At 43.8% G+C, this 72,089-nt stretch overlaps 2 protein-coding genes across 2 annotated transcripts; one reads left to right on the forward strand and one right to left on the reverse strand.

The window, feature by feature from the left end:
* Positions 1 to 34,013: 34,013 nt before the first annotated feature.
* LOC112060469 (olfactory receptor 4N2-like) lies at positions 34,014 to 34,958 on the reverse strand. The gene has a single exon (XM_024110917.2). The coding sequence runs from the start codon at positions 34,947 to 34,949 to the stop codon at positions 34,014 to 34,016; it is 936 nt and encodes a 311-aa protein (XP_023966685.1). The 5' UTR covers positions 34,950 to 34,958.
* Positions 34,959 to 68,610: 33,652 nt separating this feature from the next.
* Positions 68,611 to 69,567, forward strand: LOC112060468 (olfactory receptor 14A16-like). Its single transcript, XM_024110916.2, has one exon. It carries the CDS (start codon positions 68,611 to 68,613, stop codon positions 69,565 to 69,567), a length of 957 nt encoding a protein of 318 aa, XP_023966684.2.
* The last annotated feature ends 2,522 nt before the right edge of the window (positions 69,568 to 72,089 follow it).

The following is a 72,089-nucleotide window of genomic DNA, read 5'->3' on the forward strand; positions in this document are numbered from 1 at the left end:
TAGAACAACCAAACCAATAAGCAAAATATATTTACAGGGCTTCATCGATCCATCACTGATGCTGGTGAATTTTCCTTTTCAGCTGTCTCTTTCCTTTTTCTTTTCAGCTTGTTTTCCCTCTGGTCTAAGGATCTCATGTTTTGACTGTACTGTGGAGCAAACAACATTATTATAAAACACATGAAATTGTTTTGTAAACTTATATATAAGTTTACATTTTCTCATTTCATTAAGGTGTTTTTCTATTTTAAAAAGTCATAGCTTTACAACAAAATAATCCATTTCAGTCTGTACAACAAACACAGGTTTTTAAATACATCTCATTTTGTAGAATAAAAACCAAAACTGCTTTTAAAATCCATTTTGCAGAGAAACCCTTGTTAGTTTGAAACACACATACAATCAGTTTAAAACCCACAGTTTGCAACCAAATACTTTTCAATAAACCCACATACATTTAAAAGCCACATGGTTGATCTGTCCCCCAGCCATGTGTGTTTGGGGCCTGTGGTTTAATTAGTAGCATTCCCCCCTCCCCAAGTGCCTCAAACCCCATTTTAAAAACCCATCACATTACGCACAGTAAAAAACCCTGTTAGTTTGAAACAAAGTACTTTTTAAAAAAAACAAAACTATGCCTTGCACAGGCCCCCCCTCTCTCTCTCACACATACACATAAACAGCAGCTTTATAAAATACACTAAACCAAGTTTGCAGCCATATACTTTTCAAAAACCCACATGCATTTAAAAGCCAGTTGCAAAAAAAAAAAAAAAAAAAAAAAAAGTTACCTTTCACTATGGGATAAAGTGTTGCAGGCACATGCTTGTTCTGTTCCCCCTCATGTGTGCTTGGGCCTTCAGGTTCAAGAAGCAAAAATGTTAGTTAGTATTACCATCAAATCCCTATACAACCTGTGTAATACTTTTTTTTTAATTCAACAGTATTAAGCACAACTATAGTTAAAATGGTTTTTACATTGGCCTGGTGGTGAAATGCAGTTTAAAGTTACTGGTTCCATGCTAAACAGATCAGACTGCAATAAACAGAGGCACCATTATTTACTAAGACAGCCTGGGCAAAGAGTGGCATTATATAATATATAGTTTCAGAGTTAAAAACAGCAAATCTTACCTCTTTTTGCAGTCCAGCAGCTATCCAAGAAAGTTTTCTGTTGAAAAGGGCAAGCTCCAGCATACCTGAGGTTTTTATACCATCTTAGCCCATTGTTTCAAACAGACTTCAACACAGTTGCTAGCAGGTTAATTTAATCACCCCTCCTATAGCATTCCCTTTTGTGATCTGGGGTAGTGAAACCATGTTGTCTGCACAACAGGGCTATTTTCCCCCCTTTAAGTTAAAATACATTTGTGGTTTTCATACAGTATTAAACAGCACCCATTTCCAAGTGGGGGGGGGGCCCTTTGCAGATATCAATGAATGCCTTGGGGCTTGGATGTTTTTTAAAACATGTTTCTTTCATGCTTAAAGTCTGGGGGGTGGGGTTGTTTCCTAGAAAGAATGACCCATAGCATCCAACCAACTCCTGGGCCATATTTAAACTGTCAAATAGTGTTCCACCAACTCCTGGGTCCTTTAAACTGTCCAATAGTGCTTTACCAACCCCAGGGGTTATATTTAAACTGTCCAATAGCATCTGTGAATTCCTGAGGTTTAATTTCATTTCATATTAAGCAGAACTCACCATCCACCCCCACCCACCCCTTACTATGGGTGCATTCCCATCAAATGTAACCCTATTGCAACAAGGGTAAGTAATTGCAGTCACCCTGGCTATTCAGTGAGGGGTATGTGTGTGGTTAAACCCATTCATTTCAACAGTTTAAGGATAGCTCAGTGGTTTAAGAATTGCCTGGTAAGCCCAGAGTTGTGAGTTGAATCCTTGAGAGGGCCACTTAGGGATCTGGGGCAAAATCAATATTTGGTCCTGCTGGTAAAGGCTGTTCTATGAGATAGGTATATCTCCATTTTAACTCTATTGTACTCAGACACATGTCTGAACTAGCCCTGTTTGTTTTATTGTAAGCACATTTTTAGGATTTTTCCCCTTCCCCACCACAACATACATTTCAGATTTTTGCTATAAATGGGTCTCTTTTACACACACAAAAACACAATAGCTAATTCTCACAAACTATTTTTTTTTATTTAAAAAACATACAGCTCCTTGAAAACAAACCAAGATGCTTCATTAAAACTTTTTAGCTCACTTAAAGGCCAAAGGACTTCTAACAAAACACAGATAGTCACAAACCCCCCTTTTAAAAAAAAATTACAGCTACCAAGTTTTATATCGCATGTTTGTCCCCTCACCATTCTCTAACTTAATCCTTTTAGATTTCTTACAAATAGTCTTTTTCTTAAGCAGGGTTCTGTAACTTTTTGTGCGGACAAGATGGTCAATATAATGCTGTAAGCAGGTATCTTCCGGTTTGGTCATATTCTTTAAAATACAGTCAGGGTCTCCACTGAATTGCACAGCATTTATCAAGGTCACCCTTTGCGCTAAATGTTAGGCACAGACATTGCATAGCATAACCTATGTCAATAACAGTGTTTAATAAGCTTTCCAAACACAGCTCAGCACACAGGCCCCGGAGCTTGCAGTTTATATCCACTGAAGTCCAAGTCAAACAGTCATGGTGCCTTTGGCCTGGCGCATCTATGACACAGGCTCACAATCTTCAAAAAGCTTTTCCCTAAGGCAGTGTTTAAGGATAGCATAAACAGCAACGCGTACAATAGTCCGCATGACTTTTTTACGCTCACGATGTGGCACTGGCTCAGTTAGTTCTATGCCAAGCCACCTCCTAAACTCCTCATAGCCATCATCCTCAGAGTCCTCTTCAACAACTTGTATCGGCGTTGAGCAAAAACATGGTGGGCCCAGTTCATCTTCGCTGCTTGATGCAATGCTGTCCAGGGCCTCCAGGGCCTCCAGAAAGGCATCGTTCAGCTGGTGAGAAATTTTCAGAAAAGAAAATGTGTAAGCACCCCCACTGCTTGTTTTTTAATTTACACAGCCCCCGGTTCCTAACCCATTACCCACCCCTCCTCGACTGCCACTTCTTAATCATTCATTTATGTGAGCGCCGTCTTTTCCATTCGCCTTGTGTGCCAGTGACTCCCCCGAGCCGCAATCGCCTTCCACCTCTGATGGGGTGGACAAAGAGAGGCCACCATGCTCATCAGGATGTCTCATGAGGGTTTTGGGGTTGGGTTCCGGCGTATCCAGCAACGGCTGGGCCAAAAGACTCCCCTCAGTCGCTCCCTCCACCTCCTCAGAACTGTCACTGATGTAGCACTTTCTCCGCGGATGGTCAAAGACCCTCGGGGCTAAAACAAAGTCCAAAGTTCTCATGGAGGTAGTGAAGGAGTCCATGTTTCCTCTCAACAGCCTTTCCGTGATTTTTCGAAAACACGTGTCCTTGGTAAGAGATGGCCGCCTCCTCTGTCTGGCACTGGGACTTTTGGAGTAATGGTGCTGCACTCTGATTGGCGGAGGGCCTTGGGAGGAGTTCTTAGTGGGGTCACACGACTCACTTCTGGAGGGGTCACCCCAACCCGGAAGTCACCCTGATTGGTCAAAATCTCCTCTCGGGTATGTCCTGTCAGGGCAAAACCCCTCCTGATTGGTAGAGGGTGGGGGGGGGAGTTCTTAGAGGGTTCACATGACCCACTTCTGGACTGGTCACCCCTGCCTTGGAAGTCACCCTGATTGGTCAAAATCTCCTCTTGGGGTGGTACTTTTGGGACGAAATTCCTCCTGATTGGTAGAGGGTGGGGGGGAGTTATTAGATGGGTCACATGACCCACTTCTGGACAGGTCACCCCCGCCCCGGAAGTCACCCTGATTGGTCAAAATCTCCTCTCGGGGAAGACTTATCGGGATGAAACCTGTCCTGATTGGTAGAGGGTGGTGGGAGGATTTCTTAGAGGGGCCACGTGACACACCTTGCTTCTGGTCAGGTGGCACCTTGACCCCAGAAGTAATACCCGCATAGGGCGGGACAGGCGGGAGGGACCAAGGGGTCAAGGGCAGCGCTTAAGGGGTCAAGGGGCGGGGTTAGAGTTTGATTGACGGTAGGGCCATTATACTACTCTCCTCCATTCAGTAAGAGTCCCACACTTTAACTGACCTTCTTCTTGTTGCTAACATGTTCAAGTCCTGATCATCGGTATTTAATGTAAGAATCAGTAAGTCTTGAATCTTGGCTTGTAGGGTACCAGGCAACCAATATACCCAGACTGCTACCCAACAGCAGCTGTAACTTAGCCACTCCCTGCGGCTCACAATTTGCAGAAATTGTATCCCACGAGTGACTGACAGTGGTCTCAGTGATCTCTGATTGGCTCTTTGATCCCATAGAAGCCCTGTGGGTGTATCTGGAAGTGTTCCAGCAACCATGTGGATCCCTAGCTAGCTGCCCTGTTTACCCTGCTTCTCCATTTTTGAACTCCCAGTACTGACCTTGGCTCTGACTTGGATTCTAACTCCCGATTGATCCCTGGAACCCTGATCCCCATACCTTTTATTGACTGTCGGCCTGATTTCTGGCTCTAACCATCTGCTTGACTCTTGACCCTGATACTGGCTCTGATCCATGACTTCAGTTCCTGGATCCCGAGCGCCTGACACTAGACCTGCCAACTTTTCCCCAAGATCCTGACATTTCAGCAACCACTAATATTTGATTCTCTGATCAATTCTCTTTCTCTGTCAAGAAGAGGTCTAACATAGAATTCCTTCATGGTGGAGGCAACACTCTTTGAGAAATACCCCTTTATGTTTATGTACTGAGAAGCGTAGTGCAGGGGACAAACGATAGGATATTGGGTCCCATCCCTTGCTCCAGTATAATTTGGGAATCCCATGCATGCAAAGCCATCAATAATCTCCTGAGCATTACCAAACTTTGTAATCAGCACATTTTTGCATAGCAGAACACACCTCCCTGACAATGGCCCCAGTTATTGATCTTCTCCCATCAAATTGGTTGGCTACCCACTGGTAGCAGTCAGTAGTGGCCAGCTTCAAGATGGCAATTGCACCCCATTTCTCTAAGGAATGGATGTCTACATGCTGGTGCACTTCTGCTGCAGCCCCAGAGTGAGCTTGGCACAGATCTCAAAAATAGTTGCCTTCATCATCCTAAACTTCTGGTGCCATTTACACTAGCTGGGAATCTGGCACCATTGACTCCAGTGGGGAGTTACACTGGTTTGCACCAGTTGGGGAGCTGGCCCATTATTTGTTTCTAGCCATAAAGCACAAACTAATTGCAATTTTCCCTCAAAAAGAAGAACAGGAGTACTTGTGGCACCTTAGAGGCTAACAAATTTATTAGAGCATAAGCTTTCGTGGACTACAGCCCACTTCTTCTTCCCTCAGACTCACTCATTATCTATTTAATGCGGAAATCCTCTGAGCAATCATTTCCAGCAGTCTCCAGTGACATTGTCTGGATTGAGCATTAGCAGTAAATACCAGCAACACTTCATCAATGGTTCAATGAGGGAAGAGACTGAGTTTCTCAGACGAGCTGATATGAGACCTTCAGTCAATCAATCTTAACTTTCAGATCCGCAGCTTTGGATTCATCTGTCTATAGAGAGTGGAAATGTGAAAGGCAACACTAGAGTTGGTTGGAAACAGGGCCAGCTCTAGGCACCAGCAAAGCAAGCAGTTGCTTGGGGCGGCAAATTTGGAGGGGTGCAAGAATCCAGCATGGGAGCTGAGAACCAACAGGGGGCCCTGGGAGCTGTAGTTCATTGGTTAGCTCCCTGCCTACAGAGCCAGCCCTGGAACAGGGAAATAACTACATTTCCCAGCATTCCCTCGGCCACTAGCAACAGGAAAGGGAGGGGAAGGAGTGAAACCTCATGCTGCAGCTTGCTGTGAATGGTAGGGACAGAGCCAGCTCTCGGTTTTTTGCCACCCCCCACCCCAGCCGTGGGCTCCCCCCACACCCCCGTGTTGCCCCAGGCCTGGACTTTTTTTTAAATAAAAAAAAAAGTGCAGATTCATAGGTTTATTAATAGAAAGAGAATTTGAAGATAAAACAGGAGTCCTTAGGTACCCAGTGAAGGTACTCATACACTGTGATCACATCACCATCACCCCTGCCATCCCAGCTCTGGCCCCCATCCGCACCTCTGCCGCCCCAGCCCTGGGCTCTCCCCCAAAGAAAGAATTGGGTGGACTAAATGGACAGTGCACCTCTCTATCTGAAGCCTAGCAAGGGAGGTACGTGGATCCCACTAGAATTTAAAATGAAAAGTAAGGGAGGGGAGGCTCTATTAGACTGGGCAGCTTTAGCTACAGTACCAGGCACGTAGGAGGATTTCCACTTCTGAGCCATGGAAGCAGAAATTGACTTTTCCTTTCCAGATGTAGCTAATATTCAGAAAGGGAATCTAGCACCTGCCTTCCAAATGTGAACATCTCAAAATTCAGGAGTGCTCAATCTCAATTTGGCCAGCTGTTACTTCATTTCTCCCAAATCAAATATAATGATCCACTGTAATTTGCTGTAGAAAAAGTAGAATAAATTGAGCAAGAAATGCTTCCCAGTGGTTATTAGGACTGGAATTGCTATTTTCAACACCCATTGCTTTTTTTTATTTATTTTTTTATTTTTAGTTTTATTTGTTTAAAAGGAAGACAGTGATGTTGCATTGGCAAATTCCCCATAGAAACAAAGAATGGAACAAAAGAATAATAAAGGCACCTCAACTTTTCCTCATTTATGTAGGACAGTCTTATATTATGCATCCAGATATCCTTCAATCACACAAGCTGAAAATTGTTCCACTTTACTGCAGTTCTGTAACCATATGGGAACCAATCCTGTCTATGTTCTGTGCACATCCAAAATTCCTGCTGAATGACCCGCCTTGGGAGCGAGTTACCAGTGACCCAGAACTGGGGTGGCAAGTGGGTGCAGTTGGGGGGGCAGGGAGGGAGAGAGAGCCCAAGGCTGGGGGTGGGGGTAGCCAATTATTTTTTTGCTTGGGGCAGCAAAAAACCTAGAGCCAGCCCTGGTTGGAAAATGGAATTTTCATTCTGCAAGAAGTTCCAACATTCCAAAATGTACTGAGAAACAAAAATTACATAATATTTTGTGCCAGAAGCATCAAATTGACCTTCTCAAGATGTTTAATGTTGATAATGTTGAGATGTTTCATTTCATTGATGTCAAAATATAAAATATTAACTATTGCATATCAAATAGTAAATGTAAGTGATATAAATACAATAGAATATTAAATTTCAACTTTTAATTAAAAAAAGTTGAAACAAATGATGAAGTAGGAACAAAACAAAACAAGAAAGTTAAATGGGAAAACCAAAGTTAAATACTCCATTTCAATCCTAATCATTATGACAGGTTTCCATCAAAAATTTTGTTTAAATTGTTCTCCTGCTAAAAATTCAATTTGATCAAACCAGCATTTTCCAATGCAAAACTGTTGTCAAAAATGTTCTAACAAACTCTAGGCATCACCTCTTTTGATTGTTCCAGTTATAGAGAAAATAGTTATAATTGTCACATGATGCAACCTTTATAGCTGGGAACACGAAAAATGTTTGTAACATTTTCTAGAGTAGGGAGACTGGATGGCTGGCTCCGTGGATTGAGACTGGGATCTATCTATCTTGTTTGTAGTGTTGTTGAAGACATGTTGGTTACAGGATATTAGAGAGACAAGGTGGATCTTTCATTGGACCAATTTCCGTTGGTGACAGAGACAAGCTTTTGAGCTTATGCAGAGCTCTTCATCAGGTGTCTATCTATCTATCTCATGTTCATTCTATTTGGTATTTGTCAATACCAAAAATATTTTCTCTCTCTCCTATGTATACAGGATAATTCATGCTAAGCAGAGCTGGACGATATGTGTTGACTAAATGTTTCCCCCAGTGAATAGGGGGTTGTGTTAAAATAGATTTTTTTCATGGCAACATGTTGATTTTTAATGACATTTTAGACAGGAAAATTCAGAACAAAATATTTTGTGTTGATTCAATATTTCTGGGTGTTGACATTTTGAAATAAAATGTTTTGTTTTGATGTAAAATATAGTAATTGTTAACTTTGACAACTCTGAATTTTTGGGAACTTTTTGCTTTCATGAAAATGTTGGTTATTTCAAATTTCCATCCTATTTTGGAATGAAAACAAGTGTAAATATATGAGAATTTCCTTCGGGGTGGGAATTCCATTTTCCAACCACCTCTACATCAGAAGCAATGTATCTGGCTATTTGCTTGTCTTTTTATCTATTTGTCCATATGTCAATCCGCACCTGTTTTCTTTTATCTATCCATCCTTCTGCTTTTTGCTTATCTACTTTTCTCCTGTCTCTTTCTTATTTTTGTCTCATATCTATCTATTTTTATCAGTCAAATTTACCAATATTCTCTCTCTGCATTTTTTGCAAATTGAAAACCATGATATCTAAAATACATTGGACCAGATCTTCAATTTTTGGTCATTGTTGTAGCTTCATTTAAGCTATACGTATTTACATCAGCAGGCGATATGGCACAGGTTAAGTTTATACTGCAGCTGGGAGCATGCTTCGCAGCTTGAGTAGACAGACACACTCTAGTTCTGCTAACGCCAGCAATATAGCCAGGTGTAGCAAAGGTGAGTAGATTATTATTAGTTATATGCATTGCAGTTGCTCCTAGAGGAGGGTCTATTCTATTCCATTCTATTCTATTCCAGTTCTTTTACTACCCTCATCCCCATAGTATCTATGCACCTTCCAGAAGAGCATTATATATCTCTGGGCATTTCCAGACCCTTACATGAAGGCTGCTGTAGCAATGTGGGGCCCTATTGCCATGCTACCTCAACGTAAGAAGTCCCAAGTGTCTCTTGCAGATGAAACATGACACACCTACAGAAGGAGGCAACTGGACCATAGTGACTGAATTCCTCCTTCTGGGATTCTCCAGCCATCCATGGCACCAGATTGTGCTCTTTGCTGCTGGGCTGCTGATCTACCTGCTAACAATGCTGGGCAACCTGCTGATCATTGCCTTGGTTAGAATGGATCACTGCCTTCAAACACCCATGTACTTCCTCCTGGACAACCTCTCCTTCACTTAGATCTGCTACATCTCTTCCACCATGCCCAAGATGCTGTGGAATCTCCTCTCTGGAGACAAGGCCATTTCCTTCATTGGCTGCCTCTTACAGATGTATTTCTTTGTTGCCCTGGGGGGCACTGAGTGTGTCCTCCTCTTGACCACGGATTATGACTGCTATGCTGCCTTCTGCCACCCACTGCTCTACATCCTCCTCATGAGGAGGTGAGTGTATGTTTGGCTCCTGGGGGCTTTGTGGTTCATTGGCCACCTGAACTCTGTCATCAATACTGCAATGGTCTTCTCCTCGAGCTTCTGTGGCACCGTCGAGATCCACCACTTCTTCTGTAACATCCCACCCCTGCTCCAGCTCTCCAGCTCCAATACTTCCCTGAGCCAGCTGGTGACCTTCTCTGTCTCAGGGTATGTCATCATCCTCCCCTTCTGCCTGACCCTGCTCTACTACCTCCTCATCCTCTCCTCCATCCTGAAGGCAAGATCAAAGCTTTCTCTACCTGCTCCTCCCACTTGGCCATGGTCAGCAACTTCTATGGCACCATCATCTTCACCTACATGTGCCCCTCAGCCAGCTACTCAGCAGCAAGACCCGCTGGTCTCTGTGTTGTATGGCATTGTCACCCCCATGCTCAACTCTTTCATCTACAGCTTCAGGAACAAGGAGGTGCAAGGGCCTCTCTAGAGAGCCCTTGTCAGGAGCAAGGAGCAGATGGGATGAAGCAAGAATGGGTCTGATTCCAACAAGGACAGAGCACAGGCCTGGCACTGCAGAAACTGGGGTTCAACTCCTAGCTCCATCCCAAGCTGATTTTGATTAGTCAGGTTTCAGAGTAGCAGCCGTGTTAGTCTGTATCCATAAAAAGAACAGGAGTACTTGTGGCATCTTAGAGACTAACACATTTATTAGAGCATAAGCTTTCCTGGACTACAGCCCACTTCTTATCCGAAGAAGTGGGCTGTAGTCCATGAAAGCTTATGATCTAATAAATTTGTTAGTCTCTAAGGTGCCACAAGTACTCCTGTTCTTTTTTTGATTAGTCAGTTTTTCAATTGACTTCAGTGGGGCTATACCAGTTTACACCAGCTGCGAATCTGGTCCATTGACCCTAATGAAGAGATGTCATTTTATTCCAGCTATGGATATGGCTCATTGACTCCAATGAAGCAATAGCGGATTTACACTAGCTGGGAATTTGACCTTTTCTGTGATTCAGTTTCCCACCTACATAATATAATGTGAAAATCATTAATTTCTCCCACTCCGTATTTATATATCAAGATCTTCAGATTGGCATCTATCTCTTCATGTCTGAACAGTAAATAGCACAATAGATCCATGGTTTAGGTTTGGTCCCTAAGTGCTAATGAAACACAAATAAAATTACTTTTTCAATTTAGCCGAAGTGAATTAGGCACCTGTGTTCAGTAGATGGTTGGCTTCTAACTCCCCTCACTCCTTTGACACTCCTAGCCATAATAAAACATAATCATTCTCCATTTTCTTGCAACTTTGTATCATCATTTACAATGCTCCAAAGGAATGTGTCCCACTCCCAAACAAGAGTTTTCCATTCACTGTGGAATCCCGTGTTAAGAGATAACACTCAATTTTGCATCATAGACCAGTTTAGTTTTTCTTTCTGTAATTCCTGTTTTATCTTCAAATTCTCTTTCTATTAATAAACCTATGAATCTGCACTTATGCAAGTAAACCCAAGGAGGTCAGCCCATGGAAATTGATTCTTATATTTACAAAATACCCTTTCTTGTAATTGTATTTACACGTTGCCATTAAAAGCGCTGAGACTTTTCAGTTTGAAAAAGAGATGAGTAAGGGAGGATAGGATAGAGGTCTACAAAATCATGACTGGTGTGGAGAAAGTAAAAGGGAAGTTATTTATGCCTTCTCATTACACAAGAACTAGGGGTCACCAAATGAAATTAATAGGTAGCAGGTTTAAAACAAACAAAAGGAAGTATTTCTTCACACAACACACAGTCAACCTGTGGAACTCTTTGCCAGAGGATGTTGTGACGTCCAAGACTATAACTGGGTTAAAAAAAGAACTAGGTAAGTTCATGGAGGATAGGTCCATCACTGGCTTTTAGCTTTGCCAGAAGCTGGGAATGGGCAACAGGGGATGGATCACTTGATGATTACCTATTCTGTTCATTCCCATGGGGGCACCTGGCATTGGCCACTGTCGGAAGACAGGATACAGGCTAGATAGACCATTGGTCTGACCAGTATGGTCGTTCTTATGTTAAAACCCCAAAAGGAGCAATACAACTGAATCCAGGCTCTGTGTAAATAGACTTGGAGATTCGTAGATTCAGGGTAGAAGGGATCATAAGATCATCTAGTGTCACCTTCTGTATAACACAGGGCATCATATTCCACAGTTGCCACTGTATTGAGCCCACTAACTTGTGTTTGATTAAAGGCTATCTTCCAGAAAGGTCTGTAGTTTGGTTCTGAAGAAACCAAGAGATGGAGAATCCGACACTTCCCTTGGCACTTTGTTCCAATGGTTAATCACCCTCACTATTAAAAAATTGTGCCTGATTTCTAATTTGAATTAATCACATTTTAACTTCCAGCCATTAGTTCCTGGTCTGCCTTTTTCCATTAAATTAAAGAATCCTTAGGTACCCAGTGAAGGTACTCATACACTGTGATCACATCACCTCTTAGTCTTCTTTTTCATTCAAAGAGAATGAGCACTTTCTCCAGTCCTCAGGTCAGTTTTAGTGTTCTCTTCTGCACTCCCTCTAGTTTCATTAGTTTTTAATTTCACAGAGTCCTAGAAATGCAGGGCTGCAAGGACTCTTGATAAATCATCAAATCCAGTCCCTGCTCTAAGACAAGACCAAGACCAAATCTAAACCATCCCTGACAGGTGTTTGTTCAACCTGTTCTTAAAAACCTCCAACAATGGTGTGACAGGTTGGATCACAAAGCACCCCTGGGAGCTGCCAACTGATGTGCCAAGACTACTTCTGCTCCTGCTTTCCTGCCCCGGCAGCTTAGGACTCCAGCACCCTGCCTGGTTTGAGCCAGACTTGCTAGCCTGCTGCAAACCCAGACCCAGGTCTGAATCACGTCCGCTAACAGCTGCGGGCTTACCTGAAAGCAGCTTACAGAAGTGTTCTTGTCTTTAACACTCAGATGCCCAATTCCCAATGGGGTCTAAACCCAAATAAATCCATTTTACCCTGTATAAAGCTGAGTTAATTAATAAGTAAAAAGTGATTTTATTAAATACGGAAAGTAGGATTTAAGTGGTTCCAAGTAGTAACAGACAAAACAAAGTAAGTCACCAAGCAAAATAAAATAAAACATGCAAATCTATGTCTAATCAAACTGAATACAGATAAGATCCTCCCCAGTTCCAGAGTGCTCCCTTTTACAGACTAATCTCCTTTTAGCCAGGGTCCAGCAATCACTCACACCCCTTGCAGTCACTGTCCTTTGTTCCAGTTTCTTTCGGTATCCTGGGAGGTGGAGAGGCTCTCTCTTTAGCCAGCTGAAGACCAAATGGAGGGATTTTACACAGGCTTAAATAGACTTTCTCTTGTGGGTAGAGACACCCTCCTCCCCCCTATGCAAAGTCCAGGTCCAAGATGGAGTTCTGGAATCACCTGGACAAGTCAATATCCATGCATGAATCACAGTTTCTTACCAGGTAGCATCCATGGGTCACATGCTACCTTGAACATCCTCAAGTAGACTACTTATGTGATTGGAGCATTCCAAGATTCATTGTACTTTAAGTGTTTCTTGATTAGGTACTTAAATTCAACATTCCTTTCTCCAGGAACTGACCAAATGCTATACTAAGGATATTTAGAAATAAAGCCAGTACACAGCCAATATTCATAACTTCAAATACAAAAATTATACATGCATACAGATAGGATTAATAGATTCAATAGATCATAACTTCTACATAGATATGTTACATGGCACATGTAGCTATCATAACTATAAAGGGAAGGGTAACAGCCCTCCTGTGTACAGTACTATAAAATCCCTCCTGGCCAGAGACTCCAAAATCCTTTAACCTGTAAAGGGTTAAGAAGCTCAGGTAACCTGGCTGACACCTGACCCAAAGGACCAATAAGGGGACAAGATACTTTCAAATCTTGGTGGGGGGAAGGCTTTTGTTTGTGCTTTTTGTTTTGGGGGTTGTTCGCTCTTGGGACTGAGAGGGACCAGACATCAATCCAGGTTCTCCAAATCTTCTGAACAAGTCTCTCATATTTCAAACTTGTAAGTAAACCGCCAGGCAAGGCGTGTTAGTTTTTATCTTTGTTTTCTCAACTTGTAAATGTAACTTTTTGCTAGAGTGTTTATCTCTGTTTGCTGTACTTTGAACCTAAGGCTAGAGGGGATTCCTTTGGACTCTAAGTTTCATTACCCTGTAAAGTTAGTTTCTATCCTGATTTTACAGAGATGATTTTTACCTTTTTCTTTAATTAAAAGCCTTCTTTTTAAGAATCTGATTGATTTGTCCTTGTTTTTAGAGCCAAGGGGGTTGGATCTTGATCCACCAGGAGTTGGTGAGAGGTAGGATGGGGGATGGTTAATTTCTCCTTTTTTAAGATCCAAGGGGTTTGGATCTGTATTCACCAGGGAATTGGTGAAGAGTCTCTCAAGGCTACCCAAGAAAGGGAATTAGCACTTTGGGAGTGGTGGCAGCGAACCAGATCTAAGATGGTAGTTAAGCTTAGAAGTTTTCATGCAGGCCCCAACATTTGTACCCTAAAGTTCAGAGTGGGGAAGCAGCCTTGACATGGTGGCAGAGTGGTAGGATCATTTAAAACCAAAAGCCAGTAAGATTTTTTTTCTCCTTTCTAGCTGCTTAGAAAGCAGAGCTGAAGGTAGGTGCATATCTTATCTCTCGTTGCCTGAAGGCAGAGGTGTTAAGTTTTTTTAACAAGGGTCTTTGTTAAGAGAAGGATTCAAGCAGTGAGCAAACAGCTGGCAAAAGGAATTTACAAGCTGAATTGTTTTTTTTTTTTGTCTTTCTAGCTCTCGGGGATAGCTAGTTAGAAAGTCTCTGTTGCCTGAGCTGAGTGCATCCCAGTTTCAGTGAACTGCAGAGGGGCTGTGACCCAGCACAAGAAAACAGGAAAATGAGTACCAGGGACGTAGCTAACAAACTAGAACTGGCCAGACTAGAAGCAGAAGAAAATGAAAGGAAAAATCAGAGACTGCTCCAATTAAAAGAAAAAGCTATGGAGCTAAAAGAAAAAGAGATGGAGGAGAGAGAAAGAGAGAGGAAGCTTGAACTGGAATTAGCACGGGCTAGGCCGGATATACCAGCCAATCCTAGCAACCCCTCTCCAGGTACCACTTCCCATCCCAGAAAGTTCCCCACTTACAAGGCAGGCGATGATACTGAGGCCTTCTTAGAAAATTTTGAAAGGGCCTGCCTTGGGTACAGCATCACTACAGACCAGTACATGGTAGAGCTGAGGCCGCAGCTCAGTGGACCCTTAGCAGAGGTGGCGGCTGAAATGCCTAAAGAACACATGAACAGTTATGACCTTTTTAAAAACAAGGCCAGAATCAGAATGGGGCTAACACGTGAGCATGCGCTTGGAGGTTCAGAGCCTTAAGGTGGAAACCCGATGTGTCACTTACCCGACATGCCTACCACATTGGGAAAAATTGTGGTGCCTGGATATCAGGAGCAAATGTTAAATCTATGGAAGAGTTGCCCTTCCTAATGCAAATGGAGCAGTTTTTAGAGAGTGTTCCTGAGGAAATAGAAAGGTACATCCTAGATAGGAAGCCCAAAACTGTAACCGAGGCAGGGGAGATTGGAGCGAAATGGGTGGAGGTGGCAGAAAAGAAAAAAACTAGTAGCAGTTGGAGCGAATATCAGAAGGGGAAAACCGAAACAAAATCTTACCACCGAGGACAATCCAAGGCCCCACCTACATCCCAAGGGAAACCCCAGACGCCTTCTCACCCCACCACACCAGTCTCCACCAACCAACCTTGCCCCGGTGATACCTTAGCAGGGTGATGTTTAAATGTAATGAACTGGGACATATAAAGGTCCACTGCCCCAAGAACCCCAACCGATTACCGTTCATTACACCACAATCACACCAAAGATCCCCAGGCCCAAATGCCTCTCTCATACCCTCGGAGCGAAGGGAAACCTTGAGAGTGGGCAGAAAGTAGGTTATCTCATGGAGGGACACGGGCACAAGTGTCGACTATATACTAATCCCTAGTGGACCCCAAACTCCTCAACCCGGAGGCTCCAGTGACAATTCAACCCTTCATGTCACAGTCTGTAACCTTGCCTACCGCCAAGTTGCATGTCCAGTACAAGGGCTGGTCAGGAATGTGGATTTTTGCAGTCTATGACAATTATCCCATCCCCATGCTGCTCGGGGAAGACTTGGCCAACCATGTGAAGTTAGCCTAGAGTGTGGGAGTAGTCACCCGCAGCCAGGCTAAGCAAGCTTTCACCCCCATCCCTGTTCCTGAGCCCTCCCCCAGGGCCCCATCTGTGTTACCAGAGACCCAGCCAAAAGTGGTGGAACCGGATCTCCTGCCAACGACTGTAACAGCCATAGTGGATCCAATCCCAGAGACCCAGCCAAAGCCAGTCCCTGAACCGGAACTTGCAACGCAACCAGCACCAGAACCATTGCCAGCACTGAGTCCAGTGCTTGCAAACCCGTCTACAACTCCAACGCCAGAGGGCACTAGCGATCCTGAACTGGCAGAAGCAGCAGAGAACCCTACCCAAGAGGCTCAGCCAGAGCCTGAAATACAACATAGTGAACCAGCGGACAGCGGTTCACAGTCAACGGAAACAGCCCCAGCACCTGCATCGCTTCCAGAGGGACCAAGCCCAAGTCCACAGTCCAAGGAGGAATTGATGTCTTCAGCATCAAGGGAACAGCTCCAGACCAAGCATGAAGCAGATGACAGCCTTCAGAAAGCTTGGGCGGCGGCAAGGAGCACCACACCGCCTCTCAGCTCTTCTAACCGATTCTGGTTTGTGGTAGAACAAGGACATTTATACAAGGGCTCCAGGAAGACTGGCATCCTCAAAGACAGTTGGTAGTTCCCATTAAGTATCGGGTAAAGCTCTTGAGCTTAGCCCATGATCATCCCAGTGGCCATTCTGGGGTGAACAGAACCAAAGACCGGGTGGGGAAGTCCTTCCACTGGGAGGGAAAGGGCAAGGACGTTGCTAATTATGTACTGTCTTGTGTGGTGTGCCAATGAGTGGGAAAGCCCCAAGACCAGGTCAAAGCCCCTCTCCAGCCACTACCCATAATTTAGGTCCCATTTCAGCGAGTAGCTGTGGATATTCTGGGTCCTTTCCCAAAGAAGACACCCAGAGGAAAGCAGTACATACTGACTTTCATGGATTTTGCTACCCGATGGCAGGAAGCAGTACCCTTAAGCAACACCAGGGCTAAAAGTGTGTGCCAGGCATTAGCAGACATTTTTGCCAGGGTAGGGACATCCTTACTGATTCGGGAACTGATTTCCCGGCTGGACCATGAAAAAGCTGTGGGAAGCTCATGGGGTGAATCACTTGGTTGCCACCCCTTACCACCATCAAACCAATGGCCTGGTGGAGAGGTTTATTGGAACTTTAGGGGCCATGATACGTAAATTTGTAAATGAACACTCCAATGATTGGGACCTAGTGTTTCAGCAGTTGCTTTTTGCCTACAGGGCTGTACCACATCCCAGGTTAGGGTTTTCACCATTTGAACTTGTGTATGGCCACGAGGTTAAGGGGCCATTACAGTTGTTGAAACAGCAATGGGAGGGGTTTACGCCTTCTCCAGGAACTAACATTCTAGACTTTGTAAGCAACCTACAAAGCACCCTCTGACACTCTTTAGCCCTTTCTAAAGAAAACCTAAAGGATGCTCAGGAAGAGCAAAAGGCCTGGTATGATAAACATTCCAGAGAACGGTCCTTCAAAGTAGGAGACCAAGTCATGGTCTTAAAGGTGCTCCAGGCCCATAAAATGGAAGTGTCGTGGGAAGGACCATTCACGGTCCAGGAGCACCTAGGAGCTGTTAACTATCTCACAGCATCCCCCACCTCCAACATAAAGCCTAAGGTATAGCATGTTAATTCTCTTAAGCTCCAGAGAATTAAAGGTTTCCCAGTTTACAGCCCAGGAAACAGATGACGCGGAGTGGCCTGAAGGTGTCTACTATGAAGGAAAAAATGACGGTGGCGTGGAAGAGGTGAACCTCTCCACAACCCTTGGATGTCTGCAGCAGATCAAGAAGCTGTGCACTAGCTTCACGCCAATGTTCTCAGCCACCCCAGGATGGACCGAACGGGCATACCACTCCATTGACACAGAGCTCCAGGAAGAAATCACAGCCAGTGTGGAACCGGCTGTCCAACACTATCTGTGATTTGGGGGTGTGTCATAACTATAAAGGGAAGGGTAACAGCTGTCCTGTGTACAGTACTATAAAATCCCTCCTGGCCAGAGACTCCAAAATCCTTTAACCTGTAAAGGGTTAAGAAGCTCAGGTAACCTGGCTGACACCTGACCCAAAGGACCAATAAGGGGACAAGATACTTTCAAATCTTGGTGGGGGGAAGGCTTTTGTTTCTGCTCTTTGTTTTGGGCGTTGTTCGCTCTTGGGACTGAGAGGGACCAGACATCAATCCAGGTTCTCCAAATCTTTCTGAACAAGTCTCTCATTTTTCCAACTTGTAAGTAAACAGACAGGCAAGGCGTGTTAGTTTTTATCTTTGTTTTCTCAACTTGTAAATGTACCTTTCTGCTAGAGTGTTTATCTCTGTTTGCTGTAACTTTGAACCTAAGGCTAGAGGGGATTCCTCTGGACTCTTTAAGTTTGTTTACCCTGTAAAGTTAGTTTCCATCCTGATTTTACAGAGATGATTTTTACCTTTTTCTTTAATTAAAAGCCTTCTTTTTAAGAACCTGATTGATTTTTCCTTGTTTTTAGATCCAAGGGGGTTGGATCTTGATCCACCAGGAATTGGTGGGAGGTAGGATGGGGGATGGTTAATTTCTCCTTGTTTTAAGATCCAAGGGGTTTGGATCTGTATTCACCAGGGAATTGGTGAAGAGTCTCTCAAGGCTACCCAGGGAAGGCTATTAGCACATTTGGGAGTGGTGGCAGCGGACCAGATCTAAGCTGGTAGTTAAGCTTAGAAGTTTCATGCAGGCCCCCACATTTGTACCCTAAAGTTCAGAGTGAGGAAGCAGTCTTGACAGTAGCATAGGACATATTGAAATTATGTCATATATATTCATAAGCATATTTCCATAAAGCATTATGGGGTACAGTGTCACAGATGGGGATTTCCACAAGCTCCCTTAACTATCATTATAGTTAGAAGGGTTTTTTCTAAAATATCTCACCTAAATCTCTCTTTCTGCCGATTAAGCCCATAGAATCATAGAATCATAGAATATCAGAGTTGGAAGGGACCTCAAGACGTCATCTAGTCCAACCCCCTGCTCAAAGCAGGACCAATTCCCAGCTAAATCATCCCAGCCAGGGCTTTGTCAAGCCGGGCCTTAAAAACCTCCAAGGAAGTAGACTCCACCACCTCCATAGGTAACACATTCCAGTGTTTCACCACCCTCCTAGTGAAATAGTTCTTCCTGATATCCAACTTGGACCTCCCCCACTGCAACTTGAGACCATTGCTCCTTGTTCTGTCATCTGCCACCACTGAGAACAGCCGAGCTCCATCCTCTTTGGAACCCCCCTTCAGGTAGTTGAAGGCTGCTATCAAATCCCCCCTCATTCTTCTCTTCTGGAGACTAAACAACCCCAGTTCCCTCAGCCTCTCCTCATAAGTCATGTGCTCCAGACCCCTAATCATTTTTGTTGCCCTCCGCTGGACTCTTTCCAATTTTTCCACATCCTTCTTGTAGTGTGGGGCCCAAAACTGGACACATTATTCCAGATGAGGCCTCACCAATGTCGAATAAAGGGGAACGATCACGTTCCTCGATCTGCTGGCAATGCCCCTACTTATACAGCCCAAAATGCCGTTAGCCTTCTTGGCAACAAGAGCACACTGTTGACTCATATCCAGCTTCTCGTCCACTGTGACCCCTAGGTCCTTTTCTGCAGAACTGCTACCTAGCCATTCGGTCCCTAGTCTGTAGCAGTGCATGGGATTCTTCCATCCTAAGTGCAGGACTCTGCCCTTGTCCTTGTTGAACCTCATCAGGGTTTTTTTGGCCCAATCCTCTAATTTGTCTAGGTCCCTCTGTATCCGATCCCTACCCTCTAGTCTATCTACCACGCCTCCTAGTTTAGTGTCATCTGCAAACTTGCTGAGAGTGCAGTCCACACCATCCTCCAACAATGTTATAAGAAGCTTTAAGTCAGGTATGGAAAATCATCAGATCATACCTAGAACTACTTATTTGAACCCCAAATAGGTAAGTAAATCAGGGAATGTCTAGGAAGACACGATTAGGATTATTTATTTTATTTCTTATTGGCTTGTGGACTCCTCTGTGCTAACCCCAGGTGCTTTTGTTTTGCTTGTAACCTTTAAGCTAAACCTCAAGAAAGCTATTCTTGATGCTTAATTTTTGTAATTGCTTTTTTTTAAGGTCTAGCAAAAAGCCTAAGTTCCAGATGTATTTTTTTCTTTTTGTTTTTAATAAAATTAACCTTTTTTTTAAGAAGAGGATTGGATTTGTTGGTGTCCTAAGAGGTTTGTGCATATGTTGTTTAATAAGTTGGTGGCAACAGCTGATTTCCTCTGTTTTTGTTTTCAGCTCTTCACGGAGAGGGTGTTAAAGGGCTTGATGGTACCCTACAGGAAGGAATTCCCAAGTGCTCCTTCCTGGTTTCTCAAAAAGGGGAAAGGGGGAGGGGAATTGCACTTGGGTGGTGGCAGCATCTACCCATTCAAGGTCAGAGAAAAGCTGTAACCTTGGGAGTTTAATACAAGCCTGGAGTGGCCAGTATTAGTTTTTAGAATCCTTGCAGGCTCCCACCTTCTGCAGTCCAAGTGCCAGAGTGGGAAATCAGCCTTGATAGGGGGTATCAGTTCATTTTGTCACTTATTCAAGGTGTTAATGTCATAATCTCTTTAAAGGGTTTTTCTGGGAGACATGAAGTTTTTCTTTCCCAAATGATAAAGAATTGAAAAAAAAATTCTTTTCAGGTGTCTGAATATCTGAGTTCCTGTTCAAATTATTATTTTAATGCTGATGGGATTTTCTTGTCTTATTTATGAGGTGGTAGGGCATATAGAGCCTTATATAGTTATATGTAGTATTATTTTTTTATTTAAAAAATAATTACTTGCTATGGTGAAAAGGTATTTTGGAAGAGAAAGTTATTGCAATGTTTCAAAAAGACAAACCGAATCTGAGTTATAAACCCAACTTTTTATCCCACCAAATGACTGCAGTGATGGATCTAGAAGTGCTCATATTTTCTCTTATGTTATGCTTTGTTCCTACAGTGGTAAATAAATCATACTTGGTATGATGAAGGGTGGCCAGTCACTAGTCACTCAACTTACTACGGGTCACAACTCCTGTGGGAAGACCTGCAGGTACCAAACATGGTTGGAGAACTCATTTGTTGGTGCACAAGTTGCTATAGCCTGGGACCCAGTTGGAGAGTGTGAGAATCACATGATTCCACCCTAAGAGAGGGACAGTCACAAAGCTGAGACCTGAGGGTTTGCACTAAGAGATCAGACCAAGGAGAAGAGGTTCAGCTAACCTTATATTCGTAACAACTGAGATATAGTAATTTGCTTCAAAGGTGGATTTGGCCATGGTCTCTCATCCACACAAGGATCCAAATGTATCTAGATCACAGAAGTTGGCTGTTGTCATTATTTATTCATTTATTATTATTATTATTTATTATTAAATCATGTTTGTGCATGGTTGTGTATACTACATATACAATAGATAAAAGAAGAGCATGTGGATAGACAGATAGATAGATCATGAATAATCAATGCCAATTTATTTTGCCTCTTCTTCTGTCTTTGACTGTTGATTTCCAAATCATTATTTTCCTGAGAGTATTTATTATTCATTGTTATTTCTATGAATATTTCTTATTCCACAGCTTTTTAACAAGAACTTCATCATCTGCATTGTATGTGAGCTTTGAGCCATTTTGACTAGATATATTTTAATGTGCTTTGTTTTTTGGGTTTTTTTTTTTGCCTTATTGAATACATTGGATTATTATAATGGGAGTTTTCTTAAAAACAAAGGTACAACTCCTCATATGGTCTAAATCATCATTGATCTTTGTCCAAACACTCAGTGATTATGAATTTAAAACTCAACTCCTTTGAGACTGAGGCACTGATCTGCAAAACCAAATAAGCCAGAAGTCCCCTTTAATTTTTACAGCTGAATTTATGCTTAAGTGCTCCCCCCCCCTTTGAATTAGGGAGGAAGGAGGTGATTTTCAGCTGGACCTACAGCAGTTAGTCATTCAACTCTTCTGCAGGTTATCCCTCCGTGTAAACTTTATTCAAGCTGTGAGTAAGGTGACGGAGCATGGAGCTTCCTTCACCCCCAGACTCATTCTGCCCTCACTGGCATTAGCTAAAATGCAAATTGTTCTCTTTCCTGCCATCTCCTCCTCCTGCTGTCTTGATGCTCCTGTTTACTGCTTGTATGTAAACTGAGGCAAACCCCCATTCCTTTGTTTAGGACAGACCTATTTAACATCTTTACATAGGCAAAGCCATCTCGTCTTGAACATATTCTAGTAACATCATATGGGGGAATTCAGAACGTTATGTATAACGTTGCTCCATACATTTTGCTGTTGTATTATTGACCAGCCAGTTATTAATTTTTAAATGATACCTTACAAGGCATATTTAGTTCAAAGATTATTAGGTGCGTAGGGTGTGAAATATCTGGGTGCTTCAGGTCACGCACAGGGTTCCATTCACTTCCACAAGTGCTAGCATTTTACACCCACTTTATGCAGAGTGTAACAAAGTGCACAGCAGTGGTGGATCAGGCCCAATGTGAGCAAGAGCAATGATAATTATTACATCATTTTTCTTGGATTAGGCATAACAACATCTACATAAGTGTTGCAGTGGATACCTATCGTAGGTACTTTTTATGGCCTTAATTACCACACTGAGTGCCTCTCAATCTTTAATGTATTTATTGCCACAATGTCCATAAGGCAGGGAAGGACTATTATCTCCATTTTATAGATGGGAACTAAGGCAAAGAGACTAAGGCCTGGTCTACACAACGACTTTAATTCAGATTTAGCAGCGTTAATTCGAATTAACCCTGCACCCGTCCACACAACGATGCAATTTAATTAGAAATAAAGGGCTCATTAAATCGATTTCTGTACTCCACCCCGACGAGCGGAGTAGCGCCAAAATCGATTTTAGTATTTCAAATTAGGGTTAGTGTGGCCGCAATGCGATGGTATTGGCCTCCGGGAGCTATCCCACAGTGCACCATTGTGACCGCTCTGGACAGCAATCTGAACTCGGATGCACTGGCCAGGTAGGCAGGAAAAGCCCCGCGAACATTTGAATTTCATTTCCTGTTTGCCCAGAGTGGAGAGTACAGGTGACCACAGATAGCTCATCAGCACAGGTAGCCATGCAGGCCGATAATTGAAAAAGAGAACCAGCATGGAGCGTACGGGAGGTACTGGATCTGATCACTATATGGGGAGAGGATTCAGTGCTAGCAGAACTTCGTTCTAAAAGACGAAATGCAAAAACTTTTGAAAAAATCTCCAAGGGCATGATGGAGAGAGGCCACAATAGGGACTCAGGTCAGTGCCACGTGAAAGTCAAGGAGCTCAGACAAGCCTATCAAAAAACAAAGGAGGCAAACAGTCGCTCCGGGTCAGAGCTGCGGACATGCCGCTTCTACGCCGAGCTGCATGCAATTCTAGGGGGGGCTGCCACCACTACCCCACCTGTGACCGTGGATTCCGGGTCGGGGATAGTCTCATCAGCTATACCTGAGGATTCTGCAGACGGGGAAGAGGAGGAGGAGCAGGAGGACGAGCTTGCAGAGAGCACCCAGCACTCCGTTCTCCCCAACAGCCAGGATCTTTTTCTCAGCCTGACTGAAGTACCCTCCCAACCCTCCCAAGCCAGTATCCAAGACCATGACCCCATGGAAGGGACCTCAGGTGAGTTTACCTTTTAAAATATAAAACTTGTTTTAAAAGCAAGCATTTTTAATGATTACTTTGCCCTGAGGACTTGGGATGCATTCGCGGCCAGTACAGCTACTGGAAAAGTCTGTTAATGTGTCTGGGGATGGAGCGGAAATCCTCCAGGGACATCTCCATGAAGCTCTCCTGGAGGTAGTCCAAAAGCCTTGCCACAAGGTTTCTGGGCAGTGCAGCCTTATTCCGTCCTCCATGGTAGGACACTTGACCACGCCATGCCTGCAGCAAGTAATCTGGTATCATTGCCTGACAAAGCCTGGCAGTGTATGGTCCCGGTGTTTGCTGGCATTCAAGCAACATCCGTTCTTTATCTTGCTGTGTGATCCTCAGGAGAGTGATATCACTCATGGTAACCTGGTTGAAATATGGGAACTTAATTAAGGGGACAGAGGTGGCCGTTCCTACTGGGCTGTTTGCCTGTGGCTGAAAAGAAATCCTTCCCTGCAGTTAGCCAAGCACTGGGGGGGGGGGTAATTGGCCCTGAGCTTTTCGCGTTTGGCTAGCAGGGATCTTCCCTGATACCAGCCACGCGTTGGGGGGAGGGGTACAGCGATCATCCCAGAGAATTCATGGCCGGAGGGGGGAGCGAGGGGGTTAGTTTGGTTTCTGCAGGGATCTTCCCTGATACCTGCCACGTGGTGGGGGGAGGGATAAAGCGATCATCCCAGAAAATTGGATGGGGGGGGGTTAGTTTGTTTTCTGCTGCTGAAGGTTAACAGGAAAACCGCAGCAGTCAACGGGCTTTGCTTGGTATGTGGGAAAGGAGGGCGCAGAAGCCGAAAGACAATGGCTTACCATGGCTGCATGAAAGCTGAATTCTATTGCCTGGACCTGCGTCTGTGATCTCTAACACCAAAGCCACAGGCACTCAATATTAAGCTGGAAATTGCGACCTTGTATTGAAATCACATGTGCTATGTAATGTGAATAGTGTTTTTCACCAAGAAAGGGTATAAGCATTGTTCTGTAAAATGTATCATTTTAAAAACTTCTCTCCTTTTTCTCAACCCTCCCTCCAGCAGCTGCAAATTTATCAAGCCTCCCTCCTCCGTCATGAAGGCCATCTCAGATAAGGCGGCGTAGAAAGAGGACAAGAGACGACATGTTCACTGAAATAATGGAATGCACCCGAAATCAAAGAGCTCATTTGAATGAGTGGAAGGACACTGTAACTAAATTTAGGAAAGATGCCAGTGAACGCGAGGTCCTGAGGGACGCTCGAGATGAGAGGTGGCAGGCTGCAACACTGGGGCTGCTGCGTGAGCAAACGGACATTCTCCGGTGTCTGGTGGAGCTTCAGGAACGGCAGCAGGATGACAGAGTGCCACTACAGCCCCTGTATAACCTCCCTCCCCCCCTCACCATGTTTCATATCCTCCTCACCCAGACGTGTAAGAACGCGGGGGGGGTAGGCTATGTGCACCTTCCTACTCCACCCCAGTGGACAGCCCAACCAAAAGGCTGTCATTACATTGAATTTGTTCAGTGGCCTTTTACTTCCCTCCTATCCTCCTCCCAAACCTCACCCAGATTACCTTGTTGGTTCTCTCCCTATGTTTATAATCAGTTAATAAAGAATACATGATTTTTAAATGATATTGACTTTATTTCCTTTGAAAGAAAGCTGGGGGAACGGGGAGGGTGGGTTCCTTACAGAGAATGAATGAGTCAATAAAGGGGGCGGGTTTTCAAGGAGAAACAAACAGAAATTTCACACTGTAGTCTGGCCAGTCATGAAACTGGTTTTCAAAGCCTCTCTGATGCACAGCGCTTCCTGGTGTGCTCTTCTAATCACCCTGGTGTCTGGCTGTGCATACTCAGCAGCCAGGCGATTTGCCTCAGCCTCCCACCCCGCCATAAAGGTCTCCCCCTTACTTTCACATAGACTGTGGAGCACACAGCAAGCAGAAATAACAATGGGGAGATTTCTTTGGCTGAGGTCAGAGCGAGTCAATAGCGATCTCCAGCGACCTTTTAAACGGCCAAATGCACATTCTACAACCATTCTGCACTTGCTCAGCCTGTAGTTAAACAGCTCCTGACTCCTGTCCAGGCTGCCTGTGTATGGCTTCATGAGCCATGGCATTAAGGGGTAGGCTGGGTCCCCAAGAATAACTATTGGTATTTCAACATCCCCAACGGTTATTTTCTGGTCCGGGAAGTAAGTCCCTTGCTGCAGCCCTTTAAACAGAGTAGTGTTCCTGAAGACGCGAGCATCATGAACCCTTCCCAGCCAGCCCGCGTTGATGTTGGTGAAACGTCCCTTGTGATCCACATTGCTTGCAGCACCATTGACAAAGCCCTGGCTGGGATGATTTAGATGAGGTTGGTCCTGCTTTGAGCAGGGGGTTGGACTAGATGACCTTCTGAGGTCTCTTCCAAGCCTAATATTCTATGATTCTATGACCCACCACAATATTTGATTGGCAACAATTGTCCATTTTGATGGATTCACAGTCTCCATGGAAAGAACATGAAGTGACTGGCACTGGGAGATAGAACTACCCTCTCCCACTTCTGAGGTGTTCCCTTCAGATCAGGGCTGGTCCTTGGTCTCTGCTGAGGCTGCTCACATGGGTTCCAATTTGGATGGTTGGTATGTTTGTTGAGTGCGCTCATGACATGTCCAAGGAGTTGAGGCACAACACCAATCTTGTATTTCTAGTTCTTCCTTTTTATTCCCCGTACCTCTTGCATTAAAAAAACAAACAAACATATATCTAAAGCCTTGTCTCATCACACAGTTTTGTCAACAAAAGTCAGGTATCATTGATAAAACAGTGGAGGTGTACACACTACAATTATCCTTTGGCTGACTGCTTTGCTGACAAAATAAAGCCACCTCAACAAGAGGTGTAGAGCTTTTGGCGGTAAAAGTTATATTGACAAAGTGTCATTATAGACACCGTGCTTAGATATGTTACTGTTAATGGCCTCCAGGATGTGTCCCACAATGCCCATCTTGAGCGCTCCGGTCAGCAGTTTGAACTCCACTTCCCTGCACCCAGATAAACAAACATCCGCCTCTCCCCCTTTAAAGGCCAGGGAATTTTTGAATTTCCAATTCCTGTTTTTTCAGTTTGGAGAGCTCACATCGCATCTTCCCAGCTGACCATGGTGGCTCTGCACAGCAAACGCTCTCTGGCTTGGAGCTCACCTGACTTGCTGGATCTGCTGGAACTGTGGGACGAGGAGGCTGTCCAGTCCCAGCTCCACTTCAGCCGTAGGAACTTCAGTATCTACAGCCATATTTTTCATGGCTTGTTGTAGAAGGGTTACGAAAAGGACATGCAGCAGTATTGAGCTGAGATAGGAATATCATAAGGCAAGGGAGGCACACCGTCGTTCTGGTGCTGCGCCAAAAGCTGCTGCTTCTACAAGGAGCTGGACAGTATCCTCAGCAACAATGTCACCTCCACTGCCAAGAGCCTTCTGGATACTTTGGTGGGACTGGTGGCGACAGAGAGGGGACTCGACCCCGAGGACAAAGCTGTGGATGAGGAGGTCGAGTTGGAGGATGGTGCAGAGCACATGGCAGTGTCGTCTAGTGGTGAGGTGAGTCAGGAGCTCTTTTCCACTGTGGAGAGGTTTAGCTAGTACAAGAAGTCTGTCTCTGGTGCGCATGATGCAGGCAAGGAGTAAGTGATCTTTTTAATTGATGCTGCTTGGTTATATGAGGTAGAGCTGTCCTTTGCTCTTTATATTGTAGAAGTGGGTGAAGGGACAGAAATGTATAAAACTAGTTTTGTTTGCATGTGTTCCATATTCCCTTGTGAAGCTAAGCAGTGCAGCAGGACAGTGTGTTAATGCACACCAAGATTTTAGATGAATCCTCTGGAGAGATCTCTAGGAAACTTTTCTGGAGGTACTCGCCAATCCTCTGCTGAAGGTTCCTTGGGAGAGCTGCTCTGTTCCTTCCCCCACTGCAGGAAACTTTCCTGTGCAAATCAGCAATCACTTGTGCAGGGACCAAAACAGCACACAGGCGAGGAACATAGGGACCGGGTCTGAAGCTGCACATGTGGACCCTTACTGAATGAGTGAAGCAACCTAGTGACAGAGGATGTGGAAAAAGCTAATGTACTCAATGCTTTTTTTGCCTCTGTCTTCAGCTCCCAGACTGCTGCACTGGGCAGCACAGCATGGGGAGGAGGTGACCAGCCCTCTGTGGAGAAAGAAGTGGTTCATGACTATTTAGAAAAGCTGGACCAGCACAAGTCCATGCAGCCGGATGCACAAGTCCATGTGGATCCGAGGGTGCTAAAGGAGTTGGCAGATGTGATTGCAGTGCCATTGGCCAGTATCTTTGAAAATTCATGGCAATCGGGGGAGGTCCAAAATGACTGGAAAAAGGCTAATGTAGTGCCCATCTTTAAAAAAGTGAAGAAGGAGGATCCTGCTTGACTATGCCACTGTGATGGGTTGGATCACAGAAACCCCCTTGGGAACTGCCACCTGATGTGCCAAGACTACTTCTACCCCTGCTTTCCCTGCCAGCTCGGGAACCCAGCACCCTGTCTTGCTGAGCCAGACACTCCCATCTGCTCCAACAAAGACCCAGGGTCTGAATTACTTGCCCCAAAGCTTCTGGTTTACCTGAAAGCAGCTAACAGAAGTGTGCTTGTCTCTAACGCTCAGATGCCCAACTCCCAGTGGGGTCTAAACCCAAATAAATCTGTTTTAACCTGTATAAAGCTTATGCAGGGTAAACTAATAAATTGTTCACCCTTTATAACACTGATAGAGAGATATGCACAGCTGTTTGCCTCCCCAGGTATTAATACATACTCTGAGTTAATTAATAAGTAAAAAGTGATTTTATTAAATACAGAAAGCAGGATTTAAATGGTTCCAAGTAGTAACAGACAGAACAAAGTAAGTCACCAAACAAAATAAAATAAAATGCACAAATCTACAATAATGAAACTGAATACAGATAGGCTCACCAGTTCCAAAATGCTCCCTATTACAGACTAATCTCCTTTTAGCCTGGGTCCAGCAATTACTCACATCCTTTGCAGTCTCTGTCCTTCGTCCCAGTTTCTTTCAGTATCCTGGGGTGGGGGTGGGGGTGGAGGATGGAGAGGTTCTCTCTCTTTAGCCAGCTGAAGACAAAATGGAGGAGTCTCCCAGGTCTTTCTCTTCTGGATAGACACCCCTCCCTCCCCGTGTGTAGAATCCAGACACAAAATGGAGATTCAAAATCACATGGGCAAGTCACATGTCCATACATGACTCAGGCCTTGCAGGTAGCAGCCATTACCCACATGCTTCCTTGAATGTCCTCAGGTATACTTCTTATGTGGATTGGAGTCTTCCAAGCTCTTTTGTCTGTTAAGTGCTTCCTGATTTAGCACTTAACTTGCACATTCCTTTCCCAAGAAGTGTCCACATTTCTAACTAAGGCTTCTTAGAAATCAAGCGAGTATACAGCCAATGTTCATAACTTTGAACACACAAATGGTACCTGCATACAACTAGGATGAACATAACCAGTAGATCATAACCTTTACCTAGATATGTTACTTGGCATATATAGCAAAACCCTATTCCATTTACATCATACATACATTCATAAGCGCCCCCCCCCCCCCCCATAAAGCCTTATGGGGTACACTGTCATAGTATACATGCTGTTGGAATGTTGATATTATTGTTAACTGTGATCACACTATTGTCATTACTGCTATTCCTCACGCAGACTCCAGGAACACTCTTGACGGTAGCGTGCCACAGGAACAGGAACATATACAAAGTAAGGAAAGGAAACGAGCCACTCTGGAAATGGAGGTGCTCTGGTGGCACCAAAACAAATAATGGAGCGATATCTCACAGTAGTGGTGGGGGAGGATCTCACTGTGGCATGCATCGTCCAAGCACACAAGCTCAAGACCGATACAGTATACTTGGACTGGTTTCGAGCAGTAGACACAGTAATTAGTTACATAGAAAGTAGTATAAAGACATATGGAGATTGGACAAACAGGGTGGAGTTTACTGACTTGCAGGATAAGTGGAGTGCACCTATTCGCATTTGAAACATCCAACTAAAGTATACAGAAATATACATGGGGACTTGGTCTATAACCCCGAGAACTAGGAAATGTATCTACCATGTGCAGGTCTGTACAGATGCCTGTCCAACAACAACAACAGCCCCAACACCACCTCCTCCCATCCCTCCACACACTGACACTATCCCAAGGAGTGAGTGTCCCATCATACAACCATGGCCTACCTCAGGAATCTTCCTACACCCTACTGCAGAATATATGATAGAAAATGTAGGATGGATCTATGTGCCACTAAAACTTGATTTTGCCAGTATGACCATACCACATCAGTGCCCTGAACACTATAAAGATTGGTTTAATGCAGAAGTGTAAAAGCAATTACAATTTTTGAATGGTTCTCAAATTACCCCACAATATGATAGAGATAGAAGGGATTTGTTAGGAACAGCGTGGGGAGGCTCCAGCCTTGGCATGTCCCTATGGAACTCGGCAGATATTGAGAATCTTAATTTAAAAATAAATACCGTGGTGAATGGAATAGGCAAGGCAGTTAAAACAGGAGGAGGTATTAGCCGTCTATTACTGGACCAGCATGCGATCACTATTGATAATATGCATGTAATCGCTCAAGGGTTTAGCCACCTGAATGCTACCATTTTGTCCCTCATCAACAGCATACAAAACAATGACATTTCATTGGCAGTTGCTTCCATGTCCTTTGGCAATAGGGTAATTATGATAGTACAGCAAAGTTTGCTGCAGTTGCAATTACAGAATTGGCCATGGATACTAGACTACACAGCCATCTTAAACCAGATACAACAACAGGGCATAAACCATATGGTGCCTATCTTTTTATAATTGCTAAATTGGATAGGATTCCGAGACTGGACCAAGAGGACGGTAAAAGCATGTACCTCATGATGGCGGTCCCAGATGGGTGCAAGAGCCAGTCAAGGTATATTACACAAATAGTGTGGGAACGCTTTTAAATATGTACAGCATTACCCCACTGTTCACCTGGTAACTGAAACTGGCTTGGAAATTAATCAAGTCTGTTGCACAAAACATAATGGATGGTGGCTGTGTGAGTGGTATGCCACAATTGACATTAATGACATGAGAAAAGTCTGGGCGTGACTGGTGCAAAAGGAATTGGTTTATGAGGTAGTACGCATTCACGACATGGCCTGTGCTATAGGTTATCATATTTTTTCCATAAATGACAACATCTGCCCCACAAGTGAGGCTGGGTTCTGTGTGCCTGTTACCAACACCATTCAAATAGGGGCCCATGCCTTCTGGCCAACAAGCAAGGGTAATGCTCTCACTGAAATGATCATTCCACATGAACGCTTACAGGATTTATTAATTGACTTGTTTCCCCCAGTGAAACTCTTGCAGCTAGATATACATGAATTGGTGACAAGAACTAAAGAATCCCTAATACCAATAACCCAATTGATCCAACAGCAAATAAATGAAATAGAGAATGTGCAAAGAGAGGTGGAAACACCGTGGTGGGCGATTCCAGAGGATGTGACTTTACATCCAGTGGTCCGCACCATAAGCGTAATTCTAATGGGAATCCAGGCACTAACAGTTGTTGTTCTACTAGGAATGTGCTATTATATGGCCCGTCAAACTAGGAAAGCTAAGCTACAACGTTGAGTGAATAAGGGGATGGAAATGGTGATCAACACTGCTGTGGTGCACCCAAATAATCATTTTAGGGAGTGAGGAGTTGAGGCATGTGTGTGTCAAAATGCATATTCATCCCTTAATAACCCTCACTGTGATACAACATATATGCATCCCTTCCATAACCAACAAACAGTCAGATGTATAGCTTACATATGTGCCCTTACTTATATCACATATATATCATATATATATTACCTTACTTATATCCATATATTCAGATATTTAGATATTTGGGATATTTATTTTATCCTTATGAAGCCCTCAGTGAAATAAAAAGACAGGCCATCTCATACCGTTCACAGACCCCGCACCCCTACTTAAGGTCCTGGGACTAACATTCCCAGGCCCATCATAAGGGACTAAAAAAATAATTGGAAAATAAAATCTGTCTATCAATCATACGTGGGAATGTACAGACTAAAAAGACAGATGGGGCATGAGTGAATGAATGGTAAAATAAGATAACCACATAACAGTCTTTAGTCCGCTGGGTTATCTTTAGTCCATACATTATGCTTTTCCGGGATGATGGGTAAACATCCTCCCCATAAAAAGACAAAAAGTAGGGGAATGTAGTAAGAGGAGGCCCTGAGATATAAACCTTGGTATCAGAGGCCCGGTATGAGGCCTAATGCCTGAACTAAAGTAGTGGTCAAGACTTTGCTAACATAAAGCAAAGTTAAGCTGTGAGCCAGAGGCAGGTCCTGTTTACAGAAGCTTGCAAGGAAAGGGCTGATGTTGCATAAACATATACCTACAATGTATTGGTTACTAGAGATATAAACATATGGTACCAGAACACTCTGATACTTGCACATTCCACACTGATAACAAGGAAAAGGCTGACCCACCCTAAAGACAGGGTCCAAAGGGTAATATGATGGATAGAGTTGTTTTGTTCGAACCAACATGTACAAGATGAGAGGCGGCACCTTATTGCATAGAGGGGTTGGACCTTGCTACGTAGAAGGGTTGCACCTCAATACGTCAGGAGTGATGTGTAACTTGTTTGTACCTGTGTATAAGAATTCATCCCTGGGGCGGTGTCTTTGTCTGGCCTAGGGGGCAGTGGAAAGTCCCGCCACTGACTGAGCTGGTCCATTGCCAGGGAGCACATATGTACTAGTTAGCAGAACCTTGGATATCTAATCCGGGGAGCTAGAGACTGTGTTTCTCTTCGACAATAAACCTGGCCCAGGTGCCTTCGTACTTCATCGGAGTCTGTGGTTATTGGGGGTTCTCTCGAGGTCTGCTGTGCCAACGACTTGCAGAGCCAGGGTAGCACATAGAGGGAACACACGCAGGCAGCCGACTGATATCAACATTGAACAGAGCAGAACACCACACTGGTGGCTGTCTGATGACACTCAGAAGTCACCTACTACAGGATAGGCCCAACAAGGAAAATAACAGAACACCACTGGCCATCACTTACAGCCCCAAGCTAAAACCTCTCCAGCACATCATCAACGATCTACAACCTATCCTGGAAAATGATCCCTCACTCTTACAGGCCTTGGGAGGCAGGCCAATCCTCGCTTACAGACAGCCGCCCAACCTGAAGCAAATACTCACCAGCAACTACACACCACGCCACTGAAACACTAACCCAGGAACCAATCCTGTAACAAAACCCGTTGCCTTCTCTGTCCCTATATCTACTCTAGCGACACCATCATAGGACCCAACCACACCAGCCACATCATCAGGGGCTCATTCACCTGCATATCTACTAATGTGATATATGTCATCATGTGCCAGCAATGCCCCTCTGCCATGTACATTGGCCAAATCGGACAGTCTCTACATAAAAGGATAAAAGGACACAAATCAGACATCAGGAATGGTAACCTACAAATGTCAGTAGGAGAACACTTCAATCTTCCTGGACACTCAACAACAGATTTAAAAGTAGCCATTCTTCAACAAAATAACTTCAAAAACAGACTTCAAGGAGAAACTGCTGAGCTACAATCCTTTTGCAAACTTAACACCATCAATTTGGGCTTGAATAGGGACTGGGAGTGGCTGGCTCACTACAAAAGCAATTTTCCCTCTCTTGGTATTGACACCTCCTCATCAATTATTGGGAGTGGACAACATCCACCCTGACTAAATTGGCCTTCAACATTGGTTCTCTACTTGTAAGGTAACACCCCTTTTCTTCATGTGCCAATATACATTTTTGCCTGTATCTGTAATTTTCACTCCGTGCACCTGAAGAAGTGGGTTTTTTACCCACAAAAGCTTATGCTCAAATAAATCTGTTAGTCTTTAAGGTGCCACCGGACTCCTCACTGTTTTTGTGAAATATAAATAAAGACAATAATTAACCCTGCAGGCTTTAAGTGGCATGAATTTAGCTCTAGACAATTGACCCATGACCAAAATTCCTTCCATGTTTTAAACACAACTAATACAAGTGATGATCATCTCCTGAGTATTAAGTATTATTAACCAGGACTGGCACCATATTCAGATATAAAATAGAATGAGCTAATTTATTCTCTCAGTTATAGCAGTGTAAACTCCGGAGTTACTCCATAGATATTCCACAGATCCTCTATTGATATTATACATTCATGATATAGTTAGTCCATAGAAAGTACGGAGTAAATCCATACACTCTATAGAGTGACTGCATTTAACCACAGGCTCCCTCCACAGCTACTGTAGACTTACTCATGCAAGTCACTATATAGATGCTACAGATTTACTAATTACTCAACAGACTGTACAGGGATTTCAATATGTACTACAGACATATTCCATAGATACTACAGATTTACTATAAAGTTATTTAACAGATTCAAGTTGCTCAATAGATACTACAGCATAACTACAGAGTTTCTCCAGTGTATCTAAAAGCAAAATGGAGCCCCGCACATAGAAAAGTATATCACAGTTTGAAACTTCTTTATTCTGGCTTCCATTTACTTCCCACCCCAATAGCTGTATCTGATCATCAGTCTCTTCATGGAGCAGATGATCTCCTTGTTCCTGAGTGTGTAGATCATGGGGTTCAGTAGTGGGAAGACCACGGTGTGGAACACGGACACCACCTTGTCCTGGGGGAAGCTGCGGAAGGGGCGGGCATAGATGTAGAGGGCTGGGACGAACATGATGATGACCACGATGATGTGGGTGACACAGGTGGAGGCCGCTTTGTTCTTCTTGCAGAGGGACTGAATCCTGAGCTTGACCAGCAGAACGGTGTAGGAGATGAGGAGGAGGACAAAGCACACCAAGGTGACCAAGCCGCTGTTGGAGAACATCAGCATCTCCATCACGTAGGTGTCGGTGCAGGCCAGCTTGATCACCTGGGGCACATCACAGAAGAAGTTATCCAGCTCATTGGGGCCGCAGAAGGGCAACCTGATGGTCAGAGCCACCTGGACTATGGAGTGCATGAAGCCCCCCACCCAGGCAGCCCCCACCAGGGCACAGCAGACCCCCCTGCTCACAATGCTGGCATAGTGCAGAGGTTTACAGATGGCCACATAACGATCATAGGCCATAATCATCAGCAGGAAGATCTCAGCTGCCCCCAAGAAGTGGATGAAGAAGATCTGGGCCATGCAGCCCCTGTAGGATATGGCCTTGTGGCGGGAGAAGAAGTCAACCAGCATCTTTGGGGGGGTAACAGAGCAGTAGCAAATGTCCAGGAAGGCCAGGTTGGCCAGCAGGAAGTACATGGGGGAGCCCAGGTGGGGGTCACTCCGGATGGTGAGGATGATGAGGACATTGCCTGGGAGGATGACTATGTAGAAGAGCAGGAAGAGGAAGAAGAGGAAGAGCTGGAGCTTGTGGGCCTGGGGTAGCCCCAGCAGCATGAATTCCGTCACCCGTGTGAGATTCCCATGCTCCATCCCATCAGTGTGGATCGCTGTAGCACACACAGGATGGAGAGAGAGGAGGAGATTATAGCGGTCACTGTGAATGAGCATGCAATAGCACAGTGCGCTGAGCCGAAACATTTGGGCCAGGCATGGAGGAGCCTCATTATGGGCAAGGAACATTAGAATATAAGAACCTAAGAACAGCCGTACTGGGTCAGACCAAAGATCCATCTAGCCCAGTATCCTGTCTCCCTACAGTGGCCAATGCCAGGTGCCCCAGAGGGAGTGAACCTAACAGATCAAGTGATCTCTCTCCTGCCATCCAGCTCCAAACAGAGGCTAGGGACACCATTCCTTATCCAGCCTGTCTAATAGCCATTAATGGACTTAACCTCCATGAATTTATCCAGTTCTCTTTTAAACTCTGTTATAGTCCTAGCCTTCACAACCTCCTTAGGCAAGGAGTTCCACAAGTTGACTGTGCGCTGTGTGAAGAAGAACTTCCCTTTATTTGTTTTAAACCTGCTGCCCATTAATTTCATTTGGTGGCCCCTAGTTCTTGTATTATGGGAATAAGTAAATAACTTTTCCTTATCCACTTTTTCCACACCACTCATGATTTTATATTCCTTTATCATATTCTCCCTTAGTCTCCTCTTTTCCAAGATGAAAAATCCTAGCCTCTTTAATCTCTCCTCATATGGGACCTGTTCCATATGAGTAATCATTTTAGTTGCCCTTCTCTGAACCTTTTCTAGTGCCAGTATATCTTTTTTGAGATGAGGAGACCACATCTGTATGCAGTATTCAAGATGTAGGCGTACCATCAATTTATATAAGGGCAATAATATATTCTCAGTCTTATTCTCTATCCCCTTTTTAATGATTCCTAACATCCTGTTTGCTTTTTTGACTGCCGCTGCACACTGCGTGGACGTCTTCAGAGAACTATCCACGATGACTCCAAGATCTTTTTCCTGATTTGTTGTAGCTAAATTTGCCCCCATCATATTGTATGCATAGTTGGGGTTATTTTTTCCAGTGTGCATTACTTTACATTTATCCACATTAAATTTCATTTGCCATTTTGTTGCCCAATCACTTAATTTTGTGAGATCTTTTTGAAGTTCTTCACAGTCTGCTTTGGTCCTAACTATCTTGAGCAGTTTAATATCATCTGCAAACTTCACCACCTCACTTTTTACCCATTTCTCCAGATCATTTATGAATAAGTTGAATAGGATTGGTCCTAGGACGGACCCTTGGGGAACACCACTAGTTACCCCTCTTCATTCTGAGAATGGGAGGAGAATGGAGCCTCCACTGAGGTAACTTACACACCGAGGGATAGACTGTGCTTGCAGGTGCATGGCTGCAGGTTCTACTGGCTTACCCATATGCAGATCTGCAATATAGATGGTCACACTTAACTGAATGGAGTGCTGCCAATTCACACCAGCGGTGAATCTGACCCATTGACTTCAATGGTGCTACTGCCAATTGATGCCAGCTGGGGATCTGGCATTGAGTGTATAAATAGACTTATGGAGTTGGTGGTAGAACATCTATACTTAGGGTGACCAGACAGCAAGTGTGAAAAATCCGGACAGGGGGTGGGGGTAATAGGAGTCTATATAAGAAAAAGACCCCAAAATCGGGACTGTCCCTGTAAAATCACTATATCTGGTCACCCTATCTATACTCATGGTAGCATTCAGATTTTCACTTAAAACATGGAGTTTTGCACTGTGTGAAGAATATAACGTAATCTCCCCAAATTCACAGCATGTAATTGATAAATAAAGACTGAATTTTCAGATTCTCTCATTTTCTAGTCCAGATTGTAAATCAAGTGATTATAAATTGGCCCCTTCTAAAATTTGAAATGTAGAAGGTGTATGGATTTGGGGGGGGGCACCCTCCAGAAAAATTTTTACTGATTTTTGAGATTAGCAAAATCATTCACCTTTGGTGATTTCATCATAGGCGACTTTTGAAGTTTCATAATCTGTCACTTTTAAGACTGGTTGAAAATTAGTCATCAAATCTCTCTTTTTTTTAGAGAGAGAATTGGGTTTCTGATTTTTTTTTAATGTGGGAAGGGTTTTCTTTCCAATATTTTTTTTAAATTAGGCTAGAAAACTGAAAACCAAAAATATTTCAAGTTTCTGATATTTTTGTCTGTGGTTCTTTTTAGCAGTTTTTGGCCGTTTTTTGGTTTGTTAGTGACTGTTTGTGTTTGAATTTTTTTTAAGTTTGATTTGGCCAAAAAGAAAAAAAATCTTTTGTTTCTTGACAAAAACCTCAAGTTTTCACCCCCCGCCAAAAACAAAACAAACAAAAACAAAGAAACAAACAAAAAGAACAGAAAAAAGTCTGATCAGCTCTAGTCATTTAAAAGATATATTTACAATTATATAGAATAATATTCTGTGCTAAAAGAAAATTCTTTGTGTTTTAAAGCCAAGCACTTAAAATTTCAGAAATGCCAGAATGTAGGTTGCTCATGTAACATTTCTTACTCATTTATTGATTCATAGATTCCAAGTCTAAAAGGGACCATTCTGATCATCTAGTCTGACCTCCTGTGTAACACAGGCCAGAGAATAGCCTCAAAATAGTCGCTCTTTGAGCTAGAACATATCTTTCAGAAACCCTAAAAAACAAAAAAATCCAATCTTGATTTTAAAATTTCCAGAGATGGCAAATCCACCATGACCCTTGATAAATTGTTCCAATGGTTAATTGCCCTAATTGTTAAAAAAACCTACACCTTATTTCCAGTCTGAATTTGTCTAATTTCAACTTCCAGCCATTGGATTGTGTTATCATACCTTTGTCTGTGCAATTGAAGAGCCTATTGTGAAATATTTGTTCCCAGTGTAGGTACTTATAGACTGAGATCAAATTTTCCCTTGCCCTTCTCTTTATTAAACTAAACAGCTTGAGCTCCTTAAATCTATCACTATAAGGCAGGTTTTCTAATCCTTTAATCATTCTCGTGGCTCTTCCTTCAATCCTCTTTAATATAGCAACATCCTCCTTGAATTGTGGACACGAACTGGAAACAAGATTCCAGCAGCAGTAGCACCCTTGCCAAATTCACAGGTTATATAACCTCTCCTCTCCTGCTCTAGGTTCCCATGTTTAAGCATTTCAGGATAGCAATAGCTCTCCCCCCCCCCACAGTGTTGCACTGGGAACTCATGTTCAGCTGATTATACACCATGACCCCTCCCAATCTTTTTTTCTAAGTCACTGCTTCCCAGGATAAAGGCCCCCATCCTGTGAGTATGGCATACATTCTTTGTTCCTAGATGTGTGCATTTACATTTAGCTGTATTAAAATGTGTATTGTTTGCTTTTGCCCAGTTTACCAAGCAACCCAGGGCCAAAATGTAGGGCCAAAAACGGATCCCTGTGGGACCCATAGGTGTAGTTTGACTTCCAATCAGACCATGTCGGGGGTGGGCGATTCTGTGTATGCCAAAGGCTTGCAGTTGGGGGGGGGCAATGCTCCCCCCGTCTTCTCCAAACTACACTCATGGTGTAGAATCACACCCTCTCAATAATGATTCCCCGTTTGCATACAGTTTGGGTATAGCTACACTGCAATTGGGATATCTGATTGCAATTTAGACATACCCTTTGAGACCTAGACAGTTTTTAAATCATTTAATTTGTCATGTTAATTTTGCATCTTTCTAATTTCGTAATAAAAATATGGTGTGGTTCCTTCTGTCCTGTCCTCTCTGCATTAGAAAGGCAAGGTGGGTGAGCTGATAACTTTTATTGGACTAACTTCTGTTGCTCAAAGAGACAAGCTTTCAAGCTACACAGAGCTCTTCTTCAGCTCCTTGGACTAATACAACTATAACAATACTGCAAACAATTTTTAGGCATTGATATTATGATACACTGTAATTACATGATCACAAACTATATTTTCCTGCTTTATTCAGTGCACAGGACAGACAAGAGTATAATACTCTCTGCTCAGAGCTGTTGTTCCCAGTGTTTAAAATCAATGAAATTCCTCTTATCTCTCAGCTGTTCAGCCAGGCCCTAGTGCTGCCTGGTAATTGTCTAGAACACAGAAGAAAAAGCCAGATGTAGAGCTGCTCAGAAAATGGGATTTCCATCCCATGGAAAATTCCAAAATGTCAACAATAGCTTCCATCGTGAATTGGGATGAAAATTGAAAAGGAAAAGCTCAGAAAGTTTTCAATTCAGAAAGGTCAAAACAAAACATTTCAACATTTCCTATCACAATACAAAGTTGAAATGTTGATGCAATCGTGCAGATTTGTTGAAGGATTTGTGTGTGTGTTTAAGGGAGTATCAATGGAAATCAAGAGATTTCATTTGGAATCAACTGCTGGCTGAAAATGTGGATTCAAAATGAAACATGCCATTTCAAAGTATCATTCAGCACATTTGTTGTTTCAATTTTCATTACAGAAAATCAAAAATGGAATTGAAATCAGCAATGTTAACAATTTCAAGAAAGAAAGAAAGAAAGAAAGAAAGAAAGAAAGAAAGAAAGAAAGAAAGAAAGAAAGGGGAGGGAAGGGAAGGGAAGGGAAGGGAAGGGAAGGAAAATGAAAAGAAGATTTAAGGTGGAAAGGAAGCACCTAACTGCAGACAGAAGGAAGGAAGGAAGGAAGGAAGGAAGGAAGGAAGGAAGGAAGGAAGAGTACATGAGCTTGGGTTTCCTCCCTGTAAAGGAGCTTCTGTCTCCATTGCTCAGACAGGTTGGCCAAGCGGGGCAGAGAGCAACTTACCTGGAGGTCCCTGGATGGGATCCCAGCTGTGCCAGCAGTGGCTGTATGATGAGGTTATGGTGCATCTCCATCCAATATCCAGCTGCCCCCATGACACTGAAAGCACCACCTCAGTTGTCAGCCTCAGCTGAGAAGTGAATATGCCCCCTTTCCTGCCTTGGCAGGCAGGGCCAGGCTGATGTTAATGTGAATGCAGCTATGCCATGAACCAAGGGCATCTGCCTCCCGGCACTCAGTTCACTCCAACACATGGCACATAGCCCAGCAGGACTCTGGCCCTCTCACCCACCTTCAGAGGAGCAGGGATGTAGGGAAGATGTCTTAGCAAGGGCCCACCTCTGCTCAGCCACCTCCTAGTGAGGTGCTGGGAACGCTGCCCATGTGATTGTGGGGAGTCAGGGGACGAGATGCCTAGCTCAGAGCCAAGGGCCTTTGTTATAGGTAGCACAGATCCAGTCCCTAAGGGGTGCGGAAGCAGCTGGGGGAGGTGCCAGACAGTCGCTTGGCAGGAGAGAAGGGGCAGTGATGGACAGTCTATGAGGGTTACTGTAGAACAATATCTCTCACAGCAGGTGTGATGCCAGTCACAGTGCTTCAGTGTATGAATCCAAAGATCCGAAGACCTCTAAAAAAGGGGGATGATGTGAGTCCGACTGTGACAGTGTACCCCATAAGGCTTTATGGGGGTGTGTGCTTATAAATGTATGTATGATATAACTGAAATAAGATTTTGCTACATATGCCATGTAACATATCTACGTAAAGGTTATCATCTACTGGTTATGTTCATCATAGTTATATGCAGGTACCATTTGTGTGTTCAAAGTTATGAACATTGGCTGTATACTTGCTTGATTTTTTAGTAGCCTTAGTTAGGATATTTGGCCACTTCTTGGGAAAGGAATGTGCAAGTTAAGTGCTCAGTCAGGAAGTACTTAACAGACAAAAGAGCTTGGAAGACTCCAATCCACATAAGAAGTCTACCTGAGGACGTTTAAGGTAGCATGTGGGTAATGGCTGCTACCTGCAAGTCCTGAGTCATGCATGGGCATATGACCTGTGACTTGACCATGTGATTCCAAATCTCCATTTTGTCACTGGATTCTACACAGGGGGAGGGAGGGGTGTCTACCCAGATATGCAAACTAGATACAATCAATTTAGGATTGAATAATGACTGGGAATAGCTGAGCCATTACAAACATTGAATCTATCTTGTAAGTATTCTCACACTTCTCATAGAGTCAGATTCATAGATTCTAGGACTGGAAGGGACCTCGAGAGGTCATCAAGTCCAGTCCCCTGCCCGCATGGAAGGACCAAATACTGTCTAGACTATCCCTGATAGACATTTATCTAACCTACTCCTAAATATCTCCAGAGATGGAGATTCCACAACCTCCCTAGGTAATTTATTCCAGTGTTTAACCACCCTGACAGTTAGGAACTTTTTCCTAATGTCCAACCTAGACCTCCCTTGCCGCAGTTTAAACCCATTGTTTCTTGTTCTATCCTTAGAGGCTAAGGTGAACAAGTTTTCTCCTGCCTCCTTATGACACCCTTTTAGATACCTGAAAACTGCTGTCATGTCCCCTCTCAGTCTTCTCTTTTCCAAACTAAACAAACCCAATTCTTTCAGCCTTCCTTCATAGGTCATGTTCTCAAGACCTTTAATCATTCTTGTTGCTCTTCTCTGGACCCTTTCCAATTTCTCCACATCTTTCTTGAAATGCGGTGCCCAGAACTGGACACAATACTCCAGCTGAGGCCTAACCAGAGTAGAGTAGAGCGGAAGAATGACTTCTCGTGTCTTGCTCACAACACACCTGTTAATACATCCCCGAATCATGTTTGCTTTTTTTGCAACAGCATCACACTGTTGACTCATATTTAGCTTGTGGTCCACTATAACCCCTAGATCCCTTTCTGCCGTACTCCTTCCTAGACAGTCTCTTCCCATTCTGTATGTGTGAAACTGATTTTTTCTTCCTAAGTGGAGCATTTTGCATTTGTCTTTGTTAAACTTCAACCTGTTTAACTCAGACCATTTCTCCAATTTGTCCAGATCATTTTGAATTATGACCCTGTCCTCCAAAGCAGTTGCAATCCCTTCCAGTTTGGTATCATCCGCAAACTTAATAAGCGTACTTTCTATGCCAAAATCTAAGTCGTTAATGAAGATATTGAACAGAGCCGGTCCCAAAACAGACCCCTGCAAAATCCCACTCGTTATGCCTTTCCAGCAAGATTGGGAACCATTAATAACAACTCTCTGAGTATGGTTATCCAGCCAGTTATGCACCCACCTTATAGTAGTCCCATCTAAATTGTATTTGCCTAGTTTATCGATAAGAATATCATGCGAGACCATATCAAATACCTTACTAAAGTCTAGGTATACCACATCCACAGCTTCTCCCTTATCCACAAGACTCATTATCCTATCGAAGAAAGCTATCAGATTGGTTTGACATGATTTGTTCTTTACAAATCCATGTTGGCTGTTCCCTATCACCTTACCACCTTCCAAGTGTTTGCAGATGATTTCCTTAATTACTTGCTCCATTATCTTCCCTGGCACAGAAGTTAAACTAACTGGTCTGTAGTTTCCTGGGTTGTTTTTATTTCCCTTTTTATAGATGGGCACTATATTTGCCCTTTTCCAGTCTTCTGGAATCTCTCCCGTCTCCCATGATTTTCCAAAGATAATAGCTAGAGGCTCAGATACCTCCTCTATTAGCTCCTTGAGTATTCTAGGATGCATTTAATCAAGCCCTGGTGACTTGCAGGCATCTAACTTTTCTAAGTTTTAACTTTTTCAAACTGTCTGTACTGGGTTATCTTGATTATCACTTCAAAAGTTTTTTTCTCTTACTTAATTGGCCTCTCAGAGTTGGTAAGACAACTCCCACCTGTTCATGCTCTCTGTATGTGTGTTTATATATATCCTCAATATATGTTCCATTCTATATGCATCCGAAGAAGTGGGCTGTAGCCCACAAAAGCTTATGCTCTAATAAATTTGTTAGTCTCTAAGGTGCCACAAGTACTCCTGTTCTTTTTACCCAGAAGAGAAAGTCTATTTAAACCCTTGGGAGACCCCACCATTTTGTCTTCAGCTGGCTAAAGAGAAAGCCTCTCCACCCCACCCCCAGGATACTGAAAGGAACTGGAACGAAGGACAGAGACTGCAAGAGGTATGAGTGATTGCTGGACCCAGGCTAAAAGGAGATTAGTCTGTGTCATAACTATAATGGGAAGGGTAACAACCCTCCTGTGTACAGTACTATAAAATCCCTCCTGGCCAGAGACTCCAAAATCCTTTTACCTGTAAAGGGTTAAGAAGCTCAGGTAACCTGGCTGACATCTGACCCAAAGGACCAATAAGGGGACAAGATACTTTCAAATCTTGGGGGGGGGGGTGGAAGGCTTTTGTTTGTGCTCTTTGTTTTGGGCGTTGTTCGCTCTTGGGACTGAGAGGGACCAGACATCAATCTAGGTTCTCCAAATCTTTCTGAACAAGTCTCTCATATTTCAAACTTGTAAGTAAACAGCCAGGCAAGGCATGATAGTTTTTATCTTTGTTTTCTCAACTTGTAAATGTACCTTTTTGCTAGAGTGTTTATCTCTGTTTGCTGTAACTTTGAACCTAAGGCTAGAGGGGATTCTTCTGGGCTCTTTAAGTTTGATTACCCTGTAAAGTTAGTTTCCATCCTGACTTTACAGAGATGATTTTTATCTTTTTCTTTAATTAAAAGCCTTCTTTTTAAGAACCTGATTGATTTTTCCTTGTTTTTAGATCCAAGGGGGTTGGATCTTGATCCACCAGGAGTTGGTGGGAGAAAGGAGGGGGATGGTTAATTTCTCCTTGTTGTAAGATCCAAGGGGTTTGGATCTGTATTCACCAGGGAATTGGTGAAGAGTCTCTCAAAGCTACCCAGGGAAGGGAATTAGTACTTTGGGAGTGGTGGCAGTGGACCAGATCTAAGCTGGTAGTTAAGCTTAGAAGTTTTCATGCAGGCCCCCACATTTGTACCCTAAAGTTCAGAGTGGGGAAGCAGCCTTGACAGTCTGTAAAAGGGAGCATTTTGGAACTGGTGAGATTATCTGTATTCAATTTGATTAGACAACAATTTATGAGTTTACCCTGCATAAGCTTTATACAGGGTAAAACTGATTTATTTGGGTTTAGACCCCATTGGGAGTTGGGCATCTGAGTGTTAAAGACAGGAACACTTCTGTTAGCTGCTTTCAGGTAAATCTGCAGCTTTGGGGCAAGTAATTCAGACCCTGGGTCTGTGTTGGAGCAGATGGGTTTGTCTGGATCAGCAAGACAGGGTGCTGGATTCCCAGGCTGGCAGAGGGAAAGGAGGAGTAGAAGTAGTCTTGGCACATCAGGTGGCAGCTCCCAAGGCGGTTTCTGTGATCCAACCCATCACACTGACCACCCCCTTTTTATAGATGGGGAAACTGAGGCATAAAGAGACACAGAAGTGATTTGTTCATGGTCACACAGGTATTCAAAGGCAACAATGAATAGAGCCCGGAAGTCCTGACTCCCAGTGCACCTCACACTAACCACTGGAGATCACTCCCCTTTGAGGGCTGGGAACAGAACCCAGTCCTCCACTCTAACCACTAGGCCCTTTTACACCCCAGAACTGGGATGGAGCCCAGGAATCTTGCTTCCCATCATCCCTGTGCTAGACCTGTAGATCCCAATCCCCTCCACAGGGATGGGTATATAACTCCCAGTCCACACTGCTCTGACCATCTGGACCCTCTAGTTAGGAAATTAAAATAAATAAGTTTTTTTTTTAGTTATATAAATAAAAAGAGAATAAGAAAGGTTGAGTTTGGGCTGCTATGGAGTGTGGATGGGAAGGAGATTAAAGATATTCTAGCTATGTCCCACAACCTAAATGAATACTTTGCCTCAGGTTCTCAGTAAGGCTGATAACATGGTAACTGTTCATCAAGGCAATACAGCTGATAGAAACCAGTGTCTAGAAATGTAAATGCTACATCTGAGGGGGAAGAAAAACATAGAATCAAAGAATATCAGAGTTGGAAGGGACCTCAGGAGGTCATCTAGTCCAACCCCTTGCTCAAACAGGACCAATCCCCAACTAAATCATCCCAGCCAGGGCTTTGTCAAGCCTGACCATAAAAACCTCTAAGGAAGGAGAGTCCACCACCTCCCTAGGTAACCCATTCCAGTGCTTCACCACCCTCCTAGTGAAAAAGTTTTCCCTAATATCCAACCTAAACCTCCCCCACTGCAACTTGAGACTATTATTCCTTCTTCTGTCATTGCTACCACTGAGAACAGTCTAGATCTATCCTCTTTGGAACCCCCTTTCAGGTAATTGAAAGCAGCTATCAAATCTCCCCTCGTTCTTCTCTTCTGCAGACTAAATAATCCCAGTCCCCTCTGCCTCTCCTCATAAATCATGTGCTCCAGCCCCCTAATCATTTTTGTTGCCCTCCACTGGACTCTTTCCAATTTTTCCATATCCTTCTTGTAGTGTGGGGCCCAAAACTGGACACAGTACTCCAGATGAGGCCTCACCAATGTCGAATAGAGGGGAACGATCACGTCCCTTGATCTGCTGGCAATACTCCTACTTATACAGCCCAAAATGCTGTTAGCCATCTTGGCAACAAGGGCACACTGACTCTTATCCAGCTTCTCATCCACTGTAACCCCTAGGTCCTTTTCTTCCAAACTGTTGCCTAGACATTCAGTCCCTAGTCTGTAGCAGTGCATGGGATTCTTCCATCCTAAGTGCAGGACTCTGCACTTGTCCTTGTTGAACCTCATCAGATTTCTTTTGGCCCAATCCTCTAATTTGACTAACATAAAGAGCTTAATGCATAGAAATTGGGCAGAATGGATCATTTGCATCCCACAATACTAAAAGAACTGGCACATGAGATTGCTAGTCTGGTAGCCATCAATTATTAATAAATCTGTGTCATGGTATCTGGTATGGGTCACAGCTGAGAGGGCCAATCTCAGGTCAGACAATCAAAAAACTGGGCAGACACCCCTACACTGGTTAGGGTTACCATATCTGAACATTCAAAAAAGAGGACACTCCACGGGGGGTGTTGGCCCCACCCACAGTCCACCCCCACTCCTCCCATGCTCCACCCCCACTCTGCCCCAAGTCCTGCCCCCTCCCCACTTGGCCCCACCACTGCACCCCTCCTCACCCCCTGACCCGACACTGGCTGGCTGCATCCCTCCTCAGTCCCCCACCCACCACTCACCTCCTCTCACCTGCCACTCACCTCCTCACTCCCCTGCCAGAAACCCCATGCCTATCCCAAGAACCCCCGCCTGCCACTGGCTCACCACTTCTTCCCTCCAAACCCCTGCCCGCCCACTCGCCGCTGGCTCGCTTGCCTCTTCAACCCCCTCTGCCCGCCGCTGGCCTTTTCACCTGCCCCCGCTCACCTACTCAACCCCCGCTGCTCACCGCTTGCCTATTCACCCCGCCCCACTCTCCTACTCACCCCTCCTTCCGCAGGTCCCACTGGCTCCTAGGATCAGGGGCAGCCGAGGGGTCTCCACGTGCTGTGCCCGCCACAAGCGTGAGCTCTGTGGCTCCCATTGACCAGGAAAAGCACCAATGGGAGCTGCCGGAGCCACAGAGTGGGGCTTGCAGGTGCCGGCAGCATGCAGAGAGCCCTCCACCCCCTCGACCGTACCCAACCCTAAGAGCCAGAGGGATCTGCTGGGGGGTGAGCTGGGGAATCCTGGTGGTGCTTACCTGGGGTGGCTCCCAGGAAGCATTCGGCAGGTCCCTCTGGCTTCTAGAGTTGGGTTGGGTCGGGGGGGCGGAGGGTTCTCTGCCCGCTGTGGGCACCTGCAAGCCCTGCCCCTGCAGCTCTGATTGGGCAGGTGGGAGCTGATGCAGCACGTGGAGACCCCCTCCACACACTGCAGGCTCCTGCCCGTGGGCGGGGACTGGGAGCAGCCCCAGGAAGCGCTGTCAGCCCCGGACTTTGGATTTAGGATTGCCATACATTTATATTTTCCCGGACATTTTTAGATATTAAAAAAATTTCTCCCCGACGGCAATTTAAGAACTAAAAAGCCGGATATGTCCGGGAAAATAAGGACGTATGGTAACCCTAACACTGCTGGTATAGTCTATAATAAGATGTAACCAAATGAGCAATAAATTTGTGCTCCTGGATCACTATACTAGCTTAAAATGGAGCCACAGACAGTCCCCTTAGACCAGGGGTCTCAAAGTTCTGATCCGCAGGCCATCTGTGGTCCAAGAACCTCCCCACTTCGGCCCCCGGAAACTTTTTAAAAAGTTCTTTCATCCGGCCCTCATGGCTGCCAGCTATGGGGGGTGGGAGGGGGCGGGAGGAGAGATTAACATGCCACTCCCCCCAATGTTGCTCCATCCTGCTGCTCCTGGGACCCTCCCAGGGGTTGCATGCAGCAATGTGTCATTCACCTCGGGCAGCTCTGCTCCCTGCAAGTGGTTCCCTATCTCTGTTGTTGCCAGCAGAGCCACAGAGGAGAGTTCCATGCAGGCACGCTGCTGACTGTCTGCTACAGGCACCGCCCCCTGCAGCTCCCCTTCCCTGGGGGAGAGGGGGAGAGATACCATCACTAGTTGCTGGGCAGAGTCAGCCATGGAGCCAGCATCACTAGTCACAGGGCAGAGTCAGCCGGGATGGCATGAAAATTCATTGGTCCAGAGAGAAAAGAGATGGTTCCCAAGGCTGCTTTTTCTTATAGTTGAAAACAAACTGACAAGTGTTAACCCAGCATGAGTCTGTCAGCTTTCACTGTTGAACACACAACGACCCACTCTTTGAAGATAACATTTTACCTCCTATGGATATACCAGTAACTTAGGTGCAGTGATTTACCTAATGTAATTTTCAGCCATCATTACAATAGGGATAGATGAGTGACAATATTACAGGTAACATTCATGAGATTCATGCACTGTATACATCAAATAGATTTTTATCTTAACACGTCTTTGATCTAAGGCTAATTTAATCCAAGATACAGGCAGATAAAAACAATACAATTAACATCTCCCTTGAGTTCAATCAAGAAAAATGAATGGAGCTATGTCTACTAGCCCACTTACTATCTCTTTGATAATCTTACGCAAGTGAATTGCCCTGTTGGTCTGTCTCCATCACAGAGTTGGCAAACTGTTTAGACAGCATCACAATCTGTCTATACTTTAAAAAAATCTGTCTAAATAAATCCAGCTGACTGGAGAATAGCTAACATCATACCTATTGTTAATATATAGTCTTGTTTGTTAGCCTGAGATAGAATTTTGGGTTTGACTTTTTGACACTGTGTTGCATTTCCCACAAACAAATGGTCACACACATTTCTCACAACGAGATGGTCACACAGAGATTCAAAGGCAACAATGAATAGAGCCCAGAAGTCCTGTCAGATGGGGCTTTTATTGTAATTCAAAAAGATAAGGGATAGAGCTAAAGTGTTACAGGGTATTGTGGGAGTGTAATATATGAGCATACACTGGAAGGCTGCCTGGCTCCTCTCTCAAGCCAAGGTCAAGCAACCAGTTAGGAGGGGCAAGGGGAAATGGGAGGTGGGGGGCAGGCATAAGAAACACTAAAAGCCAAAGAAAAGCCTGGCCTTGGCCAGAACACAACCCCACTCCTTAGCCCTCCAATGGAATACAAAAAAGGTGGGACGAAGACCCTAGCCTCACAACCCTCCAATACAGAACACGACCATAAATTGTAAGAGGTGAGATTAAGGGCGTGCACTGCAGGTATATTTGGGCCTGATAAGAAGGAGGAGGTGGGAATGGGAATGGGGAGGTGGGAATGGAACACTGGGGAAACAGACTCTGCCAGTTTGTAGAACTATGGATCTGCTTCCTTGGAACTAACCCCAATAAACATTACATTGCCTACACTTCGGACTTCTGTCTTCTGCTTTCTGTCTGCGTGACAAGAAACAGGGGAGGGGTGAAGGGAAAGCCCTCTAACACCTATATTTAATAAAGAGAAAAAAGTGACCTGGGCGATTAGAGACCTGTTAGTCTGACCTCAATAGTAAGCACAGCTTTAGAATAAACAGTGGAGGAAATAATTAAATTAATGGAGGTAAATGGTAAAGGAAATGTAATGCAACATGGATTTACCCAAGGTAGATCATGCCAAACTACCCTGAATTCCTTCTTTGAGAAACTATCTGATTATTTAGAGAAGGGAAGTTCAGTCGATCTAATCTACTTTCACTTCAGTAAAGCATTTGATACAATACCACATGGGAAATTATTAGTTAAATTAGAGAAGATGGGGATTAGTACAAACATTGTAAAGTAGATAAGGAGCTGGCTAACGGGGAGAAGGCAATGCATTCTGCTGAAAGATGAATTATCGGACTGGATGGAGGTAACAAGTAGAGTTCCTCAAGGATTTGTCTTTGGACAAGCCTTATTCAATATTCTTGTTATTCACTTTGGCACAAAGAGTAGGAGTGTGCTAATGAAGCTTGCTGATGACACAGAGTTGGGAGGCATCATCAAAGCACGGGAGGATCAGAAAGTTATACAGGAAAATCTGAATGAACTTGAAGACTGGACGATCGAGGTGCTAAAGGAGCACTCAAGGATGATAAGCCCGTTGCGGAGAACCTAAATGAGTTCTTTGCATTGGTCTTCATGGCTGAGGATGTGAGTGAAATTCCCAAACCTGAGCCATTCTTTTTAGGTGACAGATCTGAGGAACTGTCCCAGACTGAGGTGTCATTAGAGAAGGTTTTGGAACAAATTGATAAATTAAACAGCAATACGTCACCAGGACCAGATGGTATTCACCCAAGGAACTCAAATGTGAACTTGCAGAACTACTAACTTTAGTCTGTAACCTATCATTTCAATCAGCTTCTGTACCAGAGGATAGCTAATGTGACACCAATTTTTAAAAAGGCCTCCAGAGGTCATCCAGGCAATTACAGGCCTGTAAGCCTGACTTCAGTACTAGGAAACTGGTTGAAACTATAATAAAGAACAATATTGTCAGACATATAGATTAACATAATTTGTTGGGGAAGAAACAACATGGTTTTTGTAAAGGGAAATCATGGCTCACCAATCTATTAAAGATCTTTGAGGGGGTCAAGAAGCATGTGGACCAAGGGGATCCAGTGGATATAGTGTACTTAGATTTTCAGAAAGCCTTTGACAAGGTCCCTCACCAAAGGCTCTTACGCAAAGTAATCTGCCACAGGATAAGAGGGAAGGTGCTCTCGTGGATTGGTAACTGGTTAAAAGATAGGAAAAAAAGGGTAGGTATAAATGGTCAGCTCTCAGAATGCAGAGAGGTAAATAGTGGTGTCCCCCAGGGATCTATACTAGGCCCAGTCCTATTCAATATATTAATAAATGATCTGGAAAAAGGGGTAAACAGTGAGGTGGCAAAATTTGCCAATGGTACAAAATTACTAAAGATAATTAAGACCCAGGCAGACTGTGAAGAGCTACAAAAGGATGTCTCAAAACTGGGTGACTGGGCAACAAAAAGGCAGATGAAATTTAATGTTGTTAAATGCAAAATAATGCACATTGGAAAGCATAATCTCAACTATACACATAAAATGATGGGGTCTAAATTAGCTGTGACCACTCAAGAAAGAGATCTTGAAGTCATTGTGGATAGTTCTCTGAAAACATCCACTCAATGTGCAATGGCAGTCAAAAAAGCGAACAGAATGCTGGGACAGAACATATCATGTTGCCTCTCTATAAATCCATGGTACGCTCACATCTTGAATACTGTGTGCAGATGTGGTTGCCCCATCTCAAGGTTCAGAAAAGGGCAACCCAAATGATTAGGGGTATGGAACGGCTCCCATATGGGGAGAGATTAATGAGACTGGGACTTTTCAGCTTGGAAAAGAGACAGCTAAGGGGAGATATGATTGAGGTCTATAAAATCATGACTGGTGTAGAGAAAGTAGATAAGGATGTGTTGTTTACTACTTCTCATAAAACAAGAACTAGGGGGTCACCAAATGAAATTAATGGGCAGCAGGTTTAAAACAAATAAAAGGAAGTATTTCTTCACATGACACTCAGTCAACCTGTGGAACTCCTTGCCAGAGGATGTTGTGAAGACCATAACAGGGTTCAAAAAAGAACTAGATAAATTCATGAAGGATATGTCCATCAATGGCTATTAGCCAGGATGGACAGGAATGGTGTCCCTAGCCTCTGTTTGCCAGAAGCTGGGAATGAGCGACAGGGGATGGATCACTTGATAATTACCTGTTCTGTTCATTCCCTGTGAGGGACCTGGCACTGGCCACTGTTGGAAGACAGGATACTGGGCTAGATGGACCTTTGGTCTGACCCAGTAGGGTCATTCTTATGTTCTCATGTTCTTGTGTGAGAGAAATATGGTGACATTCAATAGTACAAAGTTCAAGGTCATGAGGATTTTGGCAACACTTTGTTTTCATCTTACAGGGAGTTAAAATTAGAAGCTTCTGATGGAAAATGTTGAGTTAGAGCTACTAATTTTTGTGAATTTTTATTGAAAGACCCTTTTTCTGCATTTGACATCAACATTGGAAATTTTCATACACTAAAATCCGATATCAAAAACTGTTGACTGTATGTTAGCAATATTTAAACACTTTTTTACATTGAATGCTGGGGAAAATAGTGAAACCAAGGCACAGAGTGATGCAACTTGGGCCAGGTCACACAGCAGGTCAGTGTCAGGGCCAGGAATAAATGCCATGTCTCCTGAGTACCAGGCCTGTGCCCCTACCAATAGGATCGGACTCATTGTTCTATATCCTACTGCCTCTCTGTAATTGTGATCACTTGAGTTTCCGGGAACTGTGAGGAAAACACGCTACAGTAACTTTGCCTCTGCTCCTGTGCTGTGCAGGGCTCCAGGGAGCGAGTGCCTGAAAGCCCTTAGGGGAATAGATATGGATAAATATCCTTCCAACAGTTAGACACGCACAGCTCGTCTGCAGAGAGCAACAGGTCTCAGTATATTTCCAGCAGGCCAGGCTCCGTGTCAGCAGAGAAAGGTCTGTCTTAATACAGTAATAGGGACATTTAGATTGATAGATAAATAGCCAAAAGGAGGCTGGGGTTGGAGGAGAGAAGAGCTGGGAGGATTCCACACACAACGGTGCGGTAAGTTTGCTGTTGCAATGAAATACATGTGGGGTTTGCAGAGGCACCCTTTAAGGGGGGAAAACATAAATGGACCCTATGTATTTTTTTCAGCCTTTGAGTTTGTCCATGGAAGGCTAAAGCAACCCAGATCAGGGGTTACTTTAGGAAAGTGATGATAGAATGTTTGTGTCTCAGTTTCCTCCCATGGAAAGTGGGGGAATTAATCAAAATGACTCAGATATTTTTTAAAAATGGATCAAGAACACTGAAAGAAAATTGTCCATAAGCATTACACACTGGTGTCTTCGGTTTGATTGTTCATGGGAAATATTATGCGGTCCATTTAGCAGTGACTGAGTAGAGAGGTAGGGAAAGAGAGAACAATTCCAATACATGACAAACAGGGCAGAGATAAAAAAATAGATCTCTCTCTCTCTCTCTCTCTCTCTCTCTCTCTCACTGACTGTCTCTCAGGGACTAATGAAAAACAAATGCAGAATCCATATATCCATTTATTAATCTAATTATTTGTTGTTACTTCTTTCTCTCTACTTATCTTTATTCTTATTTCTTCTATTACTTTGTTGTTACTTCTACCTAACTTGCTAGCTATGTGCTGTTACTTCTCTTCCTTTCTATTAGTCTGATGTATATTATGTTCATTTTGTTGGCATAAATTGTCCCAGAGAGTCAAAGGCGTTGAATTCTCCCTATCACTGTACAACACTGAACAGTCAAACGTGCTTCCAGATTTTGGGTACAGAGACCTCAACCTGTTTAATCCCATGGCATATGCCCTGGAAAATCCTTTCCAAAGATTGGAAATGTATTGACTAGGATACACAAGGAAAGGAATCAAAGCAAGACATAAAGCATATGGAAATTGAAACAGAATGGTTCTATAAAACAACCATAATTAAAACTCACCCAAGTTCCTTTTAAAGAGAGAGGGTATTATTTAGAGCTTGTCTACATGGTGCTGTAGTCAATGGGAGAGGGGTGTATACTCTACTGTGCACTAGCTTGTCACACTCCAAAAGGACTCTAGGGCACACTGATGTAGTTCTGTTTCAAACTATACTGTGTTAATGTGCACTAGGGAACTTTTAGTGCAGGCCAGCAGAATCCACATGAGCGCACAAGAATTTACACCCCCCTATTGCAGACTAAGGCACCATGTTGGAAAGCCTTTAGAGTCTCTTATTCTGAAAGGCAATTTATTGCTGAATGTCAAGTGAACCCCTGTGAATGGTGGTTACTTTTCCTGCTTTTGAAAAGACTGACAGACACAAAGTGGGGAAATATAAGATCAGTTACACTGGGTCAGACCAATAGTCCTCCTAACCCAGTGCCCTGTCTTCTGACAGAGGCCGGTGGCAGATGCTTCAGAGGGAATGAACAGGACAGGGCAATTTTCAAGTGTAACTAGATTCCTCATTTTTGTGTAGTTCCCATTTTTGAAGTTGAATGCTACTATGGTGGGCTTCTTTGGTAGTTCCCACCCACCAACCTGTGGATATTAAGTTTAATTACATTATGGTCACTATCGCCGAGCAATTCAGCTATATTCATCTCTTGGACCAGATCCTGAGTGCCACTTAAATCAAGAATTGCCTCTCCCCTTGTGGGTTCCAGGACTAGGTGCTCAAAAAAGCAGTCATTAGTGGGCTTTAGAAACTTTATCTATGCATCCTGTCCTGAAGTGACATGTACCCGGTCAATATGAGGATAATTTGAAATCCGCCTTCATTACTGCATTTTCTCCTGTTATAGCCTCTCTAAGTTCCCTGGGCGTTTCACAGTCACTATCACCATCCTGGTCAGGTGGTCTGTAGTATATTCCTACTGCTATACCCTTATTATTCAAACATGGATTTGCTATCTATGCAAATTCTATGGTACAGTTTGATTCATTTCAGATTTTTACTCTATTTAAGTCTATACTTTCTTTCACGTGTAGTGCCACTCCTCCACCAGCAGGACCTACTCTGTCCTTCCTGGATATTTTATACCCTGGTGTTACCGTGTTCCACTGATTCTCACTTCTCCACCAAGTTTCCGTGATGTCAGTTATCTCAATATCCTCCTTTAATATCAGGCATTCAAGTTCACCAAATTTAGTGTTTAGACTTCTAGCATTTGTATATGAGCACTTATAAAATTTGTCAATATTTAGTTGTCTGCCTTCATGTGATGTAATTAAATGGGACTCTTTTATGCCTGGATGTTTCTGTTCAGTTCCTACCTGTCATAGAATCCTAGAATCATAGAAGATTAGGGTTGGAAGAGACCTCAGGAGGTCATCTAGTCCAACCCCCTGCTCAAAGCAGGACCAACACCAACTAAATCATCCCAGCCAGGGCTTTGTCAAGCCGGGCCTTAAAAACCTATAAGGATGGAGATTCCACCACCTCCCTAGGTAACCCGTTCCAGTTCTTCACCACCCTCCTATTGAAATAGCGTTTCCTTATATCCAACCTAGACCTCTCTCAGTGCAATTTGAGACCATTGCTTCTTGTTCTGTCATCTGCCACCACTGACAGCAACCTAGATCCATCCTCTTTGGAAACCCCGTTCAGGTAGTTGAAGGCTGCTATCAAATCCTCCCTCAGTCTTCTCTTCTGCAGCCTAAACAAGCCCGGTTCCCCCAGCCTCTCCTCGTAAGTCATGTGCCCGAGTCCCTGGATCATTTTTGTTGCCCTTTGCTGGACTCTCTGCTATTTGTCCACATCCCTTCTGTAGTGGGGGGCCCAAAGCTGGACAAAATTCTCCAGATGTGGCCTCACCAGTGCCTAATAGAGGGGAATAATCACTTCCCTCGATCTGCTGGCAATGCTCCTACAAATGCAGCCCAATATGCTGTTAGCCTTCTTGGCAACAAGGGCACACTGCTGACTCATATCCAGCTTCTCATCCACTGTAATCACCAGGTCCTTTTCTGCAGAACTGCTGCTTAGCCAGTTGATCTCCAACCTGTAGTGGTGCATGGGATTCTTCTGTCCTAAGTGCAGGACTCTGCACTTGTCCTTGTTGAACCTCATCAGATTTCTTTTGGCCCAATCCTCCAATTTGTCTAGGTCACTCTGGACCCTATCCCTACCCTCCAGTGTATCTACCTGTCCCCCCAGCTTCTATCAACTTTATCCACTTCTCTCCTCTCCTCTTTATGAGAATAGAGAGAATCCCCATTAATAAATCCTCCCCTATGGGATGTGTGTCTCCAGACCCTGTGCTCCTCTGGTCCTGTAGGCTTTCCCCCAGCCCTTCGTTTAAAAACTTCTGAAGAACCTATTTAATTTTACATTCAACAGTCTGGTTCTCTTTTGGTTTAGGTGGTGCCCATAGTTCCTGTATAGGCTCCTCCTTTCTCTAAACGTTGTCTGGTTCCTAATGAACCTAAATTCCTTCTCTGAACAGTATCATCTCATCCACATATTGAGATCCTGTAGTTCTGCCTCTCTCCCTGGCCTGGACGTGGAACTGGAAACATTTCCGAGAATGCTACAATGGCACTCCTGGATTTTAATCTCTTACCCACAGCCTACGTTTGGCATCCAGGACCTGTCTCCTTCCTTTCCCTATGTCATTGGTACCTACATGTACCATGAGCTCCTCTTCATCCGTGCACATACGTCTTTCTAGATATCTTGAAAGGTCCACAACCTTCACACCTAGCAAGGAGAAGATATAGGATCATAAAGGTGGGAAAAATACATCTCAGCATAGCTGGTGGCTGCCCCATCACAGATGGATGCTTTCGGTTGGTGGCAGGTCAGCCAGGACAACTATTGCTCTGGATTCTGGCTCACTCCCTTGGTCTGGGATGTCACATGGTGGGTATGGTCAGGTCTCTATTTTTGCTGATCCTTGTCAGCCTGGGCCGAGCTGGATGGGCCATCTCAGCTCACTGTGCTCATGCTGTATGGTGCAGTTGGTCTCAGGATCAGGTGAAAAGCCAACAGAGAGGATGATAGTGGGGGAGGGAAATGGAGGGGAAATAAGAGCAGGAGCTCACATCTATTAGTCTGTGATCATCACTGGTCCAGCGCTGATGGCCAGGCATATCCACTCGTGACCTGTGGTCTGGTTATACAAGGGCTCATGAACAAAGGACAGAGTCTCTGGAGTTGAAGGAAAGGCCTGTCCGTCTGTCCCCTGGGAATCTCCCAAGAGTCTGTTCCCCAATTGAGCCCCCCATCTTTTTAAGGACCAAAAACAGGATTATGGTCAGACTACCCCATTGGCTTATTATATTGTCCAACAGTTAAGTATAGTTTCCAACAAACAAATTTTGGTTCCTCTTCAATGAAGTTATAATGCAGTCTTTAATTACACAACCATGTAGTACATTTTGCACGGGACCCCTGCCTTGTTTGCACAGGATGGACAGGACTCACTGAGTAAGCTGGTTTTCAGTATTTTGCTTTCTCCTCATCTTCAGTGTGTGGCCCCAGGCCTTATTCACAGCACACTGCTCTAACTTTGCTCCAAAGGCAAAATTATTGATTTTTATCTTGGCATTTTCTATGTTGCTCATCAATACAGCACCTGATTGCTTTGTTAGAGGGCTGGCCAGGAACCAGCAAGTCCATTTCATGGGATAGGCTGTGATTTGAAAATTTGTTTTCATTCCAAATTGTAATCAAATTTCAAAATTTCCCTTGAAATGATTTTGTTTTTTAAATTTTGGTATCGGTTCAAACATTACATTTCAGCGAAATTGAAGCATTTTGTTCCATTTTCAATATTTTATTTTTACTTTATATCTTATTTTAGATTATTTTTATCTGACCTTTTTTATTTTATAAAATGACTCCATGCCAAATGTCAAGTCCAGCCTCCAAAGCATTGTCACACTAGAGCTTAAAATGAGCAGAACAGTATATTTTCCCCTGGCTTCGTTCTTGGAAATGTCTCAAGTGTTTTGAGCTAGATACCTGGCATAGAAAATAGCAATTGCAGTGGTTAAGGTCTGGTAAAGTTATAAGCAACAGAAAACAGGACTTTATAATGAGAAGTGTTAGGCAACATTAATAAGAGGCAGCATTACCAGCCCCACCTAGAATAATGTCAATCAATACCCAAATGCCAAACAATATTTTGTGTACCCCAATGACTTTAACAGGGGGATGGATTGGGTGACCCTGCATACGAGTGTTCCAGAAAGGGTAATCATTATTCCTTCTGAAATCTCATTTATCTTCCTTTTCGATGCAACTTGTAATTGATTAGGTGAGAGGGAGAGGGAGAAAGGAAAGGATGCTGTTAAATCTTGCAGTTCATACACAAGACAGACCATCATTGATATCAAAGGAAGTAAAATGCAGGACAATTAAAGAGAGCCCAGCTTGGTGGTGCCCTGATCTTGACTAGATCTTGATCCTGTGGCATTCTACTACTATTTTTGGTGACAAATCTGAGGAACTGTCCCAGATTGAGGTGTCATCAGAGGAGGTTTTGGAACAAATTGATAAAGTAAACATCAATAAGTCACCAGGACCAGATGGATTCACCCAAGAGATCTGAAGGAACTCAAATGTGAAATTGCAGAACTACTAACTGTAGTCTGTAACCCATCATCTAAATCAGCTTCTGTACCAAATGACTGGAGGATAGCTAATGTGCTACCAATTATTTTTTTAAAGGCTTCAGACGCAATCTTGACAATTGCAGGCTGGCAAGCCTAACTTCAGTACCGAGCAAATTGGTTGAAACTATAGAAAAGAACAGAATGATCAGACACACAGATCAACATGATTGGTTGGGGAAGAGTCAACATAATTTTTGTAAAGGCTGATCATACCTCAGCAATCTACAAGAATTCTTTGAGGGTGGTCAACAAGCATGTGGACAAAGGGGATCCAGTGGACATAGATTTCAAAGTAGCAGCCATGTTAGTCTGTATCCGCAAAAAGAACAGGAGTACTTGTGGCACCTTAGAGACTAACAAATTTATTTCATCATAAGCTTTCATGGGCTACAGCTCACTTCTTCAGATGTATAGAATGAAACACACAGACAAAAGATATTTATACATACAGAGAACATGAAAAGGTGGCAGTACACATACCAACTGTAAGAGGCCAATCAATTGAGATAAGGTATCAGTAGCAGCAGAAGAAAAAACTTTGAAGTGATAATTGAGATGACCCATAGAAGGTGTGAGGAGAACTTAACACGGGGAAAAAAAATTCAATTAGTGTAATGACCCAACCATTCCCAGTCTCTGTTTAGACCTAAGTTAATTGTGTCTAATTTGCATATGAATTCGAGTTCAACAGTCTCTCTTTGGAGTCTGTTTTTGAAGTTTTTCTGTTGCAAAACTGACACCTTCAAGTCTGTCACTGAGTGATTAGACAGGTTGAAGTGTTCTCCTACTGGTTTTTGAATGTTATGATTCCTGATGTCAGATTTGTGTCCATTTATTCTTTTGCGTAGAGACTGTCCAGTTTGGCCAATGTACATGGCAGAGGGACATTGCTGGCACATGATGGCATATATCACTTTGGTAGATGTGCAGGTGAATGAGCCCCTTATGGTGTGGCTGATGTGGTTAGGTCCTATGATGGTGTCACTTGAATAGGTATGTGGACAGAGCTGGCATCGGGCTTTGTTGCAAGGATAGGTTCCTGGGTTAGTGTTTTTGTTGTATGGTGTGCGGTTGCTGGTGAGTATTTGCTTAAGGTTGGGAGGCTGTCTGTAAACGAGGACTGGTCTGTCTCCCAAGATCTGTGAGAGTGAGGGATCATCTTTCAGAATAGGTTGTAGATCTTTGATGATTTGCTGGAGAGGTTTCAGTTGGGGGCTGAAGGCAGCGGCTAGTGGAGTTCTGTTATTTTCTTTGTTGGGCCTGTCCTGTAGTAGGTGGCTTCTGGGTACTCTTCTGGCTCTATCAATCTGTTTTTTCACTTCAGCAGGTGGGTATTGTAGTTTTAAGAATGCTTGATAGAGATCTTGTAGGTGTTTATCTCTGTCTGAGGGATTAGAGCAAATGCGGTTGTATCTTAGAGCATGGCTGTAGACAATGGATCGTGTGGTGTGTCCTGGATGGAAGCTGGAGGCATGTAGGTAAGTATAGCAGTCAGTGGGTCTCCGGTATAGGGTGGTGTTTATGTGACCATCGTTTATTAGCACAGTAGTGTCTAGGAAATGGACCACTTGTGTGGATTGGTCTAGGCTGAGGTTGATGGTGGGATGGAAATTGTTAAAATCATGGTGGAATTCATCAAGGGCTTCTTTTCCATGGGTCCAGATGATGAAGATATCATCAATGTAGCCCAAGTAGAGTAGGGGCGTTAGGGAATGAGAGCTAAGGAAGCGTTGTTCTAAGTCAGCCATAAAGATGTTGGCACACTGTGGGGCCATGCGGGTACCCATAGAAATGCCGCTGACTTGAAGGTATATATTATCCCCAAATGTGAAATAGTTGTGGGTGAGGACAAAGTCACAAAGTTCAGTCACCAGGTTTGCCGTGATGGTATCGGGAATGCTATTCCTGATGGCTTGTAGTCCAACTTTGAGTGGAATGTTGGTGTAGAGGGATTCTACATCCATAGTGGCCAGGATGGTGTTTTCTGGAAGATCACCGATGGATTGTAGTTTCCTCAGGAAGTCAGTGGTGTCTCAAAGATAGATGGGACTGCTGGTAGTGTAGGGCCTGAGGAGAGAGTCCACATAGCCAGACAATCCTGCTGTTAAGGTACCAATGCTTGAGATGATGGGGCGTCCAGGATTTCCAGGTTTATGGAACTTAGGTAGCAAATAGAATACACCTGGTCGGGGTTCTAGGCATGTGTCTGTACAGATCTGTTCCTGTGCTTTCTCCGGGAGTTTCTTGAGTAGATGGTGTAGTTTCTTTTGGTAATCATCAGTGGGATCAGAGGATAATGGCTTGTAGAATGTGGAGTTAGAGAGATGTCTAGCAGCCTCTTGTTCATATTCCAACATATTCATGATGACTACAGCACCTCCTTTGTCAGCCTTTTTGATTATGATGTCAGAGTTGTTCCTGAGGCTGTTGATGGCGTTGTGTTTAGCACGGCTTAGGTTATGGGGCAAGTGATGCTGCTTTTCCACAATTTCAGCCTGTGCACGTTGACGGAAGTAATCTAGGTAGAAGTCAAGTCTGTTGTTTTGACCTTCAGGAGGAGTCCATGCAGAATCCTTCTTTTTGTAGTGTTGGTAGGAAGGATTCTGTGGGTTAGTATGTTGTTCAGAGGTGTGTTGGAAATATTCTTTGAGTCAGAGACGGTGAAAGTAGGATTCTAGGTCACCGCAGAACTGTATCATGTTCGTGGGTCTGGAAGGACAAAAGGAAAGGTGCCAAAATAGGACAGATTCTTCTGCTGGGCTAAGAGAATAGCTGGAAAGATTAAGAATATTGTTGGGTGGGGCAAGGGACTACTGTTGTGGCTCCCTGTGACATGTAGCAGTTTAGACAGTTTAGTGTCCTTTTTCTTTTGTAGAGAAGCAAAGTTTGTGTTGTAAATGGCTTGTCTAGTTTTTGTAAAGTCTATCCATGAGGAAGTTTGTGTAGAAGGTTAGTTTTTCATGAGAGTATCCAGTTTTGAGAGTTCCCTTACCTACATTGTTCTAACATGCCAGACGCTATTCACCTTGGAGACCTACTGCGGATATGGAGACGGCCCGGCGCGAGATTTACACCATCTCCCCCGGATTTTCAAGGGTCAGCGAGAGCTCACCGGACGCTGCCGGAACTGCAATGCTTTCCAAGGCTCGGGCCCCTCTCTTGGGGTGAACCCATTCCAGGGATATAGAGTACTTAGATTTTCAGAAAGCCTTTGACAAGATCTCTCACCAAAGGCTCTTAAGCAAAGTAAGCTGTCATGGGATAAGAGGGAAAATCCTCGCATGGATCAGTAAGGGGTTAAAAGATAGGAAACAAAGGCTAGAAATAAATGGTCAATTTTCAGAATGGAGAGAGCTAAATAGTGGTGTCCTCCAGGGGTCTGTACTGGGACCAGTCCGATTCAACATATTCATAAATGATCTGGAAAAAAGGATAAACAGTGAGGTGGAAAAAATTGCAGATGATACAAAACTACTCAAGATAGTTAAGTCCAAAGCAGACTGTGAAGAGTTTCATAGATTCATAGATTCTAGGACTGGAAGGGACCTCAAGAGGTCATCAAGTCCAGTCCCCTGCCCGCATGGCAGGACCAAATACTGTCTAGACCATCCCTGATAGACATTTATCTAACCTACTCTTAAATATCTCCAAAGATGGAGATTCCACAATCTCCTTAGGCAATTTATTCCAGTTTTTAACCACCCTGACAGTTAAGACATTTTTCCTAATGACCAACCTAGACCTCCCTTGGTGCAGTTTAAGCCCATTGCTTCTTGTTCTATCCTTAGAGGCTAAGGTGAACAAGTTTTCTCCTGCCTCCTTATGACACCCTTTTAGATACCTGAAAACTGCTGTCATGTCCCCTCTCAGTCTTCTCTTTTCCAAACTAAACAAACCCAATTCTTTCAGCCTTCCTTCATAGGTCATGTTCTCAAGACCTTTAATCATTCTTGTTGCTCTTCTCTGGACCCTTTCCAATTTCTCCACATCTTTCTTGAAATGCGGTGCCCAGAACTGGACACAATACTCCAGCTGAGGCCTAACCAGAGTAGAGTAGAGCGGAAGAATGACTTCTCGTGTCTTGCTCACAACACACCTGTTAATACATCCCCGAATCATGTTTGCTTTTTTTGCAACAGCATCACACTGTTGACTCATATTTAGCTTGTGGTCCACTATAACCCCTAGATCCCTTTCTGCCGTACTCCTTCCTAGACAGTCTCTTCCCATTCTGTATGTGTGAAACTGATTTTTTCTTCCTAAGTGGAGCATTTTGCATTTGTCTTTGTTAAACTTCAACCTGTTTAACTCAGACCATTTCTCCAATTTGTCCAGATCATTTTGAATTATGACCCTGTCCTCCAAAGCAGTTGCAATCCCTTCCAGTTTGGTATCATCCGCAAACTTAAGCGTACTTTCTATGCCAAAATCTAAGTCGTTAATGAAGATATTGAACAGAGCCGGTCCCAAAACAGACCCCTGCAAAACCCCACTCGTTATGCCTTTCCAGCAAGATTGGGAACCATTAATAACAACTCTCTGAGTATGGTTATCCAGCCAGTTATGCACCCACCTTATAGTAGCCCCATCTAAATTGTATTTGCCTAGTTTATCGATAAGAATATCATGCGAGACCATATCAAATACCTTACTAAAGTCTAGGTATACCACATCCACAGCTTCTCCCTTATCCACAAGACTCATTATCCTATCGAAGAAAGCTATCAGATTGGTTTGACATGATTTGTTCTTTACAAATCCATGCTGGCTGTTCCCTATCACCTTACCACCTTCCAAGTGTTTGCAGATGATTTCCTTAATTACTTGCTCCATTATCTTCCCTGGCACAGAAGTTAAACTAACTGGTCTGTAGTTTCCTGGGTTGTTTTTATTTCCCTTTTTATAGATGGGCACTATATTTGCCCTTTTCCAGTCTTCTGGAATCTCTCCCGTCTCCCATGATTTTCCAAAGATAATAGCTAGAGGCTCAGATACCTCCTCTATTAGCTCCTTGAGTATTCTAGGATGCATTTCATCAGGCCCTGGTGACTTGCAGGTATCTAACTTTTCTAAGTGATTTTTAACTTGTTCTTTTTTTATTTTATCTGCTAAACCTACCCCCTTCCCATTAGCATTCACTATGTTAGGCATTCCTTCAGACTTCTCGGTGAAGACCGAAACAAAGAAGTCATTAAGCATCTCTGCCATTTCCAAGTTTCTTGTTACTGTTTCTCCCTCTTAACTAAGCAGTGGGCCTATCCTGTCTTTGGTCTTCCTCTTACTTCTAATGTATTGATAAAAAGTCTTCTTGTTTCCCTTTATTCCTGTAACTAGTTTGAGCTCATTTTGTTCCTTTGCCTTTCTAATCTTGCCCCTGCATTCCTGTGTTGTTTGCCTATATTCATCCTTTGTAATCTGTCCTAGTTTCCATTTTTTATATAACTCCTTTTTATTTTTTAGATCATTTTATTTTTTAGATCATTTTTTAGATTTCGTGGTTAGGCCAAGGTGGTCTTTTGCCACATTTTCTATCTTTCCTAACCAGCAGAATAGCTTGCTTTTGGGCCCTTAATAGTGTCCCTTTGAAAAACTGCCAACTCTCCTCAGTTGTTTTTCCCCTCAGTCTTGATTCCCATGGGACCTTACCTATCAGCTCTCTGAGCTTACCAAAATCTGCCTTCCTGAAATCCATTGTCTCTATTTTGCTGTTCTCCCTTCTACTCTTCCTTAGAATTGCAAACTCTATGATTTCATGATCACTTTCACCCAAGCTGCCTTCTACTTTCAAATTCTCAACGAGTTCCTCCCTATTTGTTAAAATCAAGTCTAGAACAGCTTCCCCCCAGTAGCTTTTTCAACCTTCTGAAATAAAAAGTCTGCAATGCAGACCAAGAATTTGTTGGATAGTCTGTGCCCTGCTGTGTTATTTTCCCAACATATATCCGGATAGTTGAAGTCCCCCATCACCACCAAATCTTGGGCTTTGGATGATTTTATTTGTTTAAAAAAAGCCTCATCCACCTCTTCCACCTGGTTAGGTGGTCTGTAGTAGACTCCTAGCATGACATCACCCTTTTTTTTACCCCTTTAGCCTAACCCAGAGACTCTCAACACTTCCATCTCCTATGTCCATCTCTACCTCAGTCCAAGTGTGTACATTTTTAATATATAAGGCAACACCTCCTCCCTTTTCCCCCTGTCTATCCTTCCTGAGCAAGCTGTATCCATCCACACCAACGTTCCAATCATGTGTATTATCCCACCAAGTTTCAGTGATGCCAACAATGTCATTGTTGTATTTATTTATTAGCACTTCCAGTTCTTCCTGCTTATTACCCATACTTCTCGCATTTGTATATAGGCATCTAAGATACTGGTTTGATCTTTCCTCCCAGTTTTGTCCTGACCCTCCTTTCTCTCTGCCAATATAGCCCACACTCCCTCTCATTTCCGACCCATCTCCCAGGTCTCCATGTTCCCCACTTACCTGCGGGCTTTGCTCACCTGTCCCCGTCAAACCTAGTTTAAAGCCCTCCTCACTAGGTTAGCCAGTCTGTGTCCAAATAGAGTCTTTCCCCTCCTCGAAAGGTGAACGCCATCTCTGCCTAGCAGTCCTTCCTCGAATAGCATCCTGTGTTCTAGGAAGCCAAAGCCCTCCTGGCAACACCATCTTCGCAGCCAGGCATTCACCTCCATGATGCATCTGTCTCTGCCCGGGCCCCTACCTTTGACAGGAAGAGTCAAAGAGAATACCACCTAGACATAGAGTTACAAAGAAACTTTGGAAAACTAGATGACTCGGCAACAAAATGACAGATGAAATTCAATGTTGATAAACGCAAAGTAATGCACACTGGAAAACATAATCCCTACTATACATATAAAATGATTGGGTTTAAATTAGCTGTTACCAATCAAAAGAGATCTTGGAGTCATTGTGGATAGTTCTCTGAAAACATCCACTCAATGTGCAATGGTAGTCAAAAAAGCGAACAGAATGTTGGGAATCTTTAGGGAAAAGATAGATAATAAGACAGAAAATATCATATTGTCTCTATATAAATCCATGGCACACCCACATCTTGAATACTGCATGCAAATTTGGTATCTCCATCTCAAAAAAGACATATTGGAACTGGAAAAGTTTCAGAAAAGGGCAACACAAATGATTAGGGTATGGAACAGCGTCAGCATGAGGCGAGATTAATAAAACTGGGATTTTTAAGCTTGGAAGAGATGACTAAGGGGGGATATGATAGAGGTCTATAAAATCATGACTACTGTGGAGAAAGCAAAGGAGGAAGTATTATTTACTCCTTGTCTCATATCACAAGAACTAGGGATCACCCAATGAAATTCATAGGCAGCAGGTTTAAAACAGACAAAAGGAAGTATTTTTTTCACACAACGCACAGTAAACCTGTGGAACTCTTTGTTGGAGGATGTTGTGAAGGCGAAGACTATAACAGGGTTCAAAAAGGAACTGGATATGTTCCTGGAGGATAGGTTCATCAATGGCTATTAGCCAGGAGGGGCACAGATGGTGTCCCTAGCCTGTGTTTGCCAGAAGCAGGGGAATGGGTGACAGGTATGGATCACTTAGAATCATAAAATCATAGACTATCAGGGTTGGAAGGGACCTCAGGAGGTCATCTAGTCCAACACTCTGCTCAAAGCAGGACCAATCCCCAACTAAAACATCCCAGCCAGGGCTTTGTCATGCCTGATCTTAAAAACCTCTATGGAAGGAAATTCCACCACCTCCTTAGGTAACCCCTTCCAGTGCTTCAGTGCCCTGCTAGTGAAAAAGATTTTCCAAATATCCAACCTAAACCTCCCCCCAACTTGAGACCATTACTCCTTGTTCTGTCATCTGCTACCACTGAGAACAGTCTAGATCCATCCTCTTTGGAACCCCCTTTCAGGTAGTAGAAAGCCGCTATCAAATCCCCCCCTTGCTCTTCTCTTCTGCAGACTAAATAATCCCAGTTCCCTCAGCCTCTCCTCATAAGTCATGTGCTCCAACCCCCTAATCATTTTTTTTATCATCCGCTGGACTCTTCCCAATTTTTCCACATCTTTCTTGTAGTGTGGGGCTGAAAGCTGGACACAGTACTCCAGATGTTGCCTCAGCAATGACAAATACAGGGGAATGATCATGTCCCTGGATCTGCTGGCAATTCTCCTACTTATACAGCCCAAAATGCTGTTAGCTTTCTTGGCAACAAGGGCACACTGTTGACTCATATTCAGTGTCTCATCCACTGTAACCCCTAAGTCCTTTCCTGCAGAACTGCTGACTAGCCACTCGGTCCATAGTCTGTAGCAGTGTATGGGATTCTTCCATCCTAAGTGCAGAACTCTGCATTTGTCCTTGTTGAACCTCATCAGATTTCTTTTGGCCCAATCCTTTAATTTGTCTCACTCACACTGGAGGATAGGTATAGGATACAGAGGATCTACCACTCCTCCCAGTTTAGTGTCCTCTGCAAACTTGCTGAGCGTGCAATCCACGCCATCCTCCAGATCATTAATGAAGATATTGAACAAAACCATCCCCAGGACCGACCCTTGGGGCACTCCGCTTGATACCGGCTGCCAACTAGACATGGAGCCATTGATCACTACCCATTGAGCCCGATGATCTAGCCAGCTTTCTGTCCACCTTCATTCATCCATTCATCCAAACCAAACTTCTTTAATTTGCTGGCAAGAATATTGTGGGAGACCGTATCAAAAGCTTTGCTAAAGTCAAGGAATAACACGTCCACTGCTTTCCTCTCATCCACAGATCCAGTTATCTACTCATAGAAGGCAATTAGGTTAGGCAGGCATGACTTGCCCTTGGTGAATCCATGCTGACTGTTCCTGATCACTTTCCTCTCCTCTAAGTGTTTCATAATTGATTCCTTAAGGACCTGCTCCATGATTTTTCCAGGGACTGAGGTGAGGCTGACTGACCTGCAGTTCCCCAGATTCTCCTTCTTCCCTTTTTTAAAGATGGGCACTAAATTATCCTTTTTCCAGTCATCCGGGACCTCCCCCGATCGCCATGAGTTTTCAAAGATAATGGCCAATGGCTCTGCAATCACATCCACCAACTCCTTTAGCACCCTCAGATGCAGTCCATCCGGCCCCATGGACTAGTGCATGTCCTGCTTTTCAAAATAGTCCTGAACCACTTCTTTCTCCACAGAGGGCTGATCACCTCCTCCCCATATGGTGCTGCTCAGTGCAGTAGTCTGTGAGCTGACCTTGTTCGTGAAGACAGAGGCAAAAAAAGCATTAAATACATTAGTTTTTTCAACATCCTCTGTCACTAGGTTGCCTCCCCCATTCAGTAAGTGGCCCACACTTTCCCTGACCTTCTTCTTATTGCTATCATACCTTTAGAAACCCTTCTTGTTATTCTTAACATCCCTTGCTAGTTGTAACTCCATTTGTGATTTGGCCTTTCTGATTTCACTCCTGCATGCCTGAGCAATATTTTTTAACTCCTCCCTGGTCATTTGTCCAAACTTACACTTCTTTTAAGCATCCTTTTTGTTTTTAAAATGAGTAAGGATTTAACTGTTAAGGCAAGCTGTTCGCCTACCATATTTACTATTCTTTCTACACATCAGGATGGTTTGTTCCTGGAACCTCAATAAGGATTCTTTAAAATACAGCCAGCTGTCCTGAACTCTTTTCCCCCTCATGTTGTTCTCCCTGGGGATCCTGTCCATCAGTTCCCTGAAGGAGTCAAAGTCTGCTTTACGAAGTCCAGGGTCCATATTCTGCTGCTCTCCTTTCTTCCTTTTGTCAGGATCTTGAACTTGACCATCTCATGGTCACTGCCTCCTAGGTTCCCATCCACTTTTGCTTCCCCTACTAATTCTTCCCTGTTTGAGAGCAGCAGGTCAAGAAGAGCTCTGCCCCTAGTTGGTTCCTCCAGCCCTTGCATCAGGAAATTGTCTCCTATACTTTCCAAAAACTTCCTGGATTGTCTGTGCACAGCTTTATTGCTCTCCCAGCAGATATCAGGGTGATTGAAGTCCCCCATGAGAACCAGGGCCTGTGATCTAGTTACTTCTGTTAGTTGCTGGAAGAATGCTTCATCCACCTGGTCTGGTGATCTATAGCAGACTTGGTGATTACCTTTTCTGTTCATTCCCTCTGGGGCACCTGGCATTGGTCACTGTAGGAAGATAGGATACTGGGCTAGATGGACCTTTGGTCTGACCCAGTATGGACATTCTTCTGTTCTTATATACTACTGATCTTACTGTTATTAAGAGCACTGTGCAATATTGCTACATTTTTTAATAGTGGAATCATGTGGTGTAGTGATTAGGGTGGGTGGCTTGGAATCAGGACTTCTTGGTTCTATTCCCAGCTCTGGACTCAGCATATAATCCAATGATTATGGGAGGGTCTGGGCAGTATCAGGACTCTTGGGTTCAAATCCCACTCTGGGAGAGCAGTGGGGTCATGGGGTGCTATAGGTTATAGAAATGAGAAAGCCGCCTGGGACCTTTTTCTTCTGTTTTGGGTAGATAATGTTGGGTCATGGCTAGAACAGCTGACTGGGATTCAGGATTTGTCCTGCGTTCTGTTCATGATTCTACAGCTCAGTCATTGTATAGCCATGAGTGAGCTCTTTCGCCTCGGTGGTAGATGCTCCTCCCATTTGCAGCAGTGTAAACACAAAGTAATTCCACTGCTTTCAGTGACATTACCCGATATTTACACTGAGGTATCTGACAGCAGATTCTAGCTCTCTGGTCTGCATTTTCCCCTCTATGAAATGCAGATAAGATTCACTTAACTTTATACTTCTTTGAGTGGAAGGTTTACAAACCCCTACAAAGCAGTTGGTGCTTACTCTGTTTTCCTTCAGCTTGGTGTAAATCAGCAGTGATCTCATTCCGTCAATGGCCCTGACTATCCTCTCATTCTGCCCAGTGTAAATCCGGACTAACTCCACTGGAGTCAATGGATTCTGCCCTCCCCTTCCCATATTACACCAATCTGCACAAGCCAAGGGTCTGACTCGTGTGAATTAAGGTGGTTTTCACAAAAGGAGAGTTATTTTACTGATGTAATCCTGACCATTACACTTCTCCTTCCCTCCAGAGGCAGCACATGATTTTCTGAAAAAGAAAATGTCCAACCGCACCACCTTGACCCAGTTCCTTCTCCTGGGATTCTCTGACATTTGGGAGCTGCAGATTTTGCATTTTGTGGTGTTCCTGGTGATTTACCTGGCAGCCCTGATGGGGAACCTTCTCATCATCACAGCCGTAGCTCTCGATCACCATTTGCACACCCCCATGTACTTCTTTCTGGTGAACCTGTCCATTATAGACCTTGGCTCGATCTCTGTCACCATCCCCAAATCCATGGTCAATTCCCTAATCAACTCCAGCTCAATTTCCTATGCTGGATGTGTCACCCAAGTCTTTTTCCTCATCTTCTTGATGGGAGCAGATTTTTCCCTTCTCACCATCATGGCGTACGACCGATACGTCGCCATCTGCCAACCACTGCACTACGAGAGTGTGATGAACAGAAGAGCTTGTGTCCAAATGGCAGTCAGTGCCTGGATCGGTGGAATTCTTTACTCTGCACTGCACACCGGGAATACATTTGCAGTAACTTTCTGTGGAGGTAACATGGTGGATCAGTTCTTCTGTGAAATCCCCCAGCTCCTCAAACTTGCCTGCTCTGACTTATACCTCAGTGAAATTGGGGCTCTCATTTTTAGTGCATGCATAGTCTTAAGTTGTTTTGTTTTTATAATTGTGTCATATGTTCAGATCTTCAACACAGTGCTGAGTATCCCCTCTCAGCAGGGACGGCATAAAGCCTTCTCCACCTGCCTTCCTCACCTCATTGTGGTCTCCTTGTTTGTTTGCACTGGCATCTTTGCCTACCTGAAACCCACCTCCAGTTCAGCATCAGGTCTGGACCTCGTGTTGGCTGTTTTCTATTCTGTAATGCCTCCAATGATGAATCCGGTCATCTACAGCATGAGGAACAAGGATATCAAATCTTCATTGAGGAGACTGAGTAGGGGGAGGTTATTCACCAAGAATTATTTTTCTGTCTTTCTCGAATAAATACTCTTTGAGTTTGTGTTTCCCAGTCCATGCCATTTATTTCCATGACAATACAGTTTATGCAGAAGTGGGCCAGATTCTGCTGTCAGTTGCCCCCAGTGCAAATCCAGATTAATTCCACTGATGTCAATGTACTTGAGCTGGTTTACATCAGCAAAAGATCTGATCCAATCCTGGAGTTAAGCTGGTGTGCATTTCATTGGAGGGAAGAATCAGCCTTTCATTCTGTGCCCAAGCAATGCCTATTAAATTGTGTTGCCACTTACACCTTTTCCATGGACACTAGAAGGCAAGAATGGGAGCTTCTTTCCCTTGTGTGTATAAATGAAGTTCAAAGGGACCATCATGATCATCTAATCTGACCTCTTGCACATTGCAGGTCGCAAAACGTGAACCACCCACTCCTGTAATAGACGCTTAGCCTGCGGCTGAATTACTGACATCCTCAAATCATGGTGTAAACATTTCTAATTACAGAGATTTAACCCTTTACATTAGTTTAAACCTACAAGTGACTCATATATCATGCTGCAGAGGAAGCTGAAAATACCCTAGGGTCTCTGCCAATCTGACTCCAAAGATGGTGATCAGTTAGACATTGAGCAGATACCTGGAAAAGAATTATCTGTAGTAACTCAGACTCTTCCCCACCTAGTGTCCCGTCTCCAGAACTTGGGGATTTTTGCTACTGGTAGTTGCCGATGGGCCATATACCATATGTTGTGGTCAAAGACACCCACACAGTGATTTTAGTTCAAGGACTCAAGCCTGAGGCCAGTTTATTGACATACATATCAGTGCACTGGGGTGCAGTCCGAAGACTGACACACTGAGGACCGCTCGCAGGTGGGTTTTTATTTCATTAAACCGCAAGCAAAGTACAAACAATACGTCATGAGTTAAGAAATTGGGGTTGGGGTCAGCCCCCCACTCCACCCGGTACCCTCCTCATTATTTCCCAAGAGCTGGGTGTTTATTTGGGTAGAGGGGCGTTTGGTGGTTTTCCCCAGGGGTGGTACTTGGCACCAGTTTGAGTACATTTCTCGGCAAGGCACATGTTATTTTCCGGGGGGTTTCGGTGAAGGGTTAAGGGGGGTTTATCAGGGGACGCTAAAAAAAGATCTATGATTGGCTAATTTGCAAAAGCAATTTCTTCATACAAGCGGTTATTATATTTCATAAACTTGTGGTTATTAGGTTGCCAAGGCCTTTACCACTGTTACTTCCTCCCCCCCCCCTGGCCATTACCCTTGACTGAGTTTGGGAGAGAACCATGTTGTTCAGTCTTGCTCAGGCTTAGGCCTGTACTACTTTTTGTAAAGGCAGTCAGCATAACAGTCCTCTGTTAGAGGGTTTATTTCGGGGCCTTCAGATTCACAGCTTTGGCTATTAAAAAGAAGGCCCCCTTGTTCTACTTCCCCACACATAGTAGGCGGTTTCATCATGCCATCCCCTCCATAAGCATATCAAGCTCAGTCTTGAAGCCAGTTAGATTTTTTTGCCCCCACTGCTCGCCTTGGAAGGCTGTTCCACATGGCATTAAAGAAGTCAGACTGGCATATGTGAGAAAATAATGAGACCTTAACATTTAGGGCTAGATCCTTAGCAAACCAGTGTAGTTCTATTCACTTTGATAGTGCTTAACCAATTTCCTGCCTATGGGGATCTGGATTCCTAATTTCAATGGACATACATCCATTTACATCTAACGTTGATAGAAGCTACGTAGGTGTTGAACACAGGGCCTGTAGATTTTCAAGCAGGATCTCGTACTATCTATGCTACAAGCACTAAGTGAACTAGTACAGAGAGAACAGCAGACTCATAAGCTGCTGTACAAGCTCTGACCACTAGAGGGGGAAAAGGAGCCACACTGTGTTAGTCTGGGTTATTTGCATTTTCTGGAGTGTTAGGATCTGAGTGACCGTGTGTACCTGAAAATAAACTGCAATAACAATGACATGGGATTAGTGGGAACGTCTGGCATCCAGGATGTGTCAGGTGAATTGAGTTCAGATAAAGCATCCGCACAGAGTCACATGTACAAATGCCACCCACTGGTCTTTGTGTTTTACAAATCCCTTCTGCGCCCCATCACCAGAGCCCATAAGTCTGTCACAGCCCTACCAGGGAGCCTGCCTGTTTAGATCAAGCTGCAGGGTCTCCCACCCTTATGTCTGAAGGTCCCTGGTGCAACCACAAGGTACAAGCCAAGACAGTGACCATCATATAAGTGCAACAGGGGCCCTATTTCTATATTTATCATAGAATCTTAGAATCGTAGGACTAGTCCAGTCCCCTGCACATATGGCAGGGCTAAGTATTATCTAGACCATCCCAGATCGGTGTTTGTCTAACCTGCTCTTAAAAATCTCCAACGATGGAGATTCCATAACCTCCCTAAGCAATTTATTCCAGTGCTTAACCACCGTGACAGTTAAGAGGTTTTCCCTACTGTCCAAGCTAAACCGCCCTTTCTGCAATTTAAACCCATTGATACTTGTCCTATCCTCAGAGATTAA

This window comes from Chrysemys picta, chromosome 13 (genome assembly GCF_011386835.1).
Source record: "Chrysemys picta bellii isolate R12L10 chromosome 13, ASM1138683v2, whole genome shotgun sequence".
NCBI classification, from domain to species: Eukaryota; Metazoa; Chordata; order Testudines; family Emydidae; genus Chrysemys; species Chrysemys picta.

Bases quoted from the DNA above. Each gene is read 5' to 3' on its own strand.
- LOC112060468 (XM_024110916.2), top strand. From the start codon at position 68,611: ATGTCCAACCGCACCACCTTGACCCAGTTCCTTCTCCTGGGATTCTCT.
- LOC112060469 (XM_024110917.2), bottom strand. From the start codon at position 34,949: ATGGAGCATGGGAATCTCACACGGGTGACGGAATTCATGCTGCTGGGG.